Here is a 72,089-nt window from a genome sequence, read left to right on the forward strand (position 1 = left end):
GTGGAAGCAAAGACACTTCATCCCATTCACTAGACTCAGATCTAGGCTTGGATTATAATCTACTGTTCTGTGATTAATTTCATTTTTCTATTCCCAATGTTTTACTCTCACCTTAATAACACAAAAACAATGGGTATTTTTTCCCTTAGGGGAAAAATTAATTACATTATATACAGTTATGCAATTTAAAGGCTAAAATTAAAATTGTGTCAAGATGTTTCCTTTTACGTTCTCTCTCACACAAAGACTGAAAAACTTTCTTTACTGATTAATAGACTTCTGGCAATCAAACAGTCCAAAGTTTTACTGGCAGGACTGAACTCTTGCTCTTTATCGATGATGAGCCTTTTCAAAAAGCTGTAAAAGTAATTAGTTAGGCTTTTTAATAAATTACCTGGGGAAAAAATTTTCCTTTTCACCAGCTCAGAGTTGTCAGTAAGCAAAATAATAAAATCAATTGGCAAAAAAATAGGTTCGTTTCAAGATAAGTTTCAAAATGTTGTGGCATTTGATGTGTTCCACATTTATTTTGAAAGGCTATGCAAAATGTTGATATTTTGCATTATAAAACATAATTGCTTAAAAATATGAATTGTTTTGGCAAAAGCTAGCACAGACAATGTTTTAAATACACAAAATATTGAATAGCAACATGAATTTTTTCAGCTAGGTAGGACCCAGGTGAAATACAGGACCAGACTAGAAAACAAGGGCTGCTGTAGCTTAAGCCAAAGTCATTTCAGATATTCTTGACTCCACTGAAGGTCTCTCTTCACTGCCGAAGGCTGCTGAGCCCATCCCTGTCTCCATTCTTCATCCATCACAGTCACGGCCACTGCAAACCTCTCTCTTGTGAAGACGGGCTTATACTAATATGCTGATTTGTAAACTGGGATATACGCCAGCTGCCACTGGCACAGAGCTGCAACCTCCAGCAGAATGGGGCTAAATCCACCACTACATGTCTGTCAGAGCTATTAGGCTCAGCAGCATACAACATTAAAGCATTTGTCCTCAAATGAAGAACAGACTCCAGATTCCTTCTCCCTTTACCTGCCCCTCATCTCTTAGAAGAAAAGTTTAGCCCCACCTGTGTAGCATGCTGAGCCTCAGCCTGTCCACGTTCTCAGAGGATACCAAAGCCATTCCTCTCAGATCAAGCCCTCGGGGACTTTAAGCAGAAGGGCATCTATTTTATGGTTCACATGATCAAGGTATCAATTTGCTTAGCCTGGTTAGTGCTGGGACATCTCTGGACGCACACACAAATGCTACTGTAGTCATGGGGAAACTTAAGTCAGACAGAAAGGTTTTTCTCTGGATACTAAGAGACTCCCAGGTTGAGCAACACCCAGGCATGGTTTTCAGGACCTCTAGTTTTGGACATTGGGCGATACTTTCATCTGGCTTCCAGCACCATCAGCAACAGTACATCAACAGTAGGAAATAAAACAGGACCAGGGCACAGGTCCCCAGTGTATAGACCTAGCCCAGGCAGGAGGGCTGTGGATGGCGCAACATGCACAGTGGCAGGCAAACTACCCGCAGAGGATGAGTCCATCCGAGGAGGTTGGTCGCAGCTTGCTGATGTAGTTCCATGGAGCAGTAGGCAAGTGAGACAGCATCATGCAGAGATGACCACAAACCAGGAAAGTCACTTGCTGTAACCCCAGATGACTGCTCTCTGCTAGCCTGGGCGTCTGGTAAATTGGGATTGCCATCAGCTCCTCTTGTCCTCACTTCCAGGCAGAGTATCCAGCACATCAACCTGTCAGTAGGTTAAGAAGCGTGATCCTAAATCCATCTTTTAACAAGGCCTCATTTCTCATTGCCTGAGCAAAGGCAGCCCTTACTGTGAGCCTAACCCAAGCCCTAGCGTAGCCTGTGCCATACTGTCCCCAAGCTGTCTGCACAACATTTCCCTGTTGGGACATCAGAAGGCTGCCATGACCCACCAGGACACTTGTCCTGTGCTCAGTTTCCAGCCTCCACAAGCTAAAACCACAACTGCAGCATTAGCCATAATCTTACCCCATCGGCTGTAGGACAGAACAGGGCAAGAAGTCCCAAATTTGATCCCTTGAGGCTTCTTCTAACTGAGGCCTTATTCTTGTTCAGTGAACTCAAGCACACATCTTACACCCCACCCCCCCAAAAAATCAACCTATGATGATTTCCAAATCAGCTCCCTGTCTGTCTCAGCCCTTATTCCCATCGAATGTCCCATCATTGCAGCCCAAAAGCCAAAAGCTGCAGTTCCCTCCAAAACAAAACATTACCTGTTCACATCAACTTCCTACAAACGAAATACCTCTAAACCATAGCCCTAATCCTTTACACATGCTTAAAAAGCAAACCTGATCTAGCTGTCTTCCTCAACACATTTCACTCAAGATATTCTGAGACTCCAGACTTACAACTCAAAAATAAATAACCAATAGCTCAATATAGAAATTAGAAAATTATGTCTTAAATATTTATTTTATTTCCCTAACTCTTCACTTCTTTAACTGAAACCTGTAATTATCTCTAACTACAAATTATCCAAGGGAACTCTCATCAGCTCAAGAGGAAAATTAAGCTAGGACATGTTTGACAAAATTGTGCATTTTTTCTGAATGCAAGGCTCTATATTTAGACCACTGAAAAAACCTACTCCTGCAAAGCCCAATCAAAGTGTACCTATTACTAGGAAAAAAAGGTGCTTTGCAAGCCCAAAATGCACAAATGCTAACCTGAGCACTGGACAACAGGCCTTTTGAAGGTGGAGACTTAAAAAAATGCCTTCAGACCATGCCAGTGCACACCCATAGCTTGGTGTAGCTGCCCTTTACACCAACCTGCTCCACTGGAGAAAAGGGTGATCCTTCTAGAAGAGACTCAGAGGAGCAGCCCCATGAATTAGCCTGAACTCACGGTAGCCCAAGATAGCCATTTTTTAAAAAGCAACCAGCGTGTGTCAGAAGCACTCTATCAAACCTCATTTCAGAAAACCTGGAATCTGAAACATACAGCAATAAATTCAAAGCTTCCTCAGACCTCAACCCAGAGACCTAACATAAAAGCTATTTCTACCTGCATCACATCTCCCCTCCAAATTGTCAAATCCAAAACCAAACCCCCAAACAAGTCTTATTTATTCTAAATGGCTCCAAAACATAAAAACCCTCCAAAATATCGCCTGCTTAGAAATCAGGCTGATCAAGGAATGAGACTGGGATAAAGTTAGGAATACAAGTTACAGAAACAATAGCCAAGATCATTATGCGTTCATTAAGATATAAATGCATCCTCCCCTTCCACCCAACAGGATTAAAAATTAGCATCTGCAAAAACTGGGCCACCAAACCCATAAAGGATCCCATGCTTCTTTGCAAAGTTGACATGGCAAGGGAATCCCAGCACATGACCCATGTTGAACTTAGGCCAAAACAGAGAGAAAAGAGCCTCCTCTGGTATTGCCAAACCAAAATTCACCTTGCTACCTCTGGCCGAGACCATCATTTTTCCAAACACTTCCAGCCCTCTCCACTTCTCTTTGAGGCCATCATGAGTTGGTGGCTCCTGGCACAGGAGAGCCGAAGGCACTGGGGCTTCAGGCATGGACCTCAGGCCAAGGCGAAGGTCTGGCTTCAGGCAGGGTCCCCACCACTGTGGGAGGCCACTGCCCCAGTGCCAAGGACAGGGCAAGAGACGAGGGTACAATGCCATAACCCAAGGGGGTTGAGAAGGTACCAGGGCTTGACCGGCAAGCTGATGCCTACATGGGTCTCTGGACAAGCCTGAACTTCCTTTCTTGTGAGGACTCCTGCACCAGCACCCTGTCCCATAGGGACGGTCATGCTGGATTATAGGCTCATCCTGAGAGTAAGGTGGAGGCCCGGGAAGAATTTCAAGGCCACGTGCATGTGGCTCAAGGTGGGGTTTCAGACCCTGCGAAGCCCAAGGTGGGTGATGACTGAGCTGGCAAGGGCTCGCTGGGCTGAACTGAGGGCTACTCTCCAAGTTTGGCACCCTGACGTTTCAGCACTTGAGGCTGCACAGGATGCCTAGACCAGGATTAGGTTTGGGATAACTTTTCAGGACAGCATGAGTACCCAGGTTTAAAAAATGGGTTGTCCAGGACACACTGCAGGCTGCAGCCTCGTAAAGACAGCACAGCTGTTGCGGGTAACAGGACACAAGCTTTGCTTTGACTTTGCAGAGCCTCAGGACGGAGGTTTATCAGACTTGCTTTGCCTGAATTTGTCTAGACCTGCTCGAAGCTTTCTTTTTATTTGGTTTGATTTGTTGCTGTAACGGCCATTTTTCTAATGACTAGGTAGCTATGCCTAACTTGCTTTGCTTATCTTCATACAGTATAACCATAGCTTTTATACAGATAGTACTAACACGCAGCTGTTCTGTGGAGCGTGAAATATTTATGACCTCAGCAGAATGATGTAATGCAGGCATGGTATGAGAGAGGAGGCCCTGAAGGTGGGGTCCCAGGAGGTGGTGTAGAGGAGTACAGGCACAGGATGATGGAGACGGGGCATGGGCTAATGCTGAGGGCTGCAGGGCTGTAACCCACACACCAGTGGTCAGCTAGAGAAGTACAGACCTGGGAGCTGAACAAAACCCATTTTAGGAGTAACAAAAAGTAACAAAAAGAATAAATAACAAGTTCCTAACATAGGTAAAATGCACCATATATAGTAAATTCAGATGTAACATAGAATTGCAGACCGATGAAGAAAGAACAAAGCACAAAAGGCGTTGGGAAACATGAATATGACCTTAAGTGGCTCTTAGAGGAGGAGGAAAAAAACACCACCACCATACTTCTCCCAGCGAAAGACTCGGGATGCTGTTGCCTCCCCGTACCCGCTCCCCCCCACTGAAGCCATTGACCCAGAGGAGCAGTGGAAGGGTGAGCGGGACACGAGGGGAAAGCGGTAGAGCCTAGACAGTGCGTGCATAACAGTTTTGACTGTATTATTATTACTGAGGCTTTCCATAAATAATAATATTCCTAATTTTTTTCCTCTTTCTTCTTGTTTTGAAAAACAAACAAAAAAAATGGATCTGCATAATAACAGGTTTTTTATTAGACTGCTAAGACTTCAGTTATACTAACACTAAATTCTCAGCATCCCCTGCCCTCCCCCCATAAGAAGATTTTGGATGTCACATGGCTTGTACAAGCACGGATGTATTTAGGTGAAGGGCGGCAAGGGTTGCTAGACTCTGGCTAAGGATGGAGTCAGAGTTTGGTTTAAGGTTGTGTTCATAGCTCAGCTTTGAAGGGCTCTTCCAGAAAGCATAGACTTTGGGCTCCAAAAGGTCTGTCAGGTGTGGCTGAGCTAAACCAATGCCATTCACTGCGGTCCCTTCACATCTGCAGCTACATTTTTGCAGGCATCCCTAACTTTAACAAAAGCATCAATCCTTGTTGAGTGACCCTGAGCAGAGGCAGAGCTCAGTGACCCATGCAGGCATCAGCTGACAGCTTAACCTGCCGCCACATTTTTTAACCTATCAGTTGCCTTGGTGTATCCCAAATCCCAGCTGTGGACAGGTTGCAGGCAAGGATGATGGCTCGGGCTTGCATACACCCATGAGTAGGAGTAGGCTGGAGGTGAGCCTAGCTGGTACATCAGCACTCCTGCAGCTTTCCACCTCCTCTGCTGCTGCTGCTGCCTGAATGTGGGGGCCTGAAGCTCAGCTAAGGATCATGCTGTGCCAGCAGGTGGGGAAAAGGAGAGGGGCTGCCCAGGGAGAGCCCAAATCAGTTCACTGTCCCCAAGACAGTCTCACCTTTCCCTTGGGCTTCCTGCTTTCTGGTGTCTCTGGACTTGGCTTAGGTCTCGGGGAGCGCATTACTCTGGACGTTTTTCCTTCCAGTTTGGATACTGGACCATGACAATGGCTCTTAGGCAACAGAAATAGTTAATTAAGCAGTGAACCTCTGAATGGAGTCGTCACGCAACAGGGTCAATTTAACTCTTTTGCCTTGGACTCTGGCCCGGGACTGTTGCCTCCACACAGTCCAGAAGAACACAGTCAAAGTTCAAGTAAACAAGAGATTATTGGTCTGCTTGGGCAACTGGGAAGAAGAGGAAAGATAAATTAAACTGCCTGGATAACCATAAAAAGATTGACTGTTGTTACCAGTGTAGGACAATGATAGAGAAAGGATAAGAGGTTTATCCAAGTTTTGCAGTGACAAAAGATAGAAGAAACATCAAGAACAAAGCCTTATCTACTTATATTTATATGAAAATTATTCTACACATAGACACTGAGTTAAAAAATTTATTGAATGAGTAGGAGGGAAAAGCTTTTTATCATTTCCCCCCTTTTTGAAAAGGAATCAAAACCAAGTGTAAAGACCTTGTTTACTTAAAAAAAACCAAACACATTATATTCTTTTCTGTCTATACACTTCATATTTACAAATAATTTATTAAGACCAAAAAATATTTTGACCTACCATTACACTGGAAAAAAAAAAAAGATCTTAAGGGTTTTTTTTCCACCTTCTTTCAGCTTTGGATGTTTTAGCAAATGGTAATTTTTACAGAACAAAAGACAACACTACTCTCATTCAAGATGTCAGCTTCATTATGTCTCTCCAGTTAAGCCCACAGCCTGACATAACTATATTCCTCATCACCATAGAAAACCTTTTTGACAGTTAATCAACTTAACAAGATTCCTGCAAGGAGCTCAGCATTTGCTGTTCCCTTAGTGCAACTTTATGATGCCTCATAGACTGGAGGTGAGTCTAGCTGGTACATCAGCACTCCTGCAGCTTTCCACCTCCTCTGCTGCTGCCGCTGCCTGAATGTGGGGGCCTGAAGCTCAGCTAAGGATCATGCTGTGCCAGCAGGTGGGGAAAAGGAGAGGGGCTGCCCAGGGAGAGCCCAAATCAGTTCACTGTCCCCAGGACAGTCTCACCTTTCCCTTGGGCTGAAATTCAGGTCACTGAATTTCTTTTCATTAACATGCACTTGTGTGACACAGCTGATCCTGGCACACCTTCTAAAGAAACTCCTGAGCAGCCTCTCATAAGCCCCCAGAGAAATGTTTGCTCTGAGAGATTAGCGGTCTTCAGAGGTGCCTGTGAAAGGAATCTTGCAAATAAAGACATACTAACAGAAAAGAAAGAATTATGGAAAAACAATAGGCAGCCCTAAAACATCACCTTTATGACCCAACTCCTCTACAGTCGGACATTTGTTTAAAAATGCCTCAGCTGTAGCTAATTAACTCCTTGGCCACAGAGGGAGTCAGCAAAGTGCCTTCAGCCAACAAGCCAGCACTGGCAAGCATTGAGAAAACACACATGAATAGAAAATCTCCTCTTCTGTGGTGGGCGTGCAGCATTTCTTCCTCCTCTGAACCTTGAATATTAAAAAAAAAAGTCCACTAAGAATGAGGGAATCATCCAAAAACTCCCCTGGGCACAGACCAAGCCTCTCCATGACTCAGAGCCCTGTTATTTCAGCAAGGTCAGTGGGAGTTAGCCTGAACTGATGGTCAGGCAGCATTTGGCCCAACATTTTTTTAAAGGCACTGAGTTTTCTTCTGCGTCTCCCTAACTTTCAATTAAAGGCATAGTAAAACTGGGGGAGTGGGGCTGAGTGGGGTATTTATACCGATTCCCCAGCCATCCCTGCCTGTGGCATGCTCTGCATCACCCATGCTGGGGAGAGCAAAGCTTTGAAGGAAGAAAACACAGCAGCAGCACTTACAAAAGCCGGGTAACCCCATATGGCACATATTTCTGTAATTTTATCTTGACAAGGAAAAAAATTAATAGATCACCTCAACCTCTTAGAAAACCTTTTGTTCCTCGCTGGTTGTGTTGTCTGGCAACAGAGCAGCTCTGTGTTTGGGCTGAGACTTGTGTCTCAGCTGTGTTTTGGCACAGATACAAAATCCAGACACAGGTTTTGCCCCACAGAAGAAGGCAGAAGAGAGCTATTCATTCTTAGGTAAAAAATTGAACAGACGTCTTCAAAAAGAAAAGGATTTTTCAGTGCTTAGTTCTCATGGATGAGCAGATAAGCTTCAGAATTGATTTTTCTGAGAGAGCTTTCCCTGTTTCTGTTATTAACATATATCTATATATATGCGGCTAGATAAACAATTAGGAAGCTATCCTAGGTCCTTTCAGCAGCACAGAGCAATAATCCAACTAGTTTTTGGCATTAAGCAACCTTAAGACCCTGATACCTTAGCTTAGTAAATCTGTCTGCTTTGCTCAAGTATTTCTAATAAATACTGTGTCTCCTTCGTGGTTGTGCCTCTGAGAAGTGCAGCTACCTTGGCACTAGGTTGCAAGAGGCTTGGAGTATAGGTGGAACAAGTGGGTGAAGGTGGCCTTGTTTTAAAAGCACAAGCCCTCTTGTGAATGCAGCTTCACTGCTACAAAGCATCTTCAGACTGAGGCAACGGTGCCCGTTTTAGAGGGATCAGCCTGGTCAATGCAACAAAGCACCGGCAAAATGCTCTAGAGGAAGGATACCCTCTGACACATGAGGAAGCTTCAGCAGCCAGAGCATGGTGGCTTAGTAGAGTACAGGAGCTGCAACGTGCAAGGAGCAGGGCAGGAAGACTGTCACTACTCAAAGATAACTCTAGTAATCCTCTGCTTTTGAAAATCGGCACCAGCAAAGTGTTGCAGGACACTCAGAAGGTGGCATAAGAAAAGCAACTCTTACTTATTGAGAAGAGTTTCTCAGAGTTTTCAAATCCATGTGCTTTGTCTCTGGTGCCCACTGCCTGGAATCATAGAATCATAGAAGCATTGAGGTTGGAAAAGACCTCTAAGATCATCGAGTCCAACCGTCAACCCAACACCACCACCCACTAAACCATGTCCCTAAGTGCCTCATCTACTCGTCTTTTAAATACCTCCAGGGATGGGGACTCAACCACTTCCCTGGGCAGCCTGGTCCAATGTTTAACCACTCTTTCAGGAAAGAAATTTTTCCTCATGTCCAATCTAAACCTCCCCTGGCACAACTTGAGGCCATTTCCTCTCGTCCTATCACTTGTTACTTCGGAGAAAAGACCAACACCCACCTCGCTACAACCTCCTTTCAGGTAGTTGTAGAGAGCGATGAGGTCTCCCCTCAGCCTCCTTTTCTCCAGGCTGAACAGTCCCAGTTCCCTCAGCCGCTCCTCAGAAGACTTGTTCTCCAGACCCCTCACCAGCCTCGTTGCCCTTCTCTGGACACGCTCCAGCACCTCAACGTCCTTCTTGTAGTGAGGGGCCCAAAACTGAACACACTATTCGAGGTGCGGCCTCACCAGGGCCGAGTACAGGGGCACGATCACTTCCCTACTCCTGCTGGCCACACTATTTCTGATACAGGCCAGGATGCCATTGGCCTTCTTGGCCACCTGGGCACACTGCCGGCTCATGTTCAGCCGGCTGTCAACCAGCACCCCCAGGTCCTTTTCTGCAGGGCAGCTTTCCAGCCACTCTTCCCCCAGCCTGTAGCGCTGCATGGGGTTGTTGTGGCCAAAATGGAGGACCCGGCACTTGGCCTTGTTGAACCTCATACAGTTGGCCTCAGCCCATCGATCCAGCCTGTCCAGGTCCCTCTGCAGAGCCTAACCTGGAGCAAACCTTACTTTTATTTTACCCATTAAAACTTACTAAACTTGCACTTACCTTCCTTATTCTTTTCTGTTGCCAGCAATTTAAAGAGCCCTGATGAGTCCCATACACTATTTCTATTTTACTATGATACTTCTAATCTCTGAACTGCTTGACATGGTAACTCACAATATCATTAGAAACTGGAGGAACTTTGGGATGCAAACTTCAGTATTTGATATACTACAGTTTAAAAAAAAAAAGTAATATGTTGGAGAACCTTTCATTTGTCTTTTAGAGTGGAAATCAAATCAAGTTCTGACCTTGTGAAGTCATTGAATGTACTCTATGAAATTTTTATTACTAGGGCAGAGATATGAAATGCCTGCACTCTGGCTTGGACACATTAAATTTTAACAGTAAGACTCAAACTATTTCATGAAATGGAGAAATCAGGAAGAGGATGATAACCAGGGTATACAGTATATCTTTCGCTAATGTCTTAGCCACTTAAAAGCCACTAAAACTGGTTTTGATACTACTTTCTATTTATATTGTTTATGGTGCAACACATTGATAAAGATGGTGCCTATTTTGTTATACTCGTTGGAGACAAAATTTGTCATATGCCGAGCAGCTGCTTTGAATGGATTAGTGTCTACGCATAGCTGATTTATGCAACAAGATGCTAAAAAATACGTATGCCTAAGCGAACATGTTTCTGGAAGAAGGCTATCCTTATTCCAGAGCATTTTGACAACACTTTGTTGCATAGACTGGGTTGATCCCTCTAAAATGAACAGTTGCCTCAGTTTAAAGTTTATTTAAAGTTTTAAATTAAAAAAGAAAGCATTTTTATGATATAGCAATCTAATTTCTGTGGAAATCCTGTTTTCTTCATGAGATTCCTGGTCACTGATCTCCAAAGGTAACACCACCGCCAGGATACGATCAATGAATACTAGAACTCATAACACTTATATGACACTTTAAAAACCTAGAAGTCCTTTTTTATTGTGTTAATAAAACAAGTATTAAAGTAAATTTAGCCTTCTTCTAATAGCGTTGTATGAATGGATTCAAAATGAGATTATTAAGGGAAGGTTCAGCCAAAAGACAGAATGACTAGAGTGCAGTATGCCAGAAGAAATAGCATGCTAAGCGACATATGTACTCCCCTTGCTTACTTTTCAAAAACACTCCATAGCATGACACACAGCCACAGTTCATCACAACGTTCACACGTGGCGTCTCATTCTGTGTTCAGTTTCAAGACAAAGTTTGTAGTCTTAATTCACTCCATACTTCAGATTTTTAATTGTTCTGGTAGTTTACATAGTAAACAAAAAAATCTAACACTGACATGTACAAGTTTGTATTTATGAGGGAATTTAGACTCACCCGCTTGCCTGCAAGCCCCATTTCTGATACCCTTTTCAGCAGTGTTATTAGAACTACTGAGCACTCCAAACAAGATCAGAATCTGTTTGCACTAGGTATTTTTCACACAAGAGTGAAGTCCCTGCACTGATGGGTTTAAAATATGTGGATTTTTAAAGTGCAAAAAGAATGTAGTTTGGTGATTTGTTATTAATGCTAACCCTATGCTTTTTTTTTTTTTTTAAATTCATATTAGCAGCTGAAAGTAAGGTGGCCATCTATTTTTAAGGGATTCATAATGAGCTCACGCCGACTTCAGGAACAAACCGAAAGGTTCCCAGGTGGAAGCGTGTGACAAGTCTGGAGCTGTATTCATGTGCTTCATGCAAACCAGAAGCGAGGCCCAGCAGAAACCAGTAAGGTCACGCCTACGGGAATGATGCAGACGCATCCAAGCTCTCTCTAAACTAGGCCAGAGTTCGCCCAGGCTGTAAAACTTTGTCCAAGAACCAGGGTAAATATTCAAGCAGTTCATCTGTTCTGGCGAGAGAAAAAACAATGCTGGATTCATAGCGGAGAGGAGAGAGACTCTCTGTAGCTTAGCAGTTAGGGCACAGAGCTCGGAAGGAAAATCCTGTATTAGTCCTCGCTTCACAGGCTATTTCTGTTTTCTCCAGCGACTGTTCCCACTCTTTCTCACCTGCTGACACTTATTTGTGAATACCAACTTACTGTATGAAAAACCACAATTTGTTGTGAAGAGTCTGATCCTGTTGATGTGTATTGTATGATGTGATCTGAGAACACCATCCTGGATCAAGACTCTCATGGGACCTTGAGGCAGGAAGGTCTTGTTTGGTCAGACTTACACATCTACTAGATGTTGAGCTTCTCAAGCTTATGTGATCATATATCCTTCAGCAAAGGTGCAATAAATTATCTTATCTTGCATGCAACCAAGACTAAGAGCAGCCCACTACCAGGGAGTAGCTAGCTTTAAATCTACACACCCTAGCTTGTATTCTAGTAATGTGTTCATCCATACCCTCAGGTCTGAAGATCTCCTCACCATGATAACAAAGTATACAATAACCTGTATTACTCAAGTGTCTTTGTTATGTGAATAGAGTCAAAGAGTAGTTCTGCAGAATCACCTAAAAATAAAAGGTTTTCTCATTCTAATCCCAGAAGCTGTGACTGCTCAAATACCAACTTCCCTTTATTATTCATAAATTGCTTGTCCTCAGACTGATGCAGAGAATGTTACTCATTGCAACACTACTCTGAAAACGGATCCAAATAAATACAGGTTGGGAATCCGTTCAGTTTACAAATGATAGGACACATCTTCTTGTTTCCAGTCACCCATCCACCACCCTGCAGGCTTCTAAGCAGCAGGCTAAGCTCTTATTTCATGTCCACCCTCAACATCTATGTAGACAACGCACCTATCATGCCCGTTTGGACACCCCTGCAAGCCATGTTAAGTCTAGATGAGTGACAATACAAGTATCAACTGGCTTCCAAAATCTGGGACAACTGAATGTGACAAGAGAATGTTCTTTCCTTATTTTCAGTAAGTCATTTAGGAAAGCACTCCCCTTGCATGGCTTACCTTTTTCTCTCTAACCACCTCTCCTAGACCTTGAAGCAGTTTCCAGAACACGTTCTGTTTAAAGAGACATTTTCCCACAGCTGACGGGTAAAAACTTTGTTATTTCAAACAATACGAGGCTGCATTTATCCAGGACCTAAGTGGGTGGAACTCCAGAGATACTGTGGAATGCTCTCACCCTGCAATAGGATCAATCAGCTTTATCCATAGACCGCGGTCTATGGAAAAGGGTGAGATTTCTGTGGTAACTGTGCTACTTCTGAACTCTGGGGGGCCGCGTGAGTTCTGTGGTGTCCTGTCTGGAGAGATCAAAAACTCTTCCCTAAGGTTTTCCTGCGTCTAACTCTTCCTGCCTGACAATTCTACTTTCCTCTCGGTGAACAGAACCGACAGCTCTTGGCAGTACGCTGTCTGCCTAAGTGCAGTAAACTATAAGACACAGGCACAGAAATTATACTATGCAGGATAAAAGTCAAAATCTATTCCTTACACATGAGACTCTGCAGTGCAATTGAGTCCATTCCGAGCTCTGTTTTAGCAGCCATCAATAGAGACCAGCAGTTGCATTTTATGTCCCCAGTTTTAGAAAACTGGCAAAGAATATGTCAAGGATTGTTTTATGCACACTCTTACATGTAAGAAGATTAAGAACAAGTCTAACTAGTTTTCAGAAAGAACAGAAAATCCAGCATTAATCATCTACTGAGATCCAATGTTCCAACGTTTCTCATGAATTCACGTGCTTGTCTGCCCACCTACTTATAAGCCAGGTCATTCAAAACTCAAAATATTTCAACACATAATGAATTAATCATGAGAAGGAATGTAATGTAGTATGAAAGGAAAGTAAAATGAGAAAAGTAAAATTCGAATATGTGATCTGTCAGTTACTGGCTTCACCTCAGATCCGGCCAGGCGTTAGAGCTAAGCATACAGGAGTACGAGCTTCCTTCCCCTCCTTGTTCCTTCTATACTGTTTCTGAAATCCTTTTCTATATTCAGGAGAAAACGCTGTAATACTATTAATGTTCTACATGTTTTGTATGATACTTCGATACAGCTCATTCATTCTCACTGAGTTTGGGTTAATAATTGCCAGCCCTGCAGAAAATACAGAAAGTTTTGCTCAAAATGGCCAAGAATTTATAAGCATTCATTTACTCTCAGCAGTCAAACATTCAGAAAATAAAACCAATAGCACCTTCCCACTCTTTTGCCTCTGAAGGAAGATATACTATGACTTACAATTTGTGATCAGCTTCCACTTGCCTAGCTTTTAACCCCTTGCCAGTTCCTCTCTAGCATTCTGCAAAATCCTGACTGCAGCACAGCATTCAGCACTACAGAAAGGCATTGGACCACTGTGCCGAAGCAAGCGAGCCGGAGAAAGGGACAGCGTACTAGTTTTTTCTCATCATAGCAGAGGGAGCAAGCGAACAAGTTGTGCTGGCTTCACTCCACAGACACCAAGAGGAAGCCAAGGCGGTCTCCATTTAAGGGAGCTTTCTGCCACTATGCATTCTTGTGAAAAACAGAGGAGAGGCAAATAAAGGCCAAAAATGCAATGCCCAAATAATTTATTTCAGGATACAAAGGCGGTATAAACATTGTGAAGTTGTACAAGTAAATAACATGAGACGACATCTGATTTAAAGCATCGACTACCAAAACCAGCCTCTCCAAACAAAAATGAGTATTAAAGCTAATTGCCAGACAATTAGAGCAAGTACCTTCAGATTGGATCTGGGGACAAAGGATTTTGTTCTGAGAAGAAAGCAAACTCTACCCATTCTTTTCCTTTTGCTGTCAGACCATAAAAACATTCACCATCCTCAGTTCATTTGACTAGTTTTTCAATAGCATAGTCATTCGTTCCTCACCACACCGATATACCTTTTCTCTTCTTCTCATATTCACAATCAAAAGCTAAAGTCACATAAAAGCTCCTGCATGACCCCTATGGAAAGCAGCTCTAACCTTAGGGTATTAAAAAGGAAAACTGTAAGCCTGATTATTTTTTTAGTTTACAAATTTATCAGTTTACGTTTAAAAACCTGAAAGAGTCATGTCCACCTCTGAGGAAAAACTTACACCAGCACTGGTAGAAGGTAGTACGAACAGACCAACTAGAGGGAAGGAGCTGTGTGCATCTACATTAGCACTTTAACTTCCATCAGTTTTTGAAGCATTGCCTGCGCTTTTGGTTCACGTTGTGGAAATTCCCTGTGCATGCCAGCTGGACTGCTTTTAGATGGAACTGAGCTTGCATAGGTACTCCAGGGGATTGCATAACATGCCCCAGCCCCCAATAAACATCCAGTATATGGGACCCAAACAGAGCTATACTACAGTAAAACTCCCAAAACATACACAGCATGGAAGAAAGGCTTTCCGCAAGAAGTGTTTTGCCTCATGGATCCACTTTGATTGCACTACCCTGTCTGCTGATGTGGACATAATTATCCCAGTCTGAAATTCTCGCAAAAAGAAATATGAAAGGTTAAGCTTTCTAAAGTTATTGTGTTGGGGTTTTTTTTGCCTCACCTAGACATGTGCATTTAAATGTTATTTTAAAAACAAACAGAAAATTCAGTACTTCAAACTTGATTTACGAGTCTAAATACCAACTCAGAATTAACTTATCTTTTTCAAAGGTTATCTGTAAAGTCAATAAAGCCTGAATTTTTGAACTCAGCTTCACCACATTCAGAGGAAAAGCTAGGGCAAGAACAGGACACAGTAAGTTAGTGCTAGACACAATCCCAAACACTGCCATTTATACTGCAGGTTAAAATTTCCAAGGTAAAGAAGTTGATGTGATTTAGTCTGAGTGCACGTCTGTATCTGTAAACTAAGTCTGACAGAACACATGAATACAAATCTAAGAGATCCTAAACGCTTTCACAATTGAAGCTGTATGAGATCTCCTTGTTTGCTGTAACAGTAAAGGAAATCCCACAACAGGAATCCCACAATAAGGAATTCTTAAAGGATTCCTGTATTGACATATTCCTACACATGCACAAGACAATCTCCTAAAGTCACAGCACTTCCCCTCTCCCCCCCCCTTTTTTTTTTTTAAAGCTGGTATTTACAGTGTACCCTCTTTCAATTTGATTTGACTTGACACAGGGCCTAAACTACATGCATCTCCCCTGGTGCTGCCAAGAGGCAGCCCTTGGAATAGTGTTTGAAGTCCTGATGTATGTCAGGGAGGCAGAGCTTGCAGGGCCAAACCACTGTTAAGTCATTAGTTGGTGTTGAGGTTATGCTGATGAAAACATTCATATATGCTAACTGCTCCATAGTACACTTTTCCCACTTTTTATATGCAACTTCCCTGCATAAGGGAAGTATCTTGACTTTCAGGATGCACCATCAAACAGGCGCTTCAGAGAAATGTCCCAATATGCAAGAGCATCCCTTCCAAGGCCTTCAAAAAAGTTTGAAATGAATGTATTTGAGCCAGCAAGACTAAGCAATTAAACTTTTATTCATGATCATTTACATATGACTAAAAGTGTTCACCACAAAACGCAAACTTTCAGTTGTCTTGTATTTAGCAGTGAAAATAGTCATCTCTTTGTAGTAAAGCACCAAGGAGCACATCACAGAACAGTCAGAAACAGATTCCATGTATCAGTTTTTCCCCTCACAATGTACATGACAAAGTTAAAGATTTTATAAAAGTCTAAAAGTTCCAGAACAAATTCTAGAGTCACCTGAGTGCTTGGCAGGAACAGTATTATTTAGTAGCAGTTACATTACCTGTAGTGGAATTTACATAACATTTTTTCTGCCCTTTTTGCAAAAAAGAGCTACTTTTCACGAAACTGAGACAGACCTAATTGGGCCAAACACAGTTTCATATTTTGCCTGAGTTTCAGTGGGAGCCAAACAGAACAGTTTGCTAGTAGGAATATCTACAACTATAAGAGCAGATGTCAAGAGGGAGGAAAAAAAAAAATCAGCTCATTACAGCCTGATTGGTAGGGCCCAACTGCTTACAGGCACCTATATCCACTACTCCACTCGGCTTTTTCCATTACATTTAATTAGCATTTCATTCAAACATACTACATTTAAGAAGACAACATGATTTCTTAAGTTAAGTGAAGTTATGTACATGGACAAATACATGTACACAGTTTTGGTAGTCATTTAAAGCTGTAAAATTTATATGTAGAAAGAGTCCTATGGACCCCATTACAGATTAAAGAGAAATAACCAGAATCAGTGTTACATGCAAAACAATATTCTAACACAGAAACCAATACAGTTATCAAGTAATTCATTAGAGAATAAAATTGTTATATAAAAAGAGAAATGCTGCCTTTTTATCACTTCAGAACAGCAAGTAAGAAGGCAACATTAAGAAAAGTGCACAGCAGAAAAGAATTGTTCAGTTTTCTGAAAAAGTTGAATTTTTCTTCAGACATCAGGCTTGGCTCTGGAAACATATTGAGTTAGGATTGCTTATATTCTCTCCCAGATCAGTCTCTTGCATTAGTTCTCAGTAAGGCGCTTACTCTGACATGTAGGAACGATACATCAGGGCCACGATGATTGCTACTATTGCTGGGATCACCCAGTTGGACCACGAACTAGAAAGAAGTTTTTGAAACAGCAGTTTAGGAAGTGACAACCAGCAAGTTAAAAAAAAAAAAGAAAAAAGTCATTGCTTAAAGAAGTCCTTCCTCCCCATCCCAACAAATACTTCAAAGTTAGGGCAACAGAACACCTGGGCTGGCCAGTAATACTCTAGCCAAGTAAAAAAGCTTGCACTGTTAAGTCTTTGTACTAGAGCTTACAAGAAGTTTGCTTACTAGAGAAGAGTAAGACTCTAGACATGTTTAAAGTCATGGTGTGCTACCCAGAATATTATTTATTCAAAAGCCATTTAAGTAGCAGCATCACATGACACTTTCAAGCACCCAAGCTCCCCACTCAGAGGGACATGGAACAATCCTCTGAGGTTTCAGCAGTATGCAGTTGTCAGCAGGATATAACTTTATAAAGTTTGATTCAGTGGTGTTCCAAAGTGGTGTGTCCCCCCCCCAATTCCAACAGGTTTGCCTTCTTATAGACACGATCCTCTTATCTCCCTTAGATGCAACAGTTGTAGCAAATTTTAAAAGTGAAGTGTCCATGTCAGTAAAAAAAAAAAAAGTCAGCAATGGCACCAGTGTCTTCTATTCACCTGATAGCCTCCAGAAATGAAGGCTTGTGCAACAAACCATTTGGTAGAGACTGATACATGTCAATGTGAGAAAAAAAAATCTAGACAGTAAGCTAACATGCTTGTAAAGTGGTATGCGGATGCCAACTTGGACTTTATGTAGAACAGAAACTTTCATGCACCATCCTCTGACAGCTAAGCTTCCAGCAGATAGAAGCTATTCAGCTTTCTAAGCTTCAGAAACATAATCATGAGGAACTTCAAGTTTGACATCAGGTGTCATACCATACCTGGAGTTAGACTGAACGGTGGTAATAAGAGTTTCCTGGAAAGCAAAGCATAAAGAGATATTTACATCAGGCAGACATCCCTCTCCATCTTAACTTGACCCTCAATTTCTCAAAACTCATTAAGTGGGACTAATTTAAAAACAACTCAGTGCATCGCATTTGGAAAGCATTTTCTCAGAATTCCTGTAACAGACTGTTGTATTAGAAGCTAGCTAGCAGCAGTTTCTATAGTCAACATTGCATTAAAAGTTATTAAAAAAAAAATCACCACAAGGAATTTTGCTGCAAGTTTTCCATGAAGCTAACTTCAACCTCAGGTTACATTTGAAAAGTTTTAGTCACCTAAAAGACAAAGATCCCTTACTTGCCTAAAATCTAATTGAAAATACCCTGAATTAATACAAATATTTCTTATATGGAACCTACATGAAGAAAGCTACTAATTTATATCCACAAGGCATATTAAACTCATTTTTTTAGTGTGGTGTTTCAGATTGTCTAAGAATCAGTCAAATTATTACAGTTGTTTCTGATATTGATTTGGACTTCTTGTTCAGTTTCCACAGAAAAAGCAGCACTGCAAGATCAAATCCCAGTTGGGTACATGTGCACAATTTATATGAAGACTTATTAATTTAAATACTACTAATTGCACATGGCCCTAAGTGCATTTAGAAGATCCAAGCGTTAAAACTGTACTTAAAATTTAGTGGTACAAGATCCATCACTGAAAAGTGAATTGCTTCAGTATCAGAATATTTGCAACTCATTTAAAGAGCAAAAGATTCCTGACATCCTCTCACAGATTCAAACAGGCTACTTTTTCAAGCACCCAAATCATCACAGGTTTACACGTGACAAATACCATGTTTAAAAGAATAAGACCCAGTCATTACATCTATATTGGTTTTGTGAATGCCTCCATGAAAAACTAATCCCAAACCCAAACAGTATGGAACAGCTTGTGCCCACGCTATCAAGACTAACATCACCTACAACAGACTTGCCGCTTCCAGGGCCAGGGGATGGCTCCCCCCACACCAAGACAGTAAGAGCAATGTGGCCCAGCTCATCAAAAATCTGTTTTTAAACAGTATGGCACTGGACATGTACACTGAGGGTACTTTAAATACAGTGGAAGGACGAGGACATTTGAAAGCACAAGGCCTTCTGACGGCTCCTAGAGAGCCAGGGCACACAGGGCCTAACCTGTCACATTACACACCCAGAGCACAATGCAAAGTGAAACTGTCTTATCAGCTACACCCACACATCCTGCCGGAGGAAAGCGCTCCGGCTTCCTTCTGGAATGATGGAGAAACTCACGTGTAGCGTAGATAACTACAACCAGCACTAAAACAAGGGAATAAGCCAAATAGGAGTGCAGTAGAAAGTCTTTTGGATGCATCTTCACTCCCAACTGAGAATATTAGTTTGGCCAAAGCGTGCTAAGTACTACAGTTTAAGTTCCTGTGAGCTTAATCAAAGGATTGTATTACTACAACTTGCACTGGGCAGTCTGTTTCTCAGCTGCATTTATGGTTGCTGCTTTTACAGCTTAAGTGTAAATTACCCTGAATTTCAATAGAAATCTGAATAGCGGATGTTATTCTTGGTGGGAAGAAGCTCTGAATTCCAGTAACCACTCCATTTCTTATTTTTATTAGTATACTAGTTCCAGTCCTTAATTAATAATAAAATGCATAATTGCTATAGCAAACATTTCAGTGTATATATACTTTTTTTTAATCTTTCTTTCCTTTAACTTATTCATATTATTGGAAGATCTTACAAAAGTGATTACTTTTAAGAAACAATCTCTCAAACAGCAAGAGTAAGATCCCATTCCTACTACACTTCATTTAAAAATAATCTTCAGCTATTTCCTAAGTGCACTGCTGTACTGTTAAGCCAGCTCTGAGCAAACATCCTCTATACACACAGCAGCAGCAACTGTACAAATTAATCCCTGATACACTTGCTCCTTTAAGGGACATCTGAATTTTATGAGTTTGATAGTTAAGTGCCAACACAACTTTATTCTATCAAAGATAGAAAAAAAATTGGAAAATAGGTGCAATGCTGCATTGACAGGGCACTCAAAATCTACTGAAACAGTCAGGAAGCAAACAGTATTTTCACCTTGAAAAGGGTTCACAATTGCAAATTAACTGATCTATAATACAGCAATCAAATGCCTCTATATTTTAGATCTAGTAGTGTTACCAATATATTGTTAAACACCACATTTTTTCCCCACAAACACGTGTTAGTTTAATTCATTCTGTCTATAAACTGATTTTTTTCTTAAACTGAATACTAGAAAACCATTGACTGATTCTGTACTCACCTTTTTGGTATAGTGTAATGCCATCACATTTAGTAACCTCTTGGTTCAAAACCACGCAAATTAAAGAAAAGAACAGCTAACAGGAAGAATAAGTTGAAGCCAGATCAACAGGTTTAAGAGATCTATGACCTGAAACACTACACTTAAATCAAGCTGAATTATTTTTGCCTCTGGGGGTATACCATTTACAGAGAGACACCGTTCCTAATGCCTAAAAGAAACAATGTGGCATTTCAAGAAACACACTTACTGTTGGTTTCTGAAGCTTCCCTCTATCATCCTGCAAGAAAACAAGCAGAAAAAAAGAAAAGCCAAACATTTAGACAAAACCCCAAAGCGTTCAAATAACATTTATCACTAAATTCTGTTTGCAATTCTATTCTGTTAATGTGTACCTATTTTTACCTAGGAAACAGACTTGCAAAAGAGCAGATGTCAGTGTATGATTTTGAGCTACCATAAACAAGGTCACTTCCTTAAAATACTACTTCCCAGTATACAATAAAGAAGTGAAACCTGAGCCTCCAACATATTTCGTTATTTCTTGAGCCCATGCTTTCGCAGTTTCTTTGTCTCTAAAGAGTACACATAACCTTAGCTTGTACACTGATTACAATCATATTAGTTTACTTCAACCTGGTCTACTCCTATTATCAGGCAAAGTCATCAAACTAGTTTTGGTCCAACATCCAGTACAAAGATCCCAAATTCTGTGGATCTTTCATAAACTCATGAAGTTTTATTTGAAATAGTCACATTCATTACAAAAAAAGCCCAACGGTATATAATCTTGACAGTGCTGTATTTGTACACTAAACTATGAAGCTGTTTGTTTCATGCCAAGTGAAAACTGGCACTTGTCAGATAAGGAAGAACTGGACTGGCAGCCAGGTTAAGAACAACTTTGCTGGCATCAACTGCCATCTGAAATAGATGACAAGCCTGCAAGGTTACAAATGTGCATCAGAGCTGAATTATTTCGTATTAGGAGAAGCTACACTACTAATATTTATCAAGAGAGGACCCAAGACCCAAATGCAAGACAAAACATAAACAAAACAGATAGAAGAGGCTGGGATGGGCAGTAGAGTAGAGCAGACGGGCACACTAGCAGCCTAAGTCTCTAACAAGAGGTTTTCAACTATTAAGATGCAGGAGAGCTTAAAAAAGGCTTATCTGAAGAAAGCCAAGGCAGCAGCCCTGTAGCTAGAAATAAAGCCTTCAAAGCTTGAGGCAGCAGAAAGGTGCTTGTTAGAAGTACAGGAAGTGGTAAGGACAGTATAGAAAAGAGGAAGTGACAGATGATCCAGTGGGAACTGATCATAAACAACCCTGACAACTACCAGTAGGAAACACGGATACAGCACAAAACGGGTGAGCCAGAGAGGGGGAAGACAGGGCATCAAACTAGAAGATGCTTACAGTAGCCTTTTTCTAAACATACATATGAAGAGCCAGGATTGTACTTTTAGATCCAGATGGAAGCCTGGCATATATATTTACAATGATGAAAACAGCTGTTAGTAATCACTGCATATATTGGCATATGAAAAGGTCTAGACATTCTGACACATCAACCTCAGGCATTATAGAGTCCCATTATAAAGCTCACAGGGTACACCAGGAATGGCATGATTCCATATTCAGTTTATTCAAGAACTAAGCTGTAAAACATTTCAAAGCAGCAAACTTTTAGATGTGTCCATCCTTATGCTACACTAATCAAATCCCCTTCACATTGGGGGAACCTATCTCCAGTCCAGGTCCATCCACAAACAGCTGCAGGGCTGGCATCCAACCAAACTAGCAGGTCTCCTTTATTTTGAAGTAAATTACGAGAGTAATAACTAGATGCAAAAACACTATAGTAAACAGCAAGTACTGGTACTCTCACATACTCACCGGATGAAGTTCCCCAACAATAAAGGTTTCTGACAGTGTCCTTGCATCTGTGGAATGGCCAACGTCTTCAAAGTTCTCAGTAGCATCTCCTCCAGCTTGCTCCCTGAGGACCTCTTCACCACCTGGGTGCTGCAATTTTTAAGCAGTTTGAATTTATTACTGAAAACCATTCCACATTCTAAAAATGGAAATTCTACATTTCTAAAAATAAAAAAAAAGCCCTTGCAAAAATCAGCTGCTAGACTTCTTAGAGCAAACATAATCCTCTCTGAATAACTAGAGAGCTTTATGTACTCTCTGAAGCCAAAACCAAGGAAGCTAAGTTTCTACTCCATCAGCGATGAAGCAGTAAGAGGCGTTGCCCGTAGCAACTAAAGAATTTAGAACATTATGGGAATCAGTCTTTTAACAGCCCAACTATTATCTAAAGTTACATTCCATGTTCTCACTTCTGCAGGAAATGTATATTTTTATCCAAACAGTGCTTTGGATAAAGCATCCTTTACAGCAAAAGGATAAAAGCCAAAAGGTCTAAGTTGTAGCAAGAACATTCCAGGTAGATGTAACAGAAAAAGCTATTCACGAGAAGAGCAATCAAGTACTGAAACAAGTTGGCAAGGGAGCATTCAGAATCTCCATCCTTTGAGATTGCCTAGACAAGGCACTAAGGAACCCAACCTTCAAGTTAATCCTAGTTTGAGCCGGGGGTTGGACCAGATAACCTTCAAGGGTCCTTTCCAAAAGAAATTATTGTATGATTATGTAGTAAGCCAGCTACTTTGGAACTGCTTAAGCACAACTGAAAGCTCATATAAGACACTAGAACAGCAATTTGGTTTTAGCAGACTATGGAATCCCAAAACCACATTGCTGATAAAACCACTGAGATGTAGAGAAGTCATTCTCCCAGGTATTCTCCTATCTCATCACCATTCCTTTAACCTAAATCCCTGCTCTCCATTGACTTTTATTCTTCCCCAGGACACCCTTTTGGGGCTGCATGCAGTTCCACATCTCCATCCATCAAATAACTCTGTCTGTACATACTGCAAGATACATCACATCTCCCAGTTCAGTGAATTTTCTCAGCTTCAAGTTACTCATTCATACAACAGATAAGTAACACGCCATAAAAATTCACCACTCAATTTCTAAGTAGGAAACTACTACGTAAACACTGGGAATGATTAGGTAAGATAAAAACACTTTAGTACTACTGCCTTGGATTAAGGCAACCATGAAATAAGTTCTAACACTTTACCAGTGACAGAAGAAATAAAGCTTTGGAGCCTCAACTCCGTTTTTAATGCTTCTGACTACAGGATCTAAAATGATGAAAACAGACACAATTTCTACTATTTAGGGTCATCTTGCCTGGAATATAGCTGAACAGGAAGGCTATGCTTAGACAGTAGATTAAAGAAATAGCATAAAATTTCTGCTAGTCTAGGCAATTCAGGTTAGCTTTTACTTCAAATCCACCGTACTAACCCTCTATCAAACCTTCTCTTCCAACAAAAATAAGACTTGTTCATATGGATCAGGAAGACACTGTTACTACCAGTTTCCAGCAGTACCAAAACTCCAAAGCTTGAATCTTTGCATTAAAGGCAGACATTTATTTTAATAAATTAAGAAAGCTTTTTTTTTTTTTAAGAAAAAACAAAACAACCCAACACTCTTCTTAAAGAGCCGAGATACCACAGCTAGAAGGGTAAGGGATCCTTACCATGACTAAGCAAAAGCAAGAGTAAGCAATTGATAGCGAGATTAGGCACAGCAGCTGAGCCAAAAAAGGTTAAAAGAGCACATGCAGAGTAAAGATTATGCAAGCAGACATACAAATATGGCATGCTCACCAAAATCCTACCCTTGAATGCATTCTGATAAGTATTCAGGAAGAAGACTGGACAAAAGTTGAGGGATCACTTAAGTTCAGTGCCTTGAAATGTATAGTACATTTAAGAAGCTGAACTTGGGTCTAACAGGCTCTCCCAGATATTGCCACAACTAAGTCTTCAAAGAATTCCTTCAACAACATGGGGTTTGGGGGTTTGTCTTCTTTTTTTAATACCATGCTAAAGAATTGCACTCCCCAAAATAGAAAAATATACACAGCACCTTCAGCAGAAGAGGCAACAAAACTCCTTGGAGAACATGCTTAACAAACAAGACATCAACAAGTAGCAAAAGACACCAAAGTTAAACTACCCATAAAGCACTAGTAGCATGAGTAGCATGTACACTCATACTCATGCATTGCAATGAACCCAGGCCCTACTCATACAAGTAGATAAAATGCTAGTTACTCCAGCAAGTTGTCTAGATCACATGGTTTACACTAGTTCCCCCCAAAAATTCACCAACCAGCCAAACAAGTGGATACCTACCAGTATAACTGCATCTACATTAAAACTATTTCACAGAGTACTTTAACAAGCTACCTACAGGCTGCTGACTACAGAATGATCATATACTAATTTGTTCCCAAATCCCTCCCTTGTGCCACTACAAAGCAACCATTTAGCTATATGGGCAACTTCACTGAGGCACTCCAGCTTTTCTCTGTAGGATTAGTTTTTTGGGCTAATTAGTAACTGATCCCTCTGTCTACAAAACCATGATATTAGCATCAGTGACCGTGACCAACCCTCTCAGTGGCTATCACACATCAGCTGAAGGGGACAAACTCACCCTGACCTCTGCTACCACAGCTGGACAACTAGTAGTATTTTTTCCTCACATCAGCAAGACTAAGGTAGAGAGAATCACATACAGAGGACCTAACTTAAGCCATCTAGCAGATGTGACTAGTAACCTACTACACATACATAAAAGTACTTCAAAGCTAAGCACTTTTCTTTTAGATGGCACCTCTGCTTAGATGCAAACTTGCAACATAATACTAGCAATTAATGAAAAGACCTCGCCTCCTAATGAAAGGGAGCAACTGCAACGTCTCACAAAGGGCAAGAAGTGACTTTTCTCTCAAAAGCTGAGCACTTTCCACAGTTCAATGAGTTTCTCAAAGTTTGTTTATACAGGGCCTTTGTCCACACTTCTGCACAGTAAACAAAGCTTGCTACCAGAATTTCTACTTTAATGAAGAGCCTCTGGATAGACCCTGGAACTGGAAGCCCACAAGACTATACAGATAATGACTCCTAAACCAAAATCCTGCCAATACAAATAACTGAAGTGTTTTTGCAGGTAAAACTGTGGTTCAAGGGAACTGAAAAAGCTTTTGCTGGTAAGTTAGATTAGTCTAGCTCATTCCTAGGACATTCCCAATATAACAACATACATATCTAAGTTACATGCATAACAGAGGTCTGTACAAAGCCAGCACTAGTACATAGCATAGACTAATTCCTAACAGCAGCACATTAGAAAGTTTTAGATAAAGCAAATGAGCAGTTAAATTCACTGCTCTCATCTGGGTCAGAAGTCTGCGATTACTTCATCCTGAACGCCTATCACCTCTTCTCCCCCTCACTACAGTCATGCAACTTTCTTGGTATCATAGTTCAAGACTCTGTTAAAGTATATCTATCCTAATTCACAATTCCTGCCTTCTCCCCCTTCCCATACTGGGATAATCAAATCTAGGGTCCAATTTAACTTTTGGGGAGGTTAGCAAAGGTCTCCACCAATGGCAGTCTTATAAATTCAAGTTTTGCTTTCTGCACTACAGGGAACAAGAAGCAGAAAGGGGCAGCAACAGAGCCAGGAAGAACCAGAGAACCTCAGCTTTATTGTGCAAGACAGACAGACTAACACTTGTTTGTTTTAAGGGCACTTACATGTAGTCTGAAGAGTCCTCCAAATTATTTCCGTCACCTATTTAAGTTACGGGACAGGAATTCCATACTCATGTAAAATTTTAGGAGCCTAGGAGAGTAGATCTCTTTATGAGAGTGTATTTTTGAAAGCCATCATTAGGGTTTTAGATGAACTGCAAAAGAAATGCCAGGTAGCTGGGTGCCCATTTCCCCACTTACAAAACAATTACAGCTTGCAGGGTCTTGCTTACAAGAGCGCTAAGAAGTGCTATTTCTCAAAGCATCTTCAAATCTTCCTGCAAGCTTCATCAGGGCTTAAGGAAGTGATCACACTGGTTTTGATCCTTAGACTGCATGGTTCCGAAATAAAAATTCACATGGCACACTGACAGGCTTCAAGATGTGCTAGTACTGGCACCTTTCATTTTAAGCTATTACCTTAAACATGGAAGGTATTATGCTACTCCTCCACAATATCACCATACTGGATGAATGTAACTTATTGCCACATAGTGGAGAGACCATTTTTCATTCTGACAGAGTAAAACAATATTTGTTTTTCTGCACTTCATTTGATCAGCATTACAAAACACATTTTGTGGGAGTTGTCCATTCTGTTTAGAAACAGTGCTATGAAAGCACAAGTTCACACCTTATGAAAAACCCATTTTCATTGGCCATTAATATTTTCGCTAAATTACGACACCAACAACAACTGAAGTAACCTAAACAAAGTCTATATTAGCTGAATATTAAATAAATACCATAGTTTGTTTCCAGAATAAGGAATTTCTCTCAGGTAGAGATGTTCCTGTTCTTGTTAGCTTCTCTGCCTACCTTACGGAATCCAACCAAGTTCCCACAAAAGCCATAGGGAGGACTCTCACCACAGTGGGAAGCGGATCAGGACACTGATCATTTCATTCTTATTTTTATAGGCCCAAGCTACTCGCGTTTAGCTCATAAGACTGATGTCAAAGCCTGACTAGAGGGATTGCTTTATTAAACTGTGGAGAAATACTATCAAGCATTACCAACATATTTAATCCATTAATTGACATTTAATATTATTCACGTATGTAATTACCTGTAATACAGATATAGCCATCAGATCCTGCTGTGACTACACATGCATTTCTAGTAGCTATTTTCCCTTAAATGATGTAGGACCTGGAACTATGAAAAGGTTTCCTAAATCTTCTGTAATACAGGTCCAACAGCGTTTGAATGAAAAAGATTATGTACAAGTTTCTGGTCTCAAGAACAGTCTTTCATGCCAAGAGCTTTCAGATACCTCAGCTTTTGGAGTGCAGTATCTGGATTTCCTCTCCTAGAGGATATACTTTGATAGTCAAAGAAAATTCAGAGAAATATATTCAAGTTATAAAGTTTTCCTGAGATTTACCATTTAAAAAATATATTAAAAAAAGCAGTTGCTGGAATTTTCATCTTCAGTAACCCCTAGGACAAGGTGTCAAAGTGCACAATCCTCTCCTCCTCCAGCACTTCATCTGTATTTCAAATGATCTTTTTTTAAGCCTTGCCCTTGGGAACCCAAGTTAATATGGTCACACTACGCAATGCCTCCACTCCTTTTCAGCCTCACCACCCCCAATCCATTTATTATCTAACTTCAATCAAGTGTTCACAGAGGCTGATGGTTCCCAGAAACCAAACAAGTTTCACTAAACATCTACAAGCTTTATGAAGAGACAACAGCTGGACAGAGGAAATATACCCTTTATAAATACAGTAATGAAGTGAAAAGCAGCAGCATGTTTTCACTTATTAGGCATGACAGCATCCAGGGTGTCTTTAGCACTGAAGCACTGTAAAGTTTTCAACTTCATAATCAATAAGAAAATATTTCCATAAGTTAATGCAGTGGCTGGAAAGATTGCTTGTTGAATTAAGAAATGGGACTGGTGAAGTCAGCTTCTGTTCCCAGTTCTTCACTCCCTAGTAAACTGATACTTTTACTTATTTACTACTTGGGAAGAGCAGGAGTGAGGTGATACTTTAGCAGTACATCCTCTTTAGTACTACTGGACTTATTTTAGTAGCCTATATTTAATTCTTGAAATATTTTAAGCTTTTCTACTCCTGCAAGGAACCGCAAGAAGTAAAACTGAGTTTGACCAATAACGCTATTGAAACAGCTAATGTAATCCCCACTTCACTGAGAAGTGTTTACCGTACTCTGGAACGCACCAGCAAGAGGCTAGCTCCAATTTCCTCCTCATCTGTCACATGTAAATGCCTCAGGGTGTCTCACAGTCTCAAAAGAATTAGCACATCACTTGATAAATTAAGCGGGTATCAAAAGCATTCAAACAAAAGGTAAAAAAGTGTCCTATGAAATATTTTAATCCAAGGGTTCCATCACAAAAATCGCCAACACAACGAACGTGACAATATCCAAGAGCTTTCCTTAGGAGCGTAGTTTCATTTAGATACTTTGTTGAAAATAGTTATCTAATCTCATTTATTTATTATCTCAGAACATGAGCCAGAAATTTCAGCTTCAAAACCAGCCATATTACATTGAAAGCTGTTTAGTGTGAGTCTCAATTTTGACCTGTGTGTACCAGAGTGCATCAGACATCCCACAATTGTCCAAGAAACAACTATTTAACTGCTTACAGACAAACTGAATTCTTTTGATATGCTGCTGAATTAGCAACATTGTCCTGAAGACTGAAATGAAGACTTTCTTGGAGAAATTTGCACAAGGTAGTGCCTCTTAATTACCAATTTCATTTACTGAAGGAAGAGGCTGTCAGCTTGTTCGTGCAACTAAAATCCAAAAGCTCGTTAGATCCTGGATTTTTTTGTCAAGTGTGTTTTTTTTCTTGAGTTGGGTTTGGGGGGGGACTTTGGGGTTTTTTTGGTGTAGGTCCCCCTCCCAGTCTGGAAGTGCTTATACAATTATGTATCAACCAAAACTGATCAAGTTTCTAAGAACAGCTACTTCAACTTCTCAGGGCTGCATGAAAAACTGCATTCTCCTCCAGGGCTTCTATAATTAAATTGGCCTTGCCTGCCTAATCAAACAAATATTTCCATAACTAAAGGATGAACCAGACCAGGGACAAAGCTAGATGAAAAATAATCAAGGAGTCAGTAGATCAGTTTCACAATCTGCCTTGCTGAAAAGACAAAAAATTTGTGCTGGCACACAGCTTAAGAACGAAATACTACCTCTGTCAATACTGCCCTTGAAAAACTGCCGGTCGACCTCTTATTTGCAAAATGTTCAATTTACACTTTGAATTTCAAGTGTTTACAACCACAAAAGTCAAGATGAGGCTACAGAACTACTGAGGCTTGAATTCTGTCATGTCTCTACCAATCTGAGCTGTACTCTCAAAGAAAGTGTATTGTAACACTTTTTAATTGGATGCTAGATCTTTGCAGATTAGGAATAATGGGAGTGAGGGAGGAAACTCAAAATATCACTAAGAAATCCTAGCTATATTTAAAACTGAAAAGAATTGCTTAGTAGTTGCACTTCTACATCTCCACAGAAAAATGTTTTAGTCCAATAACTAAAATGCTTCTTTATTAACCATGACTATCAACGGTTCATCACCAGCAAGTGATCAAAAACATCAATCGTTAACTGGGGGGGGAGAAAACCAACAACCAAAGGCATTCAACCTGACCGCTGCACTCTAGCGGAGTTTGAACTTTTGCAGCTTCGCCGTACCGCGTTGCACGCCCACGCCGAGTGCATCAGGACAGCAGCAAGAGCGCGAAGCCTTTGGGGAACTTCAGCAACGGCAGAAAGTTTAAAGGCAGGTGAAGGGAGAAAGCAGTTCCTAGCAGCGGATTACAGGCGAGTTTGGGATGGCGCGCTCGGCACACCCGGGTTTTTCCTGCCCGAGAGGCGGCCGCTGCCCCGCCGGGGCGCCCGGAGCACGCCCCCGCCATCCCCCGGGCGCCACAGCCAAGGCCCGGGGCCGTTTCTCAGGAGCACCAGCGCGGCAGAGCGAGGGCGGCACCCTGCAGTGCCTCACCCACAGCGGCCGCCTCCCGCCCGCGGCCTGGGGGAGGCCGACGAGAGCCCGCAAGGGGCAGCCCGCGTCCCGCCGCGGCGCGGGGAGCCGGGGGAGCCAGCCGGCGAGCCTGCGCCGCCCCACGGGCCTCGGGGTGCGCTGGTACCCGCAGCATCCCGGCAGCGCGGCGCCGAGCTCCCCGCCTCTCCTTCGCCCTCCCCGGGCACCCACCTCGTCCAGAAACTTGGTGACATCGTAGATGCGGTGGTGCAGGATGATCCAGGTGCTCTGGCTGTTGTTGTGCTTCTGCACCTCCTCCAGCCGGTAGTACTGGCCCCGCCACGACTCGCCCCCCTCGCCCCCAGCCTCGCTGGAGCCCACCATGTCGCCACGGCACGACGCTGCCAACAGCCACAGCCGCGCCGGCTCCGCAACAGGTCACGGTCCCCCGCGCGCACGCCGGCCGCGGCCGCGGTCTATCACCGCGGCTTGCGCCTATCACCGCCCGCCACCGCCCCGCCCCTCCGCCCGCCCCCTCATTGGCGGAGCGAAATGCCTTTCAAAGAAGGCGTCGGGCTGGCGACCGCGGTGGCGGGACTTGTGGGGTGGGTCGGCTGCCTCGTGCCCCGCCTCTCCCCCTCCCCCCCCCCGCGGGCGTGAGCGGCGCCCTCCGCGTGACTCGGCCGCCGGTCACGTGGCGCGGCGGGTGCCACGGCGGCTGGCCCTGCACGCGGGTGGGTAAGGGGCGAGCGGCGCCCGGGCAGCGCCCGCGGGCGCCTTCCAGGCCGTCGCCGGGCTCCGAACCCGCGGCGGGCGGAACGTGCCGCGAGGGGAGGTCACCCCAGCGCTCGTCACCTTTGCCAGCGGTTGGCTGCGGTCAATGCCGGCCCGCATAGCGACGAGCTGGTCGTTCACTTTCCCCTCCCTTTCATCCCCGCGGCTGCCGCCGGTTCTCTCCGCGGGAGTGGCGGCAGGTGCGGGCGGGCACCTCCCGTGCCGGCAGGGAGCACCCTGCCCTCTCTTGCCCGGTTTTCCGCTAGGCCAGGGAAGTCACACACGCGACCCGCCCGCCCGCCCCCGGTAACCTCGAACCCCTGCCGGTAGGGCCCTGCGGGGTCCCCTCACCGGGGTCCCTGGAGCGCCGGCGGCCGCTGTGCCCCCTCGGGAGGGCGCCGAGCCGTCTCTCCGGAGGCGGCTGTGCCTTCAGCCGCCCCGCGCGCAGCAGTTCCTCGCGCGAAAGGCGGGAAGCGCGCGGGGAGGGGCAGGGCCCCGCCTAGCCCGTGAGGGAGCCCGGCGGAGGCGGCTTGAGGAGCGTCCCTGCCAGAAGCGCTTCCTTACAAAAGCGCTTCTTAAAACCTCCCGGCTGTCGCAGGAGCCCCTCGCCCTGCCTTGGGAGAACTCTGCCGGGGGCCTTGAGCCGAGGCTTAGCCGTGACGCCCCCTCGCCCCCGCCTGCCTTGCTGCCAGGTGGGCTGAGGGCTCAGGGAGCAGCGCCTTCCCCTTCTCTTGGTGATGCCCTTTCACCCGCCTGCCACCCTGTTTTCCTTCAGTGTTCTTCAAGCTAAAACCTGTCTCCTTCACTCTGGCCTCAGATGTGTTTGATGGCTTTGCTTGTTGGGCCAGAATAGAACCCCCCATCCCCTTCACGGCAGTGCCCCGCACTGCGCTACCAGCGCTGGGTAATGTCCATATGCTACTTGGGTGCCTCAACAGCAATAGCTCTGGTGTGATCACAGGCCGGGGTTTTTTTGTGAGGTTTGTTTACAGCATAACTTCAGTGACGTAAAATTTACCCAACGTGACCTGTCGAGACCCCTTTCCTCGAAGCTGGTGCTTAGGTAATTGTTTTGTACCCTGCGTGTGTGCTGTTGGTTATCAGTGTGCAGGACAGCTTCATATTTCCTCACTGAATGCCACCGCAATCTTCAGATCCTGTCTCTAGTTCATTACAGTCAGCCTAACGGGAAAAGTAGCTGCTGTCCCTCACAGCTTGGTGTCGTTCTCAGCTTTAATAAGGAGGCTCTTCATTCCATCTTCCAGGTCGTTACTGAAAATAACAAATATCACCGCCAAGCTCTGTGATTTATGTGTCCATTCTGACAGAAAACCAGCAATACTCATTCTCTGACTGATGTCATGTTCAGCTTAGCAGGGTCTCTGTGGTGGTTTCAAGTTCACGTGTTGTGATTGTCAGCATCTAAAGATGTAATTTCTCCCACACATGTTAAGTTCTCCTACTTGTACAGAAGGCAGTTGCGTTTATTTCCTATGATTTATAACTGGTAGTTCTATGTTAACTGGTACTTCTCTCTTTATCCTCTCCCCTGAAGGGAGAAGCCATTTGCAAGCACTCTGTCCCATTAGCTTTTAAGATGACTGGGAAGATTTAACTTACACTGAATACAATGAGTGTTTCCCACAGGGGAGTTGGCGTCAAACAGCAAGCAGATCACTGGAGCGTTGCAGCATGTTTTTTACAATGTCTTTGCCACAAAAATCCCCAGTTGGCCATTTAGGATTCTTTTAAACATTATGAAAGCTGAGGACCCAGCCTTTCTTGTCTATGTTTGCAAACGGACAAGATTTTTTTCTCATTTGTTTAAAATGGTCCTTTCCCTTAAGCGGTAGCTTTTGGAATTCTCTGATGAAGTGATAATCTTGGCTGGCATTTTAAAAAAATCTACTTTTCATGACTGCTAGAAAAAAATTGAAATGTGTTTTCCTTTAAGGGTAAGAAACAAAGAAACATGTTATTTTCTTTAAAATTACAGTTATAAAACACTGATCTTGTGATTTTTCTAGCATATGACTGAGGTTAATCTTTTAATGTGTTACACTGTAAGCGAGGCAAAGCAAAATCAGAACAGCAAAGCAATCTTTGACATTGTTTCTTAAAAAATGTTTCCAGTTCATAATTTTTTGATCACGATTTGCAAAATTGCTTTTCAGGTGAATACCTGGTGACTTCATAAAATTTGGAAACAAAATATTTATTGCTATCTTCACTGTGCTGGTAAGACCATTTCCCAAAAGGGTTTTAGGGTTTGGAGGGGGAGAACTATTAAAACAGCTTTTTTTGATGTGCAGTGTTTGTTCCTGGCTTTTCATAACAAGCAGACTTTCTACCTGCCTGTTTTTCTTTGAAACACTTTGATTGAGAAAGGTGCTGTAGGTAAAAGGTGTATTTTCTTTGAATAATGAAACGTTAGATGTTCTTTTTTGTCATAAATATTCTAGTTCCTTTACACTGAGCCTGGCCTGTGCTGCAATACATAGGAGTGTACAACAGGCATCCAACAGGCCGGATAACAGCCATAATTTCCTATTACTCCCACTCACATGAAATTTGTTAGTATTGCATCAAAGGATCACATTCTCAGTCTGAAATTCTGGTTCTTCCAGTTCTTCTTCTTGGTGCTTTTTAGGAAGTTCCAAAAATGACCGAGTTGCAGCACACCTGCTCAGTGGTATGGCAATGAACATACATGTAGTCTGTATTCTAACTTTGCATGAACTATCAGGTCATGTGCACGTCAAGATAATGATTGTGGCCTGAGCCCAAAACTGCCTCATACTCTTGAACACAAAATATAGTCAGTAATTTCTATTATAAGGCAAAGCTTAGGATGTGAGAGACAGCTTTGGTAGAACCACTATACGTCTAATCACATTCCACTCCAAATACCAGCTATGTTTTCTTCATCTTTCGATAAGTATGTAGGAGTGTACTTACTAAAAATTCCCACCAAGACAAAATGCTGTTCTTCATACACTTCTCCTTTGAGAGCAAGAATGGCAGAACAAATTGTCTGTGTTCATTATTAGCAATATAGCTGAATGCGATTCTGGATTAGTACAGCTTTCAGTCCGATGTAAGACTGTACTCAGTTCTGCACACGTTAGAATACGGTGTTCACCTGTCACTTGAGAAGAGAGATGGATTTAAGCAGGGAGCTCACAAGTTCCCTGTACCACTAGGAAGGGACCCTGGTCCTCCGAAAAAAGGAAAAGATTTCCAGTGTGCCTCTGTGTTTCTGTGGTTTTCCTTCTCTCCGATGGGCCGGCCACAGTCTTTGTATGGCTTAGTGAGGAGATTGCTGTTGAGCTCCTGGGAATTAAACTTTCTTGCCACACAGGAGGGGACCAACATAACAGAGGGATTCCTCGGCTCTTGGATCCCAGATAGATTCCAGCCCCAACATAGGCTGAGAAGAAGATAAAAAGGATGCTTTTGTCTTTGTCTTTACTCTGAATATTTTGACTCTTGTAAATAATTATTTTTTCAAGTATAATGCATTATTTATAGCAAAAGTTTATTGAGCCGTCTGTTTTAGTTGACCAAATTGTGTTATATTGCCTACCTAATCTTAAGCAGAAGATAATTGTTTATTCATTTACCTGATACCATATACTTATAAAGTTCTGTACACAAATATCTGCCTTATAAAAATGAATTAATTTTTTTTCTTTTAAGACCCAGGTGTCGCTTTGGGGCAATCAACAATATAACATGAATGACACCAGGCACCAGTCTCTGTTCTTTGTCAGTCTGCCAGAGCTACAGAAACTCTGTGCCACTACAGTAAGACTAAGTTCTCAGATACCGGAAACTGAGACAAGGAGTACACAGATAAAGATTTGCAGGTGAAGAATTCTGAGGGTTATTATTTTCAGAAGCTGTTGGTGGTTGTTATTCAAAGATTTTATTAGCAGTACTAGAATTAACTGTAATAAAATCAGCAAAATTCTTATCGGCAACAAACAGTATAAAATTGTTCAAAACGGGTTTTTTTGGTGGGGGACTCGCTGGCTATTGGGGAAAAAAACACATTTCTATTATGTTTTAAATGTCATCAGCTAAAACTAACAAGGCCACCTACTTCAAATTAATAAATAGTTAATCTGTGTTCACTTGCAAAGTTGAAATGCTTTAGGTACATCTTTTGAGCTGTTGTATTGCTTTGTGTAGGTTGAGACTGAGTGAAAAGAATACTCGGAAAGCATATGTACGCTTCTTAGTGTTCACCAAGAATTATGTCATTCCCTTTAATAGGAAAGGGAAGAAAAGAGAAATTCTGCCAAAAGGAACACTTTTGGAGAGTTCTGTTCATGTGCCAAAGGCCTGTAGTCTTTGTCTTAGACCACTGTGAGTGGGTTAAGAGCAAGTGACTTGGACTAGTCCAATATATTATACTGAACCACTGGAAACCCATTAAAAATGGAATGTGTTATGTTTGCAGAAGGTGAGGAAAATAAATTTAAGCTGAGAAAATCAAGTACGGAAAATTATTTTTGAATTTTTTTCTTTTTTTTTTATAGACAGTTATTGTTCCTGCATCAAGACATCCTTTCTGCACCTGTTATTGGAACACTAAACCAAATTTCAGTTGTAATGGCGGTCAGTATCACTGTGTAAATAAGTATATGTAGTTACATACTGTTGCAGATGAGCAGAATGCACCTCACTCAAAAGAGAGAAGCAGCAATATGTTTTATTGAGGTAAAATAATAATTTGACAGAGTTCAATAAGTTTATTTAACAAAGTTTTAAGGGTGGTTTGACAAGGTTTAATAAGTTCGATGGCAAGGTTCACCTTATTAATTACTGCATGGAAGAAACATAGAAAGGAAAATTGAGTCATTCTGACTCATACAGAGACCAGAGGCGTGAAGAGTAGAGAGGACCCTCCTGTTGAGTCACCAGGTTCAGAGTGGACCCCCTTGCTTTCTAAACTCCTTTTTGGAGCCTAGGTGGGGCTGGATCCAATCGTAGTCTCAGACTTGGTCAACAATTCATGTCTAATGGAATTATCCATACAATGTTTATAATATCTGAGTAGCTACATGGATTAGTAATGCTTCATAGTATTAATTCAGCATGCTATCAGTCACTTACCGAGGACCTGTAGCGGGTAAGGGATCTCTCTGCCTTGGGTAAGGAAAGATCTCTTAGTCTCAGGTAAGGGATCTGTAATCTTGCGAGGCGTCCCTGCTCAAGGGGAGAGTCACCTGGAGTGCAAGCCAGCTGCCTATCAGGGAGAGCTCAGATTGGGCCCATCCTGATTTTAATGTTTATAGGGTGAAGTAGTTGACTGCTAGCTAACAGTATAGACAAGACATGTCTTCGGTTTAGCTCTGATATCTTGTTCTGTACTTTGGTTATTTTGTACTTTTGGGTTTCGAAACCACCTTTCGAAATATTTTTCAAGACACCTTCACTTGCCTGTTGCTTCTTGGTCAGCCTGAACGAAAGTACGGCTAAAAGTCAAGTGTATCCATCACACATACACACATGTTTCTCTAAGAAGTGTTTTGTTTGAGGATCAAGGATAAGTAAAATTATGTCATTTAAACTTTTATATTTGTGCATTAGTAATGTAGATGACAGCTTATGTCATCTACTCTTTTGATGAAATGGCCTTTTCGGATGGTGAACCTTTTGTGGAACAGAATGGATTCAGTTGATAAGATGCCACCCAATGCACAATGAGAGCAGCAGGGGAAGAGTTCCACGATTTTCTTTTGGGCAGTCTTTTGCTTGCTTGTTAATGTATCTTTAGCTGGAAATGAGATTACACTCTGACAAATGCCTGAACAAATTTTAGTTCTCATTCTCCTTTAAAATACAGGAAACGGTGTTTGCTTTCACTATTCCTTAGCATGTTTTTCTTAGGCAAAGTCACTGATGGACCTGAATTTAATTTATGATTTGCTAAATTTCACACACTTGATTTTTTTTTTTATTTTTAGATATCATTTTACAAATCAGGAATATGCCAAGCCTACATAGAGAAACAAGGAGCTACCGTAAGTGCTGAAAGATGTCACAGTTCTTAAGATTGTTACGCTTGTCTGCAATTGCTGCTGCAAGAGATGAGATTTTCCATAGGACATGCAATTTGCAGTACAGAAGCCAAGTTTCAGGGTAAAAAAGTCTGTCCTATAGACAAAATGTCTCTTACAAATGCGAGTATAGTAAGTATACTTTGTCAGAGTCAAAGGTTTTAAGAAGTTCCTGAGCAATTTCACTAGCTTTCTCTGCTGCAGTGGGATTCTGATCCTGCTCAGTGGCGTTAGGGTTCGACCTCGAGGCAACGACAGACCTGCCCTTAGGGCCAAAGACCTGCAGCTCCCCTGCTGGTGTCACCCCTTTTGCGTGTGCCCTATAGGTTCCACGGGTGGGGCTGTGCAGACATCTGAACTATCTCCCCATTCACATTTTGGGTTTATCCAGCCTGTATAGGATAGTCTCAGAGAAACAAAACAAAAACGTAGAGAAGAAATGGAACCCATGAGCTTAACAGCTGATATATTTTTAGACCATTATGCTTTACCGTCTTATAGTATGCAATATTTGTGGGTTTTATGAATGTATGTGTGGACGCACTAAAATTGCTGAGTCAAAAGACTGATTGTAAGCAAAGCCAGTAGCTCTCGAGATTCATTTGCACAGCCAGCTGGGTTTATTTTTCTTTGTTCCAAGAAGTGTAAATGCATATCTGGATTAGTAAGACATATACTGTGCAAATATGCTTACCTTACAAAATTGCTTTATGTTGATATGTGTAACTGACCTGTCATCGTTAGATTTTCCAACACCAGCAGATTAGTGGTGCAAAGTATTATATTTAATAACCATGAGCTGCAAGCAGATTCTCGCAGGATCTCATTAGAAACATCCTCTTGGAGGTGTATTAGTTAACTCTTTTTAACCCATTGTTATTAGTTTCTTTTTCTTGACTAATGCTAACTGTCAGCAGAAAGCTATGTGGGACAGGCAAGCAATCAGGCAGGTAGTACTGCTGGGTGGACAAAGCTACATTTATCTATTGTTCTTGTGATTCCAAGAAAATGTCTCTGGTCTTGAGTTTAACAGCAGAGTTAATATATGCAAATTTTGCATCTTGTGCCTATTGTCTGGAAAGAGATGCATATCTAGTAAAGTACTCCATATAGTTAAATAAATCTTTTCCTCAAGTCTATTATCAGCCTGTGAAAACATTAAATGAATTGTAGTGCACCTTTGATGATGCATGATATCTAAATGCCTACATCAAATATTGTGCTAACTTCTTGTAGCTAAGTAGATGAAAAGTAAAGATGTGTAACATATACTAGGATTTGGCTCCAAGATGCAGTAGCAGTATCTTTCATTAAATTTTGACTGAAGCCTTTAAAAAAAAAGTTAAATTATTAATAATATATTTTTCTTTTCTCACTGGTGTTATTAGCTGGAAGCACCGCAAACAGTTAGTCCAGCCATTCTCCAAACCTGTCTCTCCTACACACTTACAGCCAGACTTGCACCCAGATGGAACAAGGCTGGTCATCTCTTGGTGCAAGGTATTTGACTCACCTGGGTCAGGGATCAAACATTTAGTTTTCAGTTCTTTATTGTTGCATTTATTTTCCATAATTTTATTTCCATTATTATTTCAATTCCATCATTATTTCATTCATTATATTCAATTATTTCATTCGTTTATCCTATGATTTTTTTCTGATTGCATTTTTATTGTTCCTTTATCCAAGTTCAATGATTCAAGTTAACAATCTGAATGTACGTATCATTCACTTTTTCATCTTCCTCCTCATCTTTGTAACAGATCAAATAATTATTTCAACTGAACGCAACATGCCAGATCAATAATTTCCAAACCAAATATAGTTGGACAGTAAATGTCTGCTAAAAATTGGGCCTGTTTTTCAGGTTCGTGCTTTCATCAGTGGCGCTTCTGCACATGGTTTGCATGCTCTTCTAATACAGAAGTGTTTTCCTGTCAGACCACCTCCTCCTACCAAGCTCTGTCTTTTTAGATGGTAGTTCCTTTGCCTGACATCTCTCTACTAACTCCTGTGTAGGATAAAAGTGAATTACCACAGTATGGAAAAACAGATGTGTTTCAGATACTGTGGTGTGCTCTTATTGAGCTGAGCAACTGTATAAATCATTCCAAATATACATTGAGAAAAGTGTATATGTTACTGTCTTATTTCCAGTCACAATATTAACAGTATCTTGTTTTCAGTATCTTCAAAATATGTAGTGCTCTGAATGAAATCAACTTACTCAGGAATAGCAGCTAGATGTAGAGGGCTAGATGGTAGGTGATATAAAACTGGTTTCAGTGAAAGACATTGACTAACAGCAATGTGACCCTGGTACCTGCAGCTTGTCTAATCAGCTATGTTGCTAAAGCTGGGCAAAACTGGTGATAGATGGTAAAATATGTAGTAATACTACACAGATTTGCTTTTGAACCTGAGAAATATATTAACTGTTAGTCAATTAAAAATAGTTCTATGTATAAATTCCTTACTGGGAGGAAAAAAATTATATATAAATTGCTGACGACTAATATACTTTCATATCTTTCTCTTTTTTATATAAGATGTTAACGAATGAGTGAAAAGTTAATTGATACAGGGTTTTTTCTCTCCTTAAAAAGAACAAACCTTTCAGCATTCGTGACAAACACAAACAAAACTGTGTGATTTCTCCTTTTGCTTTGCATAAAGACATTGGGCACATGGTTTAGAAAATAATGTCTATCTATTTTATTTATTAAGGAAAAGATTTTTTGTCTCAGTCAGGAAAGCAAAATGCTGTTGGTAAGTACAATATTCTGTTCATGGTAAACTTGTGAAAGCAAGTTTTTCATTCTGAAATAACCTCAGTCACAATACACTTGATGGCAGATGGTATTCTGTATGCAATAGTTGTCAGCTCAACTGCACCTTTGAAAAATTGCCCACAAAAAAGGTAATTTTTCTAGTATTAATCTACAGCCATAGATTGAAATTTACCATTTTAAAGTTATAATTATTACAATTAAATGCACTTGCCTCAAATTAGGAGTCTTGCAAGTGGTGTGAAAGTTCCATAATAATAGATAGGAAAACAAGCTAAAGTGACTGTCCTATATGTACTACATTTGCTGTTCACAAAAGTTAAGTCACAAGCATGCTGCTTAGCTATTGCAAAAATTACAAAGTGATATTTTTATTCCAGTATAAAAGTTAAAGATTACATTTGGGGATATTGAAGCCTAAATTTGTAACTGGGACAAGTGTTAAGAACATAATACATTCAGTTCCTGTGCTAGAGCTTGCTCAGAGCTGGGTGGATGTTCTGGAGATGTGTCAATAGATGCTTGCCTTGCTCATGTAGTCTTTCCTATTGACCACTTCTGGATGCATAATACTGAGCTAGATGTCTCAGTACAGCCAATGGTTATAATAACTACATTTGCTTTGAAAATGGGTCTTTGTGTATCAAGGATATGAGTATCAAGCATCCAGTTGCATGGACAGCCATGAGTTCCTAGGGAGGTGTACTGTATAGACGGCAATTCATTATTATTTTAATTTTTCACAGTTAAAATGAAATTTATTTTAATTTCCATGCTGAGGAAGTCTAGCCTTTTGATTTTCCAATGCAGCAGTTTGACTAACAATTACTTTAAATAAACATTTGGTTTAGCTTTCTGTCTAACAGATGAACTGTAGTTCAAAACAGGGCTTTGTGCTTTGTTTTTATGGTAGTTATAGACCTCAATGTATCAGAGAGACAGCTTTGCATCAGTGTGGAGGCTTGCTCAATTCGGTTGCCACCCGCTGAGGTATAAACCAGTTATATTTTCTATGACTGTATTTGTCTTATTAATCTTCATCTTCTTTTCTGTTAGGTGACTCGCAATTAGCATGGTGGGGATAGAAGTGCTTATTTCTGCTTGTATTAAGAGAGTAATCATATTCATTGACTATCTGCATCTGCTCTAAGTGCATAACATCCATATTATATCTGTATTGATGCATTCTAGCAAGCATTGTAAAATTGAGATTCTAGACTAATTAAGAGATCTTTCAAAAATGCTAATAGATTATAGTACTAAAGTGTCTTTATGATTCTAAATTTCCTTCTAGCAGTGTTTTCTAGAAGGCATTCACTGTCTCACTGTAATACATAGACAGTTTTGAGTAACATCTTAAAAGTGAGGCTACAGTTCAGTTGTCAGCACTATGTTTAAAGTCCCTGTATATAATTATTCTGGAATCTGCTTCATTTTCTATGCAGCATCCAAAATCCGGGAGCAGCCTGGATTATGCTGCATAAAAGCATAATTAATAAATTGTTTAAGAAATCATGGTTGAGGTTGAAAAGTTACCATCCTTTCTGACAGTCATGTCACTTTTGTTGAATATGTCCATACATACAGGGGCATATTTGTCAGGCTTGCTGGTTTCTTCCAAAATAAGTATTTCTGATCCAAACTCTTCTTTCTTAGAATAAAAGAATAGGATTTCTTCTGTGACCTACTTGGACAGCATAAACATTAAAGCTATCTTTAGGAATCCAATTCCAAAATGACACAAAGCAATGATGGAAGTAATCATGATGTGGCTTCATCATCAGTTTGATCATTTTAATACTTTCTAAAACAGAAATGGCCAGATTTTCTTGTCAGTGAATAAATGCAAAGCCTGGTAGACCATAGAGAGAGAAAATGTTTCTCAAATCTCAGTGTTTGATTGGCCCCTACAGTCAAATATTTCCACATTGTGAAAATGTGTGGTGGTTTTTGACTTCTCACAGGGTGAAACTATATGTCCCATTAATTTTGTTGCTTGGATCTTTGCACTTGATTAGGCAAGGTGGCATATGCGGTTACTAGACTGTCAAACACAGGTTCCTGATTTGAATTTTAAAAAATGTGCATGGAAGTGAGACAATTTGAGAAATTCCTTCTGTACTCTTCCTTATTAAAACAAAGTTTAAATCTCACTGATTTAAGTAACCTTTAAACCTTGTACTTGCATAACTTTTGGAAGTGTAGGCTCTAACATAAGATAGTTTGCAATTTAATAATGGAAATATCTTCTGAAATAAGCAGTCTGTGAGAGCTCATAAGAGAATAATGATGTATAAGCTTCAGTGTATTGTGATACACAATTACTTTTGAAAATTTTGGTTTTGTACTGCTGTAGAAATATTTGCAAATAACTTTTTTTTTTTCTGTTTTAAGCTGGGAGATTTTGATATTTCAGCAAACACCTTAAAGCTGTTTGACAGCAGTGAAAATACAGTTATTCACCAACATTCCATATTAAGTAACTGGTGCTATGTTTTGCCAAGGTAGGAGTCTGTTTACATTTCAGTAGAAACAAACATTTCCTGGAATGTTTGCCATACAAATTGTGAATTTGATACTAGTGATAAGAACACTTCTGCTTTACAGCCTGTTTTACGTTCAGGAATCTTTCTTTTTTACTTTTATTGTCTCAATGTTACGAAAAATGAGAAAAATTAATCAGTGAATCATAAATTACACATTTAAATATTATTTCAATTCTAGTAATCCCTCTGCTTCTTCTGTGATATGCAAGAGCATTAATTTTTCTCAAATATAATTTTAGCAGAAAGTGTTGATTTAAAGAAAAAACATATTTCCACCTTTGCCACAAAATACCTGTATTTTCACCTATGATTTTCATCAGAAAAATATGAGAAGTAATGATATATTTGCTTTTGTTCTACATTCACTGCTAGTGAGTATTACAGACAAGAGAAATCGGACTCGTAGGTGCCAAGTGTCATAAACTTATGAGCTAAAGGTATTAGTCCTCAAAACATAAAAATAATTCATAAATACTTTCAATGCCAAAAATAAGATTTACTTTTTTTTTCCCAAAAAAAAAAAGTCTGGTATATTTTCAGCTGAGTTTTATGACACACTTTCTAAGCATCCCTTCTTTACCTATGCACAGCATGAAAATGGGTCAGATCATAAACGTCAGCCACATAATTCCTCCAGAATCTCCTTTCCGTTCACATAAAGAATTTCAGATGCACTGGAAGAATCTGGTAAGAAACAATATAGACTGCTTTCGTTTTTCCCTCCCTTTTTTGTACCTATTGAATTTGTATTTGTAATACACATTTGTGGTTTGTTTTTTTTTTTTAAGTACGGATATATTCTTCCAGAAGATCTTGAAGAGACAAAAATATACTTCAGTGTTTACTTCAAGCCAATAGGGGAAAGGTTCTTTACGTATCCTTTCAGAATATTTTTGTTACATTTCCTCTACTACACTTCTAGCGAAGATCTAAATTTTCATTTTTGATTGTACCACATTTTCTTCTTTCATAATTTCATAGAAATCAGTGGAGACTTGTTTCACTAGACAAATTGGAACAAAATATTTAGTCAAGTCTCTTTGTCCTAGTACTGAATAATAGTAAGTCAAATAGATCAGTTTGCTTCACAGCTTCTGTAAACATGATAATGCCACTCTAAATGGTGATGTAAAAGGAAAAGTTAAATTCCTGTAAAAATATGGCCAACAAAGATTTGTTTTAGAGAGAATTTTCTTGCTAGGAAAGACTAGACTAAGGATTACTTATACTGAGTAATCTTTACTGTGGTAGATTAGTATGGTATAATCATGTTGAAGTCCCATAACTTTATAAGCTTCAGTCCATTAGTGCTTTTTGTTCACCTTTTTTCAAAAAGCTTTAGACGTGTTCACGCTCAACAAAGGATGATTCATAATTATAGAAACATAAAGAAACTTGTTATGTGTCCCTGAACACTTACTCAGGTACCCTTTAAGTTGCATTCGAAGCCAGCCAGTGCAGTATTTCCCTAGAACAGATTCAGAAAGAGTGTTGAACTCTTTTCTTTCTGACATGAAGTGTAATCTTTCACATCTATGTGGATTTCCAGTAAAGATGACAAGTAAAGCACTTTATGCTACACAGGAACTCTCCAGGGCTCCGGTGCGTGTAAGGTTTTTTTATAAACATATTAATGGCATGTACTTTGTTCATGGTGTGAAGTGGTCTTTATCATATTCAGAACACAGTAAGAGCGTAAAACTATGCTTTTCACAACAAACAACTATCAATCATGTAGCTTTTAATTAAATGTGTAATTAAATATTATATTGCTATTTGCCATTGTTATGTTGTTGTTCACATCACAAATACATTGAAGAATTGGACAGTGTTAATTAGTTGCTATATTTGCAGTTCTATAGACCTTATTTTACAGTTGGATATCCAGAAATTTCTCACACCTCTTCCATAATAACAACAACAACAACAACAATAATTATTATTATTATTATTTTTATTGTTATTATTACTACTATTATTGCAATTTATTTAAAAAAAAACAAACCAAGAAAAATATAAAGTTCTGTGGACTTATGCATTTAAAAACACTCAAGCTGTAAGATTTACTCCATGACTGGTGATGGAAAGGAGGCAAGCAATCAAAACTCTTTTAATTTGAGGTTGTGACAAAGACTGAGACTCAAATTTCTTTGGTAGTAGTGTGCGAAAGAAGAAATGAAGTAATTAATTCTGAACAAAGAATAGCGACAGAAATTGCAGAGATTCTAAAATACTATAATCCTCTTTCAGAAAGCAGTTCCTGTTTATGTCTCTTCAGTGATCAAAGCTAGAATGGCTCCTCTTTGTCATCTGCAGTTTTTATAGACATCCAAACTGTCTTTTGCTCAGAATACAGATGCCCTTAGAAGTCTTAAGAGACGAGGAGCCCTGTCAGTCAAACTCTCTGCAGACCCCCTCAAAAGGGCTAGGCATTACCCTATTGGAAAGGACTAAACCAACATAATGACTGTAATTTAAGTCTTTCCTTCTGAGAAATACGATATTCCAGCATAGTTTATAAACAAAGAACTGGGGGGAGGAAAAAACAAACCTTCATTTATGGTGACAACAAAATATTGTTTAAAAATATAGTTCATTCTAATTCAAAACAGGAAAATGTATGGTTATATATTGTGATGTATATTTGGTAGACATCATATAGTGATGCATTAAGTGGCACTATCAGATTTTTAAATCCAGTTCATTCAGCTTAGCAACTCTTGTTGTATTGCAGGAAATAAAATCTAAGTGTATGAAATTGGCTGGTGAGATGGTTTGTGAAGTATCTCTAACACAGACTCCTCCAAGAAAACAGACTTTGCCTAGAATTTCTTCACCGTGCAGTATGGAAAACAGCCACTGGATGGAGCTTTTGATCAAAGAGCCAGAAACACAGACTTTTTGGAGTAGCAGTAAGGGTACAGAAAAGGTTAGCTTTGAAGCGACAGAGAAATCAATGGATAATAGGCAAATATCAGGAGTACCAGAGTTGCCAGCTGTGAAGTCTTTAGGAATCCCTGTAAATTCAGCCTTTGAACTCCCCCCCCCCAAAATCAGCAAAATTGTACCAATTTTCAAAGGAAAGTTGATGCAAATGAATGGAAAGACCACAACTCAAATGGATGGGAAGAAAAGAGAAAATGCTGAAAGACATTCACCAATAAAAATTATGGGTGTTTCATCTTCTGTGCTGACTGTGTGTAAGTCCAGCATAACTCAGGTTTACAAACCCATTCAAAATATGTCAGTCAAAAATCCTACTCATAGCAGCGTACTTCAGGTAATGAATGCGAAAACATATGCAAAACATGGTATACCTGTATTTCGATGGAAAACAGAGTCTGGTGGACAAATTACTAATTCTGATTTTTCTGGTAACTCGGCTTCAAGTGGGAATTCAAGTGAAGTCAATCACAAAAAGGCAAATTCCCCTTCCTTTCTTAAGAATGTTGGGTCAGTGCTTCAGAAATTGAACATCAACCTGAGTCTGAATACATATGCATCTCCTACTTCCAGTGCAAGAAAGGGAAAAAAGTCTGCAAGTCAAAATACCACACAAGTTCTTGAGAAACAACACCAGCCAAGGAAAGTACATTTGCAGATTTGTAAATTAGACAATGAAATGACAAATTCTGGTTTATCACAGCAACAAACAAAGAGAGCAAATGAAGGAGCAGGTTTAAATGTTCATGAATCTGTCTTAAATGATACAGTGTGCATCGCCAGAAATGAAGAAAATAAAGCAGTGTGCCATTCTAAGAACTATATCACTAAGACAACCGGTCATCATTCCAAATCTAACTTTGAACAGGTACGGTAAATAACAGAGCTCATTCTCACTGGTTCTCACAAATTCAGCTGTTCTGAAACAACGTTAAGCAATAAAGAGCATGGCTTTCATCATGTTCTACCATCATTATCAATAGACTTTTCTAAAATTTCTACCATATAAGTTAATGTTTTCAGCCACTGCTGCTTTTTTTCTGAAAGGGAAGATGATTTACTGTGTTGTCTGAGATACACACTTTTTTTATTTGGGACTTTTAAGGTGGGATAATTAGTTTTCCTTTCTTTAAGACAGTTTATCAAGATTTGTGTGAGGTTAACATGGTGAAATTTTCAGTGTGCAGTCAGTCTGTCTTATGAAACCATATTCATGGAAGGAATCTCAAACCTCATCAGTTGTGTAGTGATGACTGCAGTGTGTGTAAGTCATTGTGCTGTTAGACAAACGTGGAAGTTTTGCAAATACAAGTTTAATTACATTTTCACTAAAAGCACAAGTTGCAACAGGAAAAATTCCTACTGGGCATAAGGAAGAAAAGTCTTCAGCGTGAGGGTGGTTAAGTACTGGAACAAGTTGCACAGAGAGGTTGTAGAGTTGTTACCCTTTCAGATTCTCAAAACTTGATTGGATGGGGCCCAAAGCAATGTGATCTAATTTTGTAGTTAGCTCTGTTTTGGGTAGAAGTTATGATTAGATGACCCCTAGAGGTACTTTACAATCTAAATTTTCTATGATTCTGTCTGCATTTCAATAAAATAAATAGCTGAGCTGATTTCAGTGCAATTTTTATGAGGATGATATCCCACAGATTGGGCCCATGGATGAAATGTGTTGTGCTTATCACTTTTTTCACCTATAAAATGTAATTTGGTATGTTATTTCAACTTTGTGTTATGAAGGCACCTTTTGAAAAAGTAGGTTATTTTAACAAGTAGAAAAATACTGGAGTTTTTTTTGCTAATGAAGGTATAAACTTCTATACTTTAAGATGATTACAAGGAACAAGTACCTGACATGTGAAACACTGACCTCAAAACCGACTTCCTCAATCAGGGAGAGCAACATGGAAGCATCTGTAAAGAAAGGTTGTGCCAGAAGAAGACAGGTAAAAAACCCACACACATACACCCCTTAATCCAGTCTACAGGGACCTGAATTAAGAGATAAAAAGGAAAATTTAAATTTTTTCATTTTAGCATGTTCCAGTTAAAATGGGGAAACCAAGAAATCTTATTGAGCCTGCTGTGGATAAAATTAGCCTTAACCAGGATAAAATTAACCTTAACCATTGGTTATGTTACTGCTACTTCAAGCATGCATTTTGTCTCCTGCAAAAGATACTACTAAAATGAAAGCATTTAATGATGTCCCTTAATGTAAATATGTTTCTGAAGCAGATTTTCTGATTCCACAGAAAACAGTTTTATCCTGCCCAATATAACTATGGGCATTCTCATTGGCGCTGCAAGTATCTCAACTTAAGTGCTTAAATTCAGCACGTTCTGTAGAAATGAGTTCCAAAAGGCTATTTGTAATTCATTCTGGGTTTTTAAAAGTTATATTCTCTTAATTATTTGATATATTTAAGTTGTTATTGTATTACTAGATGGGGTCAGCAGCAGCAATTAGATAGGTTCCTAATATGAATTTTTTTTTTTTTTAATACTTTTTCCTCTGGATGCTGCTCTAATGATAATAGTGTGTGCTTTTAAATCCCTCTTCAAAATATTTTTTCATTATTCTTATATATTGCTTTTACCTATCACTGGGCTACACTTCTGTTCCTAAATATCAGTTCTTTAAAACTCAGTTGTATCTTCCACCTCCTTCTCCTTTCAACCACATTCGCTATGTTTTTACTACCTACAAATTAGGCCCATTAGAAGGAACAGGTCCCAAGTCTCCAATGCTCAGTAGAATTGTATTTTCTTACATAGATTTGTATGTATTATTTCTGCTAATAGCCAACTGAAAATACTGTGCAATAACTCTACAAAATAAGCCAGGAGGAAAAGTTGCACGCACTTAGCTCCCTTTTCACCCAGGTTCCCTTGCCTTTTGTATTTCATTTCAAGCGTGACCATTTGAGGTCTCATTACCCATGCTTGATCTGAAGTGCCTTTGCCTAGTCGCATGTTGCAATATATAAACTTACCTTGTTAACATACTCATTAACTGTTGATTAAGAACTTAAGAGTATGTATCCATAATTCAGATTCTTCCGCTTAATTTGCCTTTGTTAACATTAAATTTTATCTGTCATCTCTTTGTTTTGTTATGCTTTTAAAGCCAAATACAAGACAATTCTGTAGCTTTTAATGGTAATTAAAAGAGCACAGTCTGTGCTATCCGTGCAGTTCAGAAAGGGCCAGCAGAGCAGCCTCAGGGGCCTGCTGCAGGAACACACTCATACGCTAGAGCTCAGGCTGCAGCAGGGAAGAGAGGAGTTGGTGTGGGAAACGCCAGCCCAGCTGCTCTGAGCTGGCCCCATACACCTGCAGCTGGGAATGGCCCTTCCACAGGGCCACAACTGAGTCACTAGTTACAGGCCCAGCAGCGCGATGCTACAGCAGTAGAGTCAGGAGTCAGTCTCGCAAAGAAGAAAAGAAAAACAGCAACTAAAAATAACTGTGGTTATAAGAATAACGACCCCAGGGGTCTGAGTACTGAAGGGAGACTTCCACCATAATACGAATTAAGTGCTGAAGTCCTTTGCCTGCCACTGGGAATGACTCGGCCACACTAGGGCTTGTGAGCATGGAGATAGCTCTACAGCTTGGGCAGACTGGACAAGCAGAGAGCTTGTAGCTGGTCTGGCAGCACTGCTGGGATGGGGAAGGGGCACTGTCCTGTCCTAGTCATGAGCCACAAGTGCCCCATGCCATTCCTCTCTCTCCAGGCAGGCTGAGAGTAGCACAGGTACCAGCCTGAGCCCTGCAAGCTACTTTTGGGAAGCGGCAGGAGACAGCAAGTTCTCTCTGTCTGCCTGCCACGCTGCCAGTGCAGCACTGCCACTGCTGGAGCCAAGTGAGGTGGATGCACAGCTCCAGGGAAGCTTCAGCTGGAGTCTCAGGAACAGGAGAGGGACTTGGCTATTAACTGGTGTAGGGATGGACTCTCCAATGCTCATTAGTCTGATTCCTCCTCTCTCCAGATTAAAATACAATGGTGCTGACTGGGGACACTGCTAAACACTTCTCTGAAGAGTAAGCCTTTGTCATTATCTCAAGTTTGGACACCAAAAATGATCAGTTGGTTTTGAAGGTCTTGGCTGCCAGCATGTAAAAGGGTATTTTCAAAATAGCTCTGGTTTTAATTATTTACACGCTGTACATAAAAACATACTTTAAATTATATTTACACTGGAAAATAGAAACTTTTATTAATTACTTCTCATATCATTCAACTTGGCGTTTCACTCAGAAACAACTTTTTAGTTGAGCTGTTAGCTTAGTATTACTGCTTTGTTTGCTTTACTGTTTTTTGCCTTTTTGTTTGTTTGCTTGTTTGTTTCTTTGTTTTTTGTTAACAGAAAGAAGATGATTATTCAAAGTTAAAGAAAGCCAAAAGAAGTAAGCCTTCTATTTAGGATGTTCTGGAGTACTGAAAGAAAACTCTGGGTACGCTCATTACAAATTTTAAATATTTTTCTTTATTAAAATAGCATCACATATCTATAATAGTTCCTACTCTTTTGGATCATGATAATGATATCAGCTGTCTCCAAAGGAATCGCTTTACTACACAAATGGCTTCTAGAGTAAAAAAAGAGGTAACAGAAGCTAAGATTCTTGGTTTTATTGGACACTAGCAAATAACGCTTTGCTTTTTTTGGTGAAACAAGCAACGTTAAATGCAAAGGCACCTTGTACTTAGTAGAACTTAGAATTTGGCTTAAATTTGTATTTTGATTGGCTCATTTTCTTTCAGACTAAAATAAACCTGGGGTTTGTGCTGCTGAGTTTCATTTGAATCTGAGCTGAAGTTAAAACCATAAACCATTAAAGTGAAGCTATGTACATTATTTAATATCATTCCGTGAAATGGGGTGGCTAAGTGCTTTTGTGGTGCTAAGATCTAATCCAAGGACAAAATGGTCTGTCATACAAAATGAATAAATTCAGTTTTGTGACCAGCTATTTCAACCCCCATCGTGGGTGGTTGTTGATAATAATCTTGCAGGATAGAACAAGCTTTTCCTGTGAATATTCCTTTGAATACTAAGGATACATACAGCATATGAAACTCACCAGTTTTATTGACCTAATGCCTGTCACAAGTTATCAGTAGTAAAATCTGCAGGAAGGAGTAGCCTATACAGTTAACTGTTTCAGAGATAAATAGAAGTATATTTATTCAAAAGAAAATTTTGATGTAAGCAAGATGGTCACACAGACACAACAGCACAAAAACATAATTATAGGAAACAAATGGAAAAACATAGCAATAAAGAAGCAAAATATAAACTGTGCATCTTTTAATCTGGCTTTTGGCTTCAACGTAAGTGATAACAAGTAGCCAAATGTGCATTTTGTCTCAGAGATGCACTTTATGTCCTTCCTTTCTTTGCGTGGATAAATTTCCTCCAGTCAACATATACACCAGTTGTCTGCTTTCCCTGAAGAAAGTCCGTTGTATGGATGGAGGCTTTCCATATGGGGCCTTCCTACTTCAGTATTCAGCATATCCTGTTCGTGGGTCTAGCGTTTCGTCTCTCCTGCTTCAAGCCAGACAGTTCAGGCATGGTCCTTCTTCAGAGGTGATCTGTTTTAGCGATTCAGCATAGATGTCTGTAGGTCCAAAGTCTGTGACTTTCACTGAACAGAACAGATGAACAGTAATGGTGTCTTTGAGAATGGTCAGAACTTTACTTTTTTTACTTAAATAAAAAAAAAAATAATTTTTTTCTTATTTATGAGTTAAATGCCACAGGAGGAAGTTGATCATGGTAGGCGATACTTAAACCCTGGAGAGGAAAGTATCTTCCATAAAGTGTTTAAAATAGGATTTCTAAGAGTCCCATTGCTATGGGTTCTTCATTGGTGTTGGTGATTTAAAAAGAAAACTAGAGCTAAAATAACTTCTGCTATTGGATCAAAATTGCCTACGATTTTGATTCTGAAAAGTTTTGCTTTGAATTTCTTTATTATTTATTACTACACGTGCATTCAGAGTGCATGTTTTCATTTGAATGCTTGAGAATTACTTGTAAGTTTTCAAATTTACTGTGTAGCAAGATTTATGGGTGAGAAGGTCTTACAATGTAATTCAATGATGTAGTCAACAGGAAGGAGTTGGATCTATAATTCATGACAATAAAAACATTGTTTTGCAATTTTCTTGCAAAAAGGGTCAGTTTTTATGACTAACGTGCCAAGTTGCACAGCCTCTTAACTTGTCCAGGAAATCACAGCATAATCCTAATTTTCTTCTTTGTTTTGCTGGTGAAAATAGTGGGTATGTTAAGAGAAGTATTTAACATTTTAATAAGTCGAACATTTGACTCTAATACTAAATCATTCTCATTTGTTCTGTTTTTACCGATATGTGGAAAAACCCCCACTCTCTCGGGAAGCACTCGGGCTTTTCTTTGGCATAAAGAGAGTAGCTAGATATTGAGCGTGAGTTTGAGATTCCCCCCTCCCGTCCCCGTATTTAGGGGTCTGGACTATGCTGGGTCCACTGTCCTTTTTCAAGGCCATGCAGATTGGGCTGGTGGAACCTCCAAGGCTGCTGAGGTGCACAGCCCGTAGGGTGGGGGCAGGATATCTGCTGCTGAGTGAGCTCTGTGGAGTCTGTTGGGTATGTCTGCTAGATTTCCGTTGAATTTAATAGGAGTTTTGACATCTAACACATATGTAGACTGCTAGATGTAGGTGGTCTAAATCTGGAGCTCAAAACCTTCCCAAGAGTTAGACTTGAATAGTTATTCAGTTTAAATAAAGACTATTAAGCTATTTTATATTCGCTATCAAATAAAAAAAAAAGTCTCCATGCTTAGTCTTTTATTAACGGAAGTCATCCTATCATTTTTCAAGGTCAAAAACTACCGTGAAAGGGAAGTTTGGCTTCTAAGACCAAGCAGAAGAGCAGAGCTTCCAAAGGAGGGTGTATACTAGTAGAGAAAAATGGTTTCCAAGAAAGATTTGCATCATTACAAACATTGGTGCGAGAAGAGACATATTCAAAATAGCAGCAATGAAGTTCCCAAGCCTGTTCCACTGTTCCACAGAACTCTTCCTGTTGCTCTGCTCCTGTGTTGTCATGTGATACTGACCTTTGGTTTTAGTTGCCAAATTTCACTTAGCAAATGAGAAGCTGCAGATTCATCGCATGTAGTAATAATAGTGTTATTTTACATGAAAGTAATTGCTGCCACTGCTGTAAGGTTATTGTATGAACACAAGTCGAAGGCAGGGAATCCGCGCAACAGGAATTAAGTAAAAATTCTCAGCAGTTTTGTATAGAAGGGCTAGAGATCTATTGGACTGTTTCTTCTAAAAGGTGGATTGCCCCAAACCAACATTTAGGAGTTTCTCTTCTGATTAGAAAGCTATGGTACACGAATTTCAACAGAGCCATCTTTCAAATGCTTTCTTGATGTGAAATATTAGGCTAAAATAAGACCTTTTAAGGTGTCATATATAAGAGCTTGAGCTGGATTTATGAAGAAACAGATTTAAATTAAATTTGAAAATATTTTCATGGAAATTCTATGATGTGAAAATACTTGGGTTTTCACTGAAAAAAGATTCTAAAATGTTTAGTCTTTCAGTGAAAAAGCAGCTTTTATGATGGGGGAAAATTAATTTCCTAATCAAAGCTAATCTTTGGACTGTGTTCATTAGTAGGTTTTTGGTACCTAAATACTTGAGACACACTCCAAAAAATAGATGCTATCATAACGTTATTGCTGTTATCCTGTCCATTTTTCATTGCTGCAGGATTGTTCCAGGTTAGGGTTGATCTAATTTACTGCACGGTTGACCATTTAAAAATGCTAAAGAATAGTTTCTTAAGATTCTGTCTCTTACTTTCCTGTGGAACTAAGAATGTGGTTTGGCTACCTGATCTCAGCTGGTTAAGAAGGTGTGAGTACGCTTCTGCAATCCAAGTCCCTTCCTGAACAACCACAACTGACTGTAATATTTTGAGGGCTTTGAATTTAAAAACCCAGACCTAAGAGGAAGGATAAAGCTGAGAGTAGTACCACAGATTTATCAAGGAGAGAATTCTTCCTTGTTCTGTATAAAAATGCAAACATTTAACTTGAATGCCCTAAATCCAAACTTTGTAAACAGAATGGAAATACAAATGTGGAAATACAGCAACTTTTGTCTGCGTATTAACCATACCGTTCTGGGTTGTCTTTCGGTTTCTTTTGCGATCTAAACTTTTTCTATGTTTTCCTCCATTCAGGTTCCCAGGAGGGCATTAACATACTTGAGGATCTCTGAGCTTTCTGAATTTTGCTCTGTTTATTTCACATCATTGGTACCCATTTCTGGATGAAAAACTGAGGGTTAAATACATATAGTCAAGTGAATCCATATACCAAGAACTTCTCCAGACAGTTTAGGTTAATAAGCCTCCAATGAATTTGAAAATTTAGCTAATTGCTTAGTTTTTGAATCACATTATGTCTGTCCTAGTACTTGCTTACACGCTTAATCGTTCTTCCAAGTTATTCTGAAGTTTCAAGTCTGTCTTTTTATGATGTAATTATATTTAATTCTTTGCTACAATGTCTGGGCCTCTTTGTTTCATCAGGAAAACATTCCTAAATAACTTTTCATTGTCAAGTCAAATGGTGAGAAAATAAACAGTACAATTTTTCTTAGGGGAATAATCTGAAGGCTGGGTTTGATTTCAGCTCCTTTAATTCTTGTTATAATTTTTAATGAACTTCCGTTTTCAGAAATGAAACTGCTCTTGAAAAGATTTTTTTAAGTCTAATTGGTAACGCCATTCTTCAGCAGTTCGTGCAGAATGTGTATAGTGCCCTTTAAGTGATTGTGTCAGCATAAATGTATCTTCAATGACCTACTTGAAGGTGTAGTTACAAGTATATACATATATATATGATTGTTGCCCCATAATCGCTGTTTTTAAGTGAATATTAATTGTGTTACCTGGAAAATAAGAATCAAATGTCGCAACACTAGCTCCTAAACTCAAACAATATAGAACTGTAGTTTAACACTTGCTTTGGATATACGTTTGCAAAACTTTTTTCCGAAAGGAATTGGTACAATGGAACTTTATGCGCTTTATGAAAACCTTTTTAGGTTTATATTGCCATAGCTGTATTTTTATTTACCTCATTTTTCAAAGCAGGATTTTGCCCTACTACAATGACAACTTTTGGGGTTTTTGTGTTGTTTTTTTTTTCTCGAATGGTGACTGTTAACATAGCTCTAATTTAATGGTGCCAGTGTTTAAAAGGAAGCAGGCACTTCAACAACGTGTAATTTTCTCATACCTAATACAAAAAATACAAAACAACACCAATATTACAAAAATTAGAGCAATATGCTCAGCAAGAAATCAAATCATATTTACGTTTTGTCTGGAAATCGGTATACAAAGCTGCTTTCCAAATGCTGTGGATTGGTTACTCTTTCATACGTTTGACTGTGTAATTGGTCCTCTTCTTGTCTTACAATACGAAAAGGGCCTGCAGAGCAGTTGCGTTTCTGCTATGCTATATAAATTAGTGCTTCATCTGATCTGTTTCCTATTGTCGCTTTTTAAATGCTGCCGGTTGCCAACATTTGCCTTGTATTATAACAGAAGTCATCTCGCATTATTCTTGCATTTTAAAATGTTTACATCATTTTGCGTTACCTATTGTAGTACTCAAAATACAGAAAATGTATTTATTGCAGGTCCAATTTCTTCCATGTAAAATAAACTATTGAATTATTCATTCGTGCTAAATTGCCGAATGCTTCCTCATCTGTGCTGTGGGGGAGGACCCTGCTACTCTACCCCACCCACCCACCCACTCCCTGTAAATGTGTAGTGAGACGCTAACAGTGAGTGGGAACATGCTGGGTGCAGGAGTGGTGGTGGAACTGCCGCTAACGGGGAGGAAGGACTAGTGCCGTGGCTGCCTTCGGAGGACAATGCCGAAGGGACCTTCGCTGCTGCCTTACCCTTCACTGCTTACATGGAGGGGTTGTAAGAGCCCCTCTCAGTTTCTCCTTTTAATCGGTTCTTACTAATTGGGCAGAACGCCCTCGCTACTGGCAGGTACACGAAGCTGTCAAAGCACAGGAGCCCTCCACGTCTAGGATCACCTGGAGCCTCCACCCGTGATGTCTGCAGGCTTGATTTCTCAAGATTAAAGGATCAGACCCGCCCACCTGCCCCAAAATATATAAATGTACACCAGGAACAAGTGGAAATGTAAAAGGTTAAAACGATCCCTGGGTGTGAGAGACTGCTAAGAGGTCAACCGGCAGAAGATGCCACCTGCCCTTTGACACCTGCTGGCTTTTGTAGTGTTTTATAGCTTTTTAATCAGTTTCCGGATCATCTGATTCTAAGTCTAAGTCGATTCAGATTTACATTCGAGAAAGCTTTCTTTGGCCACTGCATTAGAGGATTCAGAAAGCTTCCGTTGAAGTCTTCGTAATGAGTTTACACTATTTAGTAAATACGCACTTCCAGAGCGTGATCTTTTCTCAGATATTTTCATAAGCCGACAGTGTTCTTTTCCTCCCTAGTCTTCACAGACGTAAGCCGAAGGGGCTTTACATACTTTAAATTGGCATGTGCTCAAGTGCTCTGTCAAATCCGAACTTAGAAGTTCACAAATTGTTTTATAGGTGCTTATAACAGCAGGGAAGCTTGCTGCTTAGCTCCTTTGGGGCAGGTTTCATACCACCTTGCGGTTAACAGTTGGTTTAAAAATAGTCAGGTTAAGACCTCTGAAAGTACTATGTCACTATATCACAAAGTAGTTTAGTAAATACAGCAATTTAAGGACTTTGGGCTGCGTGCTTATTTGCATCAACATGCTCGCCCTAGCTTCCCAGAGAACCGTGAATTGAAGAATTGTGGCATCTCTTGTACTAGTTCAGGAAAACGATGCGTTGCAGCCCTGCAACAAGACAGCGTTCTGTCTCTTCACCGAACTATGTACTTCTGCGGGCCTGCGGACAGCGCAGAGCAGCGGCTCAACCTCTCACCTAAAAATTTGCGGCCAGGATGAGCAAGTATGTTTTCCCTGGGATCCGTGCAGAGCTTGATGCAACCTCTGAACAGCTTAATCCCCCCAGGGTAGCATTAGAATCCGGGACAAAGCAGTCTAACTTTGCCGGAAAATATGGGAAAATTGTTCCCAAAGAGCTTACAGTTCCATCAGGAACACACGTAGCTTCCTGCAATGATTTTTTTGTTGTTCAAAACAGTGACAACCAATTTCTTATTAAAGCCAATATGTAAAAGAGATTTATGCTTGCTCCAGCAGGAGAAGTTTGAAAGTATTGGAAGCTAATACATCTGATCTCGCAGGATGAAGCTCCTTGTCAAATAATCACCTTCCGGAACAGATACAGTTTTGTTCCAGTGTGAGAGCAGCCCAATATGTGTATAAATAAATATATACACGCACACATATGTATACATGTTAGAGCACGTGGGCGTGTATACACTCATACATACATACAGCTATGTTTCATTACAGATGTTTAAAAAATACGCAGAGTACGTGTAATGTGAAAAATGTTGTTCTAGTACAGACAGTTCAGACTGGGCAGCAGCGTCTGGGAGTTCCCTGTTGCCGGCCACCACGGGGTGTTGTGCGAGGGACAGTTTTCATTTTGTCGTCCTGGTTCCCTCGTCAGAATCCACGACACAAAGCTCCGTTTCCATCAAAGGGAACAGGCTACCAAAGCCCAGCTGGTTTCAACTGTGCTGTCTCTGCCAGTGCGAGGGTTTAATTAAATGCTATTAAACCATCAACTACCATTTGAATAAATCAACAGTTAGCCAAGCGCGCTGATAGTTGCAGCTTGCAGTGTGGCTATGGTATGAAATCCTGGGTGACGCCAACTTAGCAGCGAAGGTAAACCTTTCACTCTTCTACGTGCCGGGACCTACCTGTTCCAACGCATCGGTCTGCGTGCTGCAGGCGCGCCTGGGGGTCGAGGTGGTCACCTGGGTAGACGATCCAAAGTTGAACCTTAACATAAATAAACATAAAGCACGCAATTATCTGCTTTTCAGCTTCCACAGTCCAGTAAAAGGCGTTTCCCTTAATTATGCATGATATCGCAGCACAGATTTTAGCAAGAATAAACATTCGTCTTGCAAAGCAGCTGGCCGCCTGTCTCAGTTCAGCCGGCGAACAGTACCAGGGAAAGCAGCTACGGCCGCTCAGTGCCGAAGTGCTTTCCAGAATAAAAATAAAAAGGGTTATTCCACTGGGAGGTGCTAGCAAAAGGCACCTATGCCTACACAGCCAAAATACATGCAGGTACCTATTTAACGTTTTATGTTACATTTTTGATTATATTATAATATAATATTTTTATTGCAACCGGAGCTGCATGGCTCTGGGATATTTCAAAGCAGATGAGGTCGATGAAACAAAATTCGACCTCTGCTGAAAAGGGGAAAAATGGATGATATGTCATAATTCAAAACGATAATGTGTAGTTTTCAGTCTTCAAAAGAAAAAAATATCAGAAAATTAACTTAATTGCTTTTTCTACCATTCATATAATGGAAAATAGTATGGAAAAAAGAAAAACAGACCCTCTGTAAAGCAGATGTCATTCTGCGGCTTACTGTGCATCTTTTAACGTATGTGACCAGCATTGTAAGGAACTGAAACGTGCGTAAATTCAAACATTTGTTAACCAGGAAATTTCCGTAGTGCTCTTTCTGTTGAAAGAAAGACTTAAGTAAGACTTAGTTCCGTAAGGTTTTATTTCCTGGGAGATCAGACGCTCTGAATGCTGACGAAAGCATTTCATGTTATATCCGGTCTCACGGCTCCTTTAGGAATGCCCTCACTAAAATGCCACCCAGACAAAGCCAGCGCTTTGTCCTATTGACCAAACTGGGGTTATTATTTTTCAGTCTTACCGTACTAATTGGACATTCTGCCTCGGCAGTTTTTTTAATCTAGAAAGAATAACAATAAAATCCGAATTCTGCACATCAGTGAGAGTAAATGCATTCCAGTAATGGAAAACGCATAGCTCCCAATACCTGGGCACCCAGCCAGCCCAGCTTGGTGCTAAGCATGCATCTTCGTTAATTCTCATTTAGAGGTGAATCGATTGATGTTAGCAGCCTAAGCTCAAGTAGTGTAAACCACCATTCAGATGTAAAGGAAAAAAACAACATCAGTTTCGGGATTTCACCCGTACTGGGAATACTGGATGCACGTATATCCATCGACTATTGGCATGCATGTGTCTGCTGAAATCTGAGGCCCCAGCTGGGTGAGGGATGCTGAACTGTACTCCCTCACATCCTGCGCTCCCCCGGCAGAGCCAAGTCTGCCGGCCTTTGGGTCAGAATGCCGGTTTTACCTACTTTCCCAGGCTTTTTCTGGGCTGGAGGGAGCCAACCGGGTGGGAGTGGGCAAGAAGTTGTGTTAAAACATGGAGACAACCCTTTAGAAAGATGGTTTGCATGTTTGACATATGACTACAGAGATTAATTAATTTTAAATTAGTCCAAATTAAAAGGCTGAAAGCTACTTACTTTCTGCGTTGTTAGTTGGTGATAATAAGCCAGTGGGAATTTATCATAACAATTACGCCGGGAGTTTCAATACTCTGAATGCTCTGTGTGTGTATATATATACTATATATACCTTTGCATCTGTATGGAGGAAAGTTCTCACCTGCTTGGATCTTTTCAAATATTATTGGAAAGTTTAAAAGGTGCTATAGAAGAAGGGTTTTCTTCTGCTTCGCAGCTTAAAATATTTGGTTTTTTTCTCAAACTTCAGTTAAAAAAAACCCTATCTTTGTGCCATCATATGGAATTTTTAGCCCAAGATGGAGATCTAAAGCAGTCTTACTGGCAACTGGAAAGGAGAACACAGAGTGGAAGATCTCACAGAGTCTCTGCAGATTAAGTAGAAAAGTAAAGATACACAGAATGAAAGCATTTTGGTGAACTAAGCCCATTCCCCATCTAGCTGGAATCTCATCTGAACCTACTGAGTTGTGCATCGGTAATGAGATAATGTTGAAAGTATGCATCATTAATTTTTAAGACAGCTACTGCTAGCAGAAAATGATCAGACTTTGTGAAGAGTGTAATAGACCTGTCAGGGCTGCATTTTAACACCACAACATTTTTATTTTCATGTCTCTGAAGAGTCAGTATCTGTTTAAGTTACAGCAACACTCATTTATTGTGCAGTTTCACACAGTACCCAGGGGAAATTTGATGCAAAGTTTAGCTCCTTCAAATCAACTGCACATGCCTATTGCTGCATAATCAGGGCGAGTATTTTCAGAATAATTCAGAATAATAACACAACAGCCTTTTAACATGCTCATTACAAAAAAAAGTTTAGCATAAAATGCACCAAGTGGGTTTTTTATATTTTTGTGAACATAGGACAAAATATGGATGCAGAAACTTACTATTTCATTAAGTTATAATACGTTTTATTATCACTTTTAGATATAACAGTCACATAAGCTCAGGAGGTCTGTAAAAATTAGAGAGTAGCATAGCATCGCTGGATATGACACTTGCTGTTCCGACGAGCTTATACTTGAACGGACAGGAGAGGCGCATAGTTGGAGGCACAGGCTACGGGTAGGAACAGAGAGCTGGTAAGTATCAAGATTTATAACTGATTATGTCACCTGATTCCCATCGAGTTCTTTGTACATTTAATCGTGTCTCCCTTTATGATTATGGCGGCGCTTCTATTAAAGCTAGTTAATTAATCATATTGAATTCTGTATTATTTTTGACACTCCCCTCTCCCGCAAGTTTATGCATGCTCAGTCGGAAGGCGTAGCTCTCCTCCTGCATCCGAATGAGGGTCTTCCCTCCTCTGCCTCATGAACTACAATGTGCTTAGAACTTCAGTTTGAATAATGCACTTTTGGGAATGCTCTACAGAAAGTAATTAATGGGGCTGGCTTTCATTCCTAGTGAGTCATGTTTGGGCCAGCAACAATTTTCATACAGTTTAGGTCGTTCACTCTTGCTTAATAGGACAGATGTGATTAAATGCATTCAGAGTGGCAGAGCCAGGTGTCTTTTGAAAAGGGAACCTAATGAGAATTGAAATAAGCTTTATTTTTCCCATTTTGGTCTTTTGAGATTGAGGTATTTCATTCATAACCATACACGTTAGATTTCTTTTACCTTTTCCTTCTAACTTTTATTCTTCGGGGAAAAGATATTTTGACTTAAGATAAAACTGTGAGCATAGGTATTCTGCTCATATATTTGCTCCTGTCTTTTTTTATCCTTGTCCTTTCTGCATCAACTTCATTGCCAAGAAGCAATGTGTCGTCTCACAAAGCTACACACTCCTGTTCGCGATGATGTTTTGCTGCTCTCTGCCGCTTACTGCTTTTCCTCCGGCTCTGTTCCTGAGTGGGTCACCCACAGCCGCAGTCCCTTGGGGTGTCCCTGCCCCGGGGTGTCTCTGTCCCTGCCAGCATCTCCCTGGCCAGGAGTGCCAGCCCAGCTGAGTGGTGCCAGGACCAGCTTTGCCTGCGGGCAGGCGTCCCCGTGGTGGCAGGGCTCTCAGGCAGGATGATACAGCTGCAGCCCCGGCTGGACAGCAGGACCCTCTCTCCTGTCCCTCAGCCTCCCCCCTCACACTCGAACATGGTTCCCTGCTCCTGCACCGGTGGTCAGATGGCCACGGGTCTCCCCCGTCAGCAGCAGCAGGAGAAGCGGGTGGCAGGGTGATGCGGCTTATATGTGCCCAGTGCTCCCATGCCTGCAGCTGCAGGAGGCGCCTGCCGTGCTCCCATCCTCAGACTCAGCCCCTGTGTCATTTTTGAGCAAGCCAGCGCTTCCCATAGCCACTTTATACGTCAGAAAAGATCTTAACAGGAATGGTCTTTGAATGCAAACTATTTGCATAGGTGCAAACAGAGGTGCTGATCCCACTCAGTACCCAGGTCCTGGCCAGCCGGCTGCCTCCCCTGATGCCCTGACACCCACCCCTCCATTTCTCCATCCCAGGCTTGCAGTGTTTATCCAGGTTGGTTGATGGCACTACGTGAGGCCGCATGGAGCTGATTCCCTCCTGGGCCAGGCACCAGCTAATTCTGTCTGTGAGTACATGCCAGAAATCTATTTCCGAGCAGCCTGGCGTGCCCCAGAAAGTCAGACAGCGCCAGCCTCTCCCGCAAGGCTCGCTCTCTCCCACAGTCTTACCACAGTGCAACGTTTTAGTTTCCCAGCCAGAAATCTCTGTCACTAGTCACTGTTTTCTTATCCCTGCCTTGGCTTCCACACTTGTATCAGCCCAAGCAAAGACGCAGGGAGGACCGAGAAGTTTGCCAGTTGTCTATTCTTCCAAGATTTGCTTTGAAGGGACCTTTGAGAGAGGGACCTTGAGACTTGTCCTTTAGAGCAGTGGCTTTTCCAGGGTGCGAGGGTGAGGGAACATGCTGCTGATTTCGGATGGATGATGCCTTTCTGCTGACTGCACCACCATCTTTCTTCTAGGTCCTACATCCTTTTATGCGCAATGATCAGTGATCTCTGTCAAGAAGTATATTCCCCCAGTTGTGTATATGGATATCTGGAAAGTGATCCTGTAGCATCCCAAGAGGAGGTGACGGATATACCGGCAAAACCACCCCATCCCTGCCAGAGCTAGTGTTGACACAGAAGCCACCTAACAAGAAAGTTCGTGATGGCTGTGCCTACTGCACAGCTTGGTTCCCATTAGGCACTGCCAGAACTGCCCAACGAGTAGGCGTATGGAGGACATGAAGTCTAAGAAAACACAGAGATGGTGGATCCGTGACTGACACTAACCAGTAGCCCTGCACAGCTCTACAAGCAGCTAGTTTCTCTGTTTTCAAGATTTTACTCCTCCCCTCCTTGCCTTCTTAAAGGGGCCATCCTTCAGACTTAGTGACACCCCCAATCACAAAATGCCCTGCAGTGGGTTTCCTTGGGCTCAGCATGGTTTCTTTTGCTTTTTTAGAAAAGCAGAAAGCCTTGTTTGTGCTTCTCCTGCCATGGCAAGTCTTATCATAGCCTTCAAGGCGGGTCTGGCTCCACGGTGGCTTCCAGGGCATCCCACACTGGACGGAGATTTCACAGGGCATCAAAGCCATGAGAGCACACTTTATAGCCCTGTTGCATAGGTCTGAGCAAAGCATGGGAATGAGGAAAGCAAAGGGTTTTTAACTGAGGCAATACCAATGGACTTTGACCTTTGCAATGGAGTAAAAGTCTACGTCTGTGCAGGTGCTCAGGGAAACCTGAGGGTGCAAATGCTGATTGCTCCATTCAACGCCAGCTTCTGGCTGCCAGTGGCTAGTGCAGGGAGCTCAGGACTGGGTTTCCCCACCTCTTCCCTGTTTCTGTTAAGTGACAGCGGTAAATAGTAATGTAAGCCAAGCAGAGCCATTATTGTGGGGCCAGATAGTTAGGGCCCTGGATGCATGTAATGTAAACAAGCTGGGAAAGAGCTGCAAGGGCTTGGGGGTAGACCCCATGCTCAGGGTCTGCCAGGGTGCCCAAAGGGCTGCGGTATGGATACAGGAGTGCTTCAGCCTCGGCTGCCCTCAGGATTAACCTAATAAAGGGGTATAGAGGTGGCCTGAGAGATGAATCCTGTAGTTCTTGACTCCGCTAATTAAAAGTCATGGGAGTTTCCATATGTAAGGTTTGGCCCAAAACTATTCTTAGTACTTGGGGAGTACATTTTATTGCTTACAGTTTGTGATTAAATGGGGAAGTTCTCATGCCCCTTCATCTCCCATTTATCAGCATGGCTGCGTTGAAACTAAAATAAATGACCTTAGAAAGGAGAACTTTATGTTACAAAAATACTCTTACAGTATGTATGGGAAGCATGTGAATATTCCTGAAATATGATAAAAAAAAAAAAAACAGATGACTCGAAGGGATTGAAGTAACATTATCTTTCCTTTATTCAGCCCAAGCAGAATTTAAATCTGCTGCAGGCAGTCTCTAGAAATAGCACTTAATGCGATGCCAGAATATCCTGCAGAAAAGGTGCATCACATTAAAGTACGTGGCTTGTCTTTAATTTCCTTTAGCTGTGTGAAAGGGCATAATCAGATAACTGCACTAATGGTAATGGTGTAATCGAGTCATTCACAGTGATTAGTTAAGCACAGCGTTGTTCTTCCGTCGTGAAGAACAACAACAAGAAGTTAGACCATTGTCTCAATTATTAAAATAAATCTTGGGTAGTTTGTTTTGTAGGCATCTTTGAAACTCATATTAGAAAGACGACAGTAACTTTCTAGAGTAGTACTTTGCAGGTTGTTTTGGGGTTCTTTAATATTTTTACTTTTCCTGCCCTTGCCCCTGGTCTCTCTGCCTGATTTTACATCTCTGTGGGCTTCGAGGTTGGTGGATTTACAAAACATTCTTGTGCTTGTCTCAGGTTTTCAGTATGTCCTTATGGTGCCATCCTTCCGAACCCCGCCTGTAAACAGACGACAGATGGACCCACCCCAGCGCAGTGACATTGAAGTGGGGAGTGACATTAACAGTTCTTGAATCTGAGGGGACTGTGTAGAAGAAATATTTCAGTCAAAGCAGTAAAGCATGCGTTAGCACTGAGAGAAAAACTTCCATAGGTTTCAATGGATGCAGACCTAGATTTTTTTCTTCTTCTCTCTGCTGTGTTTTCTGCATTTTTGAGTAATTCCTTTTTCTTCTGGGCATCTGAGGCCTCAGTTTCTCTGTCCATCTTGATTTCAGGGTAGAGTTGGCAGAGAAGAAACAGCTTTCTAATGAAAATACCGCTCTTGAATGCCATAGTTGGGTCTTTAAGGTTTTTCCCTATGAATTTTGTTAGAGACAGGTGAGGCTTTGAGTTTTATTTCATTCCATTCTCTTTAGGCAGCCAGACGTCGGCTGGTATTTCTTTAGAGTTTCCAGTGCTGTTCTGGACTACTCCTTAGAGAGTGGATTTCTCTAACTTCATAAACAGACACTTGAGAGAGATAGACAAGAATGCAGATGTTCGTTATACAAAGCAGAAGAATAAATACGTATTTTTTTGTATTTTGCCAATTCTCAATAATACCTGCCTAGAGAAATATTAAAATAAAACCATACGCTCGTATAATGCTCAATGCCTTTTAAAATGCTATATAAAACACTAATTCACTGTGGGTTTTTTAATTTCAATTCATTTAATTAAATATATAAAGATTTTATAATTAAAAATGCTAACAACCATTCTTGCAGAGCATTTTGCTTGAGGAGATGTAGCTTGCCAGTGCCTGACCCTGACTTACCCAAAGCTGTCTTACTTCATGAGAAAGACATTGTAAGCATCGATGGCTGGAAGCCAGCGTCAGACAGATTTAATTGAGAAACAAATGAGAGTGATTAGCCATTGGAACAAACTACGAAGAGAAGGGGAGGGCTTTCCATGTCTGGATGTCTTCAAATCAACAATCAAATCTCACATGGAAGAAATGAGTAATCAAACAAACATTTTTGGTGCCTCAACAAAGGGTAACTGTATGGAAGTCAATGGCCTGCGATCTACGGAAGATTACGATAGTTAATGATTCCTTCTGGGCTTAAGTCTGAGTTCAGGGCAAATTAAAATACTGATAACGCGAGTGTGACTTTCTGAACCCTGAATTCCCTTGCAGATCTTTTTCTCCAAGTCTGCCAAACTCCGAACACCCAACTATTGAGTGAATATGCAAATAATTTTGGAAAAGCCCAGTTTTGAAAAGTTGCCAAGAAAATCATGGGCCCACGTATCACAGGAGACATCTGTAGGTGAAAACTTCTCACAGCAGAGAGAAGCTGGTTTTATCCTGATGGGCCATCAAGGAGCCCCACTAGAGATGGTCTGCCCGCCACTGGCACTCTTTGGCCCAGAAAACCCCTTGGTGACCCCAGGTGTCAGGCTGAGATAATTCCTTGACTCGGTCAGTATTCTAGATGGACATCAAGTGTAAATGCTGCCAGGATTTTATTGTCTTCATGCTTGACAAGTCCAAGGACAGAAAAACAGATTGAGCAAACTGACTTGTAAGTCATCACCAGTTCTCCCAAAACACATTTTCCATCTAAGCATTGGCTCATGTGATAAAACATTTTATCATTTGATAAAAATGAGCTGTCAGGGATTAAGGTGCAAGAACAGGCTGCTACACGGGCAACAAATCATTACAAGCACTTACTGTATTAGATGTTTGTGGTGATAGTCTCCACTCTGAGACCAGCAGGCAGACACCGCTCGGGACTGCTCGGGGTGCGCTGCAGCAAGCGCTGGGAGCACATGTAACCCACCGCAGTGACCCCTCCGTGACAATAACTTCGATAGCAAGCATAGAGCTCATAATCAGTCAGTATTTAAAGTACCCATATGGCACATCTTCTGTCCATACGTAACAAATGGATAGTAATTAGAGGAGGAAGAATTCAGTAGCTTTTCTCTTCACAGTAGTTTATTGTTTGTGAGATATTAAAAGAGCTGCAGCTCTTTCAACCCATTTTTATGATGTTTCTCTTGCAAAATAACCAGATAGATACGTGTTTTAACTTCAGGCAAGCACTCTAACCAGTGGGGTTGATTTTTTTCAGAATTAGAAAGAAAAATCGGTTCCTTTGCTGAGTGGATTCCTGTGATCTAAAGCCGCAGTGAGATATTTCCCCTTTTATCACTAAGCAACTGCTTGCTTTAAATCGCTAACTTCTGAAACGCTTATTCAAACATGCCTGAAATAGAATATTTCATGTGGAAGTAAGTGAGTTTATGAAACTGTTTTAATTATTTTTACTTCAGTGTAAAGATTAAAATCTAAGACTCTCTTGCTCCACATCCATGTTGTAACGTAAAAGAATATGAGATTAATCATTTTCACGCCAAATACAGAACAAAGTCTATTTTTTCCTTTCCCCCACACAATCTGAAAGCCATCAAATTCCCCCGCCCACCTACTGTGCGTATGAGTTTGACATTGTCAAGTACAAATTAAGGATCTGATCTAGCAATTGCTTCTGAACATAGTCTTACAGAGCCATGCCGGCTGCGGTGGGGAATCACAGGCTTGATTCAAAGCCTGCAGAGCGCTTCCGTTGTATGCTGGGGATCAAGCATCTCAGAGAAATAAAAAGGCTCTGAATCTGCAAATATGGCTCATATCTAATTGTAACTGTAAAAAAAAAATTGTTACTGCCTCAATTTTAGAAAAAATTAACATCATTTAACAATAAAATGGCCTGATGAATTTTTGGAGGGGAGGATGTACTTGTTTTGAGGGGTTGTTTGGGAATCAGGTCGGTGAGAAACTAGACCTCGAGATTTGGGTCTTTTTGAGTTCATGCGGTCTTGTAGTGCCGTTTGCTCCCAGTGAACATACTAAGCCACCTGCCGCGCTCCCAGGGAAGCCGGTCACTGGGAATAAATTCAGGAACGAGAGCTTAAATGTAGCCTACGGGCCCCTGGGCTACCACTGGTGGACACCACCCCACACGCTGCAGAGCCATGAAAACCTTGATTGCAGTTTGGTCCGATGTAATTTGCACTTTGTATTTGTACTATGCATTTTAAATCAGGTGTGCATTAATGCATCAATTATCAAGAATGAGCAGCACAGAGTGTCGAGCTTTTTATAAAGACTTATTCAAGGCTAGCTGATTTTTAATGTGTGTGATTAGTTGCAACTGAAATTACAGTAATCAAAATAAAATTATATGCAAAACAGAATAGGAGGCTTTTACATAAGAATAGGGCAAATGATACAACAAATGCCAAATTGATTTCTAATGCTGGTTCAAATAAAATGTTTGTAAGAATTACTTATGCTTTGAGCTTAGTACTGAAGAATGTGAAGATTTTGTTTATTAAAAAATACTTCAAAGCTACTAAACTCTCTGTTAATGGAGGGCATGCCCATATTTGTAAATGCTATAAAAAGTGACACTAAAATTGGGAGGTTTATGCAGCATAGTGAGCATCATTCACAGCAGCAGAGGAATCCCAAATGTTATGGGGAGTTGTGATCTCAAAGTCCCCTTTTGCTTAAAGTCTCCAGTTCCCAAATGGTGAGCCTGTTCTCTGAAAATCATCATTTGAGTTGGGGCTTCTACAATGCCGGTTTTGGAAAAGGATTCTGGAAACTGTGGGGTCATATGCTTTGAGGCAGCTCACAAATTAGGGCTACTATGTATTTTTCATACTCCTAGGTATGAAAATTTTGGCATCTGCAGGACCACTCCTTTTGCTGAGCAGCCACAGAACAACACATCCTAGACTTTAAGCCTAGTAGGTAACTTGGCAAAAAAAAAATTACACTAGTTCAGTGCCATTTTTGTGTTCCTGTGGATATTTCTCAAAGCAGATACCTTTTTTTTTTTTGCAAAAGATTTGCTTTAGTTCGTATTTCTCAGTCTTTAAAAAGTTGCTAAAAAAATTCCCAAGCAGCTGGCTGTGGAGGCTTTGCACAAGAAATAATACTTAAGTACCCTTGAATCCAATCCTAAGAAGCACTGCACTTCTCTAGAGCAATTTATCCTCAGAATCTTCTGTAACGTCTGGTCAATTGTTTTCTGTTTTCCCTGGCTCTGCTCCATGCCTTCGAGTAATTCCTCTCACCAGCTCACTCAGTGGCTTCACCCTGCATAGATTGCCTGCTAAGTTTCAGATTTTTCCTGTGCCTCTCAGGTATTCTGGGTTTCCTAATGGAATTAGTCTGGGGCCCCTGGCTGTGATTTGACTGATAGGAAAAAGGGTTTCCATTCCCTGGACTCCGTATCTGATGTTTACTCAACTGATTCTCCATTCGTGCCTGCTGCATATATATTTCAACACATTTCATCACCTGCTTTCCTCTGACACACTGCCAAATGCCACCTCACCTTTATAGCCTGCACCGGAAAGTAAATGAACTTGCACCAAACTTGCTCTTACCCCAGGGAGGCCGACTTTGGTGTCTGAGCTAACCTGTCTACCTTACCTTCAGTCTCTGCAGCTGTAGTGGAGGCAATGCTGCAACTCCTCTCCTCCCTTCTGAAAGGAGCGAAGGAGAGAGGCACAGAGATCTCCGCAGAGATCCCACCGCCTGATTTTTCCTCCAGTGCTGCAGACCACGGAGATGGTTGGTATTTTAGAGCCGCCTCCCCCAGCACTAGCTTGGGCTTCAGGGTGCTTTGCCAGGCAGGCAGGATGCCAGCCCGGGGTGGTAATGCAAGGCCTGCACAGGGGCTGGAGGCTTCGGGCTGAAAATGCTAGCCCAAAGGTCAGGCTTTCACTCTTACCTTTCCTCCAAGCGTCTCGTGTCCTTCAGCACGTCAGTTCAGGCTAGGCTTAAAAGATACTTGTGCCAGGAGATGCATGTAAGTACTTAGCTGGAGTATCCACCTGCAATGTACCTAAGCTCCCTATGACTATTAATAATCCAAATAACAGCATAACTAACTACTCCCTTTTAATCTCTAAAAATTGTTAAAAATGAGAGCTGTTTGAAATACATGCAAAAATTAATAGTTGCAAAGCTCTGCTTTGTAGAGATATTGCTCAAGGATAAATGCATTAATGTTTGTGGCGTTCTCAGCCTCTGTGTCCTGGGGGCTGTAACAGTGACAGAGGCAATTCAAGCATGGGAAAATACTAAAATGTGAAAAAAATCCAAATCAATAGGTTATCTTCATGTAGTTTGGAGGTAGGATGTTTGTTGCATCTTTTAGAAGTTGACCGTGAACTTGTTTATCAAGATAGCCCAGCCTATAACGCAACTAACCCTTTGTACAGCTATAGACTCAGTTGTGGTGGTAAAGGGGATCCACTGGGTTGGCCCCTGGTGTGTAGGTGATACAGAAATGACCCTGTGCTTAGCAAGAACTGAGCATGTAAAAACTCCCCTGGGCCGTAAGAATGAGGTTTTGAATCACTGAGGCTTGATTAAAGCCTGAAATGTGTATTTTTTGTAGGCTATTTTGGTTTTGTTTTTTAAAGAAGGCCAAACCCTCAAGAAGTTTGCTGTTGGATGTCACCTGCTTATTTCTCATTATTAAAAATAAATTTACTTCTTTGCCCTGAGGTAACAAGTAGCAAATACGAGGTAGTGCATAACAAATGCATATATCAGAGCACAACTTGACTGTGTAATTTCACTTGCGATGCTAGACGAGATGTTAGTCTGTCACTAGAACGATGCCAGATTGCAGCCAGTGAGGATCTGACTGCTAATTTTCCTCTCCCAAGGGTCTGTACTATTTTGAAAAGGAGTTTTCTTTAATGAAAATTCCATTAACATTATTCTCTTTTACTACCGCTAGCTGAGAAGGTTCCATTTACTTTATTAAAAAATCATTTTTCAAATAAACTTATTCTGACGTTTTCTTGTTCCGATGATGAGAAAATCTCTGAATAACGTGAGAGGAATAAAAATGTGCTGCCCTTTTTTTTCCGTAAGGAATATATTGTAAAAGATACTTACCAGCTCCACCAAAACCGTTTTTGTGAGAGCATTTGTGGCTTTCCTGATAGCAGGGCTGTTAGACAACTATTTTGTCTGACTCGGAGTGGCCCTCTGACATGTCTCATTTGATAACTGATGAAACTGCACAGCCAGATTAAAATGTTCAGCACCAGATCCTCAGACTGTGTAAAAAGCCCCGGCTCCATTAACTTCACTGGAGATGTGTCTATTTACACCAGCTGGCATAGTGTGAAATGCAGCTATTGTCCGTGGAGGGAAAAGAATATGCAATGTCGGAGAGGCAGCCACTGACAAATAGATTGTATTTGACAACAAAAGAGGAGAAGAATGAAATCTCTGTTACTTTTTTCCAGTGCTGCTATTAAATGCTCTTCCACTAACTAATGCCACAAATCTTCTTTTTCCTCCTACAAGCAGCAGGCTTGTGTTAGCACAGATCACAATTTATAATGTGCTAACAACTTCTGAGGACCCTTCTAAGGAAAGTCTTACGGTAACTCTCAGATATTTGCAGGTTGCAACAAAATTAGACCAAAGATCCTCAAGTATTCATCCCAGATGTTAAAAAGTCAAAATGCTGTTGTCAATGGTAACAAAACAGCCCGTAGCTTGTGCACTTACTGAAGAGCGTTTGATAGGCTTCTTTGCTGTGGACACACCATGTTCTGGTCCAAGACAATAAAGCCCCGGGGCGCACCATAGATGCAGCAATTCATGCCACTGATTCCCAGCTGCTTACCTGGTGGATGACAATATCCCTAATTCTCAGCAGCAAGCCTTTTCTCTCTCTCTAAGCTCACTGATTCAGGGAGGCTGGTTTTGTTTTCTGTTTAGCAGATGCCATTGTCTGTTTCTTCTGCCATGCAGCAAAGAACACGTTGCTGATTAGAAAATAAAGGTTCTTATTGCCTCCTCTCTGCAAATGTGATAAGGCACGACAAGGTATAGGTTACCTTTATCCTTTCTGGCATCCTAATGAACTGCCTTTATGTTTTTTGGCAGACCAAGTTGCCTCCTCACTGCAATGGAAGTGGAAGGCGAGGCAGGAGCATCCGTGGCTGCAGTCGGCTGGATGCCATTGCAGCTTCAAGCAGAGGAGGAATCCCAACCTGCCGGAGCTTGATCCTACCTAGAAACCCATGGGATGCATTCAGTCCTCTCTTTCACCTGATATGGGTCAGATTTATGAAGAATCACTATTTTTGCAGCATCGCAAGGGGTCAATTTCAAGGTCTCCAGCACTGTTTTATTAATGAAAGCTAAACCGGTTGAAAACTGTGCTAATTAGGAGATCTTAACAGCCTTTGACTTAATCTTCAGCTCTGTTGTAGGTCACGTATGGGGGAATATGGTTTCATACAATTATAAATTAATGAGGAGTATGTTATTAGTGACAATGAACTCTGTGGTTTATGGTTTACTGAAGAATATTTTTTAAAAGAAGACTTTGTGCTCTCAGGGCAATTTATGTTGGAACAAGAGTGTCTATAAACTGCAGGTGTCTCATTAAATTCTGCTGGTGATTAGAAGAAGCAGCCATGTGCAGAGATGTTCATCAGGGGCTCCATGATTTGTGTTGTCATGCTTGGTTTTTCCCTAATAGCTACACACTACTTAGCATTGCTGCTCAGCTGCTGTGAGCAGAACGCTGCAGAAATAGTCAGTTTCCATTCAGAAGCGAATGGCATCGAGCCAGCTATTGATTTATAGACTGACACATACCCCTTTATAATGACCGTGAGAATGTTTGCTACTTACCTGTTACCTTTCTTCAGGAGTACATTAAAAATAATTTTCCACTTGAGAAACGGAAGCACGCAGCGTGACATTTTTTACTGGTCATTTTCATAGAGAGATCTGCAAAGGGTTGCTTTATACAATTGCACTGGAGAGAGAGAGAGAGGTTGAGAAAGTTTGTCAGTATTCCCAGTTCTGGCTAAATGGTTTGGCCTGAAGGCAAGATGGACGCATGCCCATTTCTTCCCAGCATCGACATGTGTTTGAAAACAGCAACTTGGCAAAATGCTTTAAAAAACCCCAACTAAACACAAAACAACAACCCTTTTGTATCTGCCACATACACTACTTCTTTGGGGAGAAAAAGCAGTAATATTCAAGCTTCTAACAATAGTGAAACATTATTTAGAATCTTGCTATGTCTTATTCATCTGAGCAAGTAAAAGGCATTTATTGTCGTATTTCTGCAGAATTTATTTTATAATTCTCTGCTAGTTACGTGACAGCTACTTTTTAAAATCTTTGTACCTCCAGTGCTTGGCTGGTCTCTTTTCATCCTTAATCTTGCAATTGTGCCTAAGATAGAGGAGCAGCGGGGTTTTCTCAGCACTGAGGCTCTGTTTGGGAGGAAGAAGCTAAGTCACGCCAAAGGGCACCA

General features: G+C 40.8%; 2 protein-coding genes across 2 annotated transcripts; one reads left to right on the forward strand and one right to left on the reverse strand.

The window, feature by feature from the left end:
• Window positions 1-16,062: 16,062 nt before the first annotated feature.
• On the reverse strand, window positions 16,063-30,555 carry CYB5A (cytochrome b5 type A). The gene is made up of 5 exons (XM_076330075.1): window positions 30,323-30,555; window positions 22,312-22,440; window positions 20,660-20,689; window positions 18,060-18,094; window positions 16,063-17,194 (listed from the first exon to the last, which is right to left on the reverse strand). Exons 1-5 carry the CDS (start codon window positions 30,473-30,475, stop codon window positions 17,116-17,118), a joined length of 426 nt encoding a protein of 141 aa, XP_076186190.1. The 5' UTR covers window positions 30,476-30,555; the 3' UTR covers window positions 16,063-17,115.
• A 2,500-nt stretch (window positions 30,556-33,055) lies between these two features.
• On the forward strand, window positions 33,056-53,894 carry C2H18orf63 (chromosome 2 C18orf63 homolog). Its single transcript, XM_076332230.1, has 15 exons — window positions 33,056-33,103; window positions 34,565-34,734; window positions 35,410-35,488; window positions 36,841-36,897; window positions 38,322-38,433; window positions 39,661-39,702; window positions 40,636-40,712; window positions 42,117-42,226; window positions 42,859-42,955; window positions 43,057-43,142; window positions 43,693-43,876; window positions 45,003-46,079; window positions 47,044-47,160; window positions 49,588-49,675; window positions 53,475-53,894. The coding sequence occupies exons 2-14, from the start codon at window positions 34,601-34,603 to the stop codon at window positions 49,642-49,644; spliced, it is 2,229 nt and encodes a 742-aa protein (XP_076188345.1). The 5' UTR covers window positions 33,056-33,103; window positions 34,565-34,600; the 3' UTR covers window positions 49,645-49,675; window positions 53,475-53,894.
• The last annotated feature ends 18,195 nt before the right edge of the window (window positions 53,895-72,089 follow it).

The sequence above is a fragment of the Aptenodytes patagonicus genome, chromosome 2, assembly GCF_965638725.1.
Source record: "Aptenodytes patagonicus chromosome 2, bAptPat1.pri.cur, whole genome shotgun sequence".
Classification (NCBI taxonomy): Eukaryota; Metazoa; Chordata; class Aves; order Sphenisciformes; family Spheniscidae; genus Aptenodytes; species Aptenodytes patagonicus.

Bases quoted from the DNA above. Each gene is read 5' to 3' on its own strand.
- CYB5A (XM_076330075.1), bottom strand. From the start codon at position 30,475: ATGGTGGGCTCCAGCGAGGCTGGGGGCGAGGGGGGCGAGTCGTGGCGG. The intron at 22,441-30,322 runs GTGGGTGCCCGG...TAAAAATTGCAG, and splicing joins TCACCAAGTTTCTGGACGAG to CACCCAGGTGGTGAAGAGGT. The intron at 17,195-18,059 runs GTATGGTATGAC...ACTTCTTTCTAG, and splicing joins ACCGTTCAGTCTAACTCCAG to TTCGTGGTCCAACTGGGTGA.
- C2H18orf63 (XM_076332230.1), top strand. From the start codon at position 34,601: ATGAATGACACCAGGCACCAGTCTCTGTTCTTTGTCAGTCTGCCAGAG. The intron at 36,898-38,321 runs GTAAGTGCTGAA...TGGTGTTATTAG, and splicing joins TAGAGAAACAAGGAGCTACC to CTGGAAGCACCGCAAACAGT. The intron at 43,877-45,002 runs GTAAGGTTTTTT...GTTGTATTGCAG, and splicing joins TCTCCAGGGCTCCGGTGCGT to GAAATAAAATCTAAGTGTAT.